The sequence below is a fragment of the Vitis riparia genome, chromosome 15 (assembly GCF_004353265.1).
Source record: "Vitis riparia cultivar Riparia Gloire de Montpellier isolate 1030 chromosome 15, EGFV_Vit.rip_1.0, whole genome shotgun sequence".
Classification (NCBI taxonomy): Eukaryota; Viridiplantae; Streptophyta; class Magnoliopsida; order Vitales; family Vitaceae; genus Vitis; species Vitis riparia.
In genome coordinates this window covers 11,282,529-11,354,617 of record NC_048445.1, presented here as the reverse complement: position 1 = coordinate 11,354,617, position 72,089 = coordinate 11,282,529, and the positions used below count along the sequence as shown (strand labels likewise).

Below are 72,089 nucleotides of genomic sequence, written 5' to 3'. Positions count from 1 at the left end.
ACACATGTCTTTGATAAAGGATAAGTGATATGACTTCTAAATGTATTGGAACATAGATTTTAACTATATCCATTCATGACTTGTTTTATGAATCACAATTTTTTTTTGGAATGATTTGAGGAGGTAAATATTATTATTTGCTTAGATCACAACTCTACCACAAGTAAATATATATCTTGTTTATGAATAAGTTCATTTTAATTGTTTCACAAAAATATCGTAGTATATGTTTGACCTTGTTTCAATGTGTTCGAGTTAGAGAAAAACTCACTTACTTAAAAATCGATAGAGAATGCTATTTTTGGTCATATACAATTTACAAGATACACACATTAGTGCACCAATTAGATTAAGGTATTATATTTTTGGATTAAGTAATTCTTTATTTTCTTATTTAAGAAGAAATAAATCCTTATTTACTTCAAATGAACAAACATCTATAAGGGGAATTAAGTGGACGTGATTTATCTTAATGAGCGTATTTCAACACTTTCTCTATATGTGTTGATTGATCATAGAGTAATATCTCATTTGAAAAATGTTTGATCCGTTGGCCAAATCTTTATTTCAAAATTCTTCTTTAGTTAATTAGTTGTCCTTTTGAGTTTTTTTGAATTCCAACAAGATCACAACAATCACAATTTCCATGTTATTCCATACAAGAATATAATTTGATTAAGTATATTGTTATCATGTTTTGATCTAGAATATGATACAAGATTTTCAATCATTGTTTCAAATATTTTACTCCTTCATATAATTATTTGCTTTAATTAGGCATTTCAATCAAGGATTATAATATAACTATGGATCCATATAAATGTATTATAGCTGTATTGTAAAGTATATATCAAGTCTTTTAGGACTATCAATCGTATATATGATTGAGTTATTATAATTTTTGCTTTCATGGGAGAACTCATTTGCATCCAATAATTTTTATCTTTTCAGGTATTAGACTTCAAGTGCATTTATATTTAGTAGACTTCATATCTTTAGGTATTGGACCTCAACGTCAATTTTATCTAATCAATCTTTACATTTTTAATCATTAGACTTTCACCTAATACTTCTATCATATTTAGTTTTATCTTAATTGTTTTTTCCTAAATTGACTAATTATTTTTATGTTGACATTTTTGCACAATTCATGATTTGAAATGTTCAACATTTCTTATGATATCGAGAGTCATATAAAAATAAGATATATTGTCCATGACAAAAGTATTTTGATTACATCTTCCTCTTGATATTTATATAACTAATAGGTATCTTCTTACTTTAAGGCACTTATACTTTTCTAGGATTGTTGTTTAAGTTATTCTTTTTTAGCGCTATTTGTGCATTTTCAAAGGCAACTTATACATTTTCATGGGCTAAACATTTAGAGTGCGTTTTATATGATTCTATAAAGTGTTTTTCACATTTTTAATACTTGAAAATTTTTATCTTTTAAGTATTAGAAATACTAAAAACACTTCTTACAATTATTGTCAAATATATCATTAGAGTGTATTTGACAATGCTTTAGAAAATGTTTATAATTTTTTTAACACTCAGAAATTTTTTATCTTTCAAACATAAAAAAAACAAAAAACAAAAAACAAACTAGAAACACTTCCTAAAATCACTATTAAATGCACTCTTAATTAATTTTAAACTACTAGTCATCACAGTTTTACATGGGTATGACCTCTTAGAGATGTCAATTTTTGCATGCATGTATGTTTTCTTGTACCCTTTCTACTTCCAAGTAATGTGTTTTTTAAGCCAATGAGTTTATAATATTCCAAGTACGCCTTAAATTCATTTTTGGCTTTGTCAAGTTATCGGGCCTATTGAGACATCAATTTATTATACTTTAGGTGTGGTTTAAGGTTTTTTTTTTAGGTTAATTATCCTTCAACGAGATCAATTCTTATTTAATAAAAATATTCCAAGAAATTTGTAACATCGTTCTTCAGAAATTGACTTTGATTTCTCTTACAATAGGAAAAAATTCTCATGAAATAATAGTTTACAAAGCGTGTTTAAAATCCCTCTCACATTAAAGGTTCAAAATATCTTATTATAAATATAGAAAGGTTCTGTTTTTTTTTCTTAATTCTAAATTGACTTTACAACTAAAAAGCAAAAAAAAAATTAACATTAAAATGTTTTTATTTTATTTTAAAAAAGTTAAAATATTTGGTTTTTCCTGTTCAATAAAAAAAAATTGTAATAAATTATTTAAAAATATAATTTAAAATTTAAAAGAATATTATTTTCATCAAAAAGATAAAAAAATAAAAAAAAAAATAAAAAATAAAAAACAAACACCCTCAAAAAGTGCGTATAAACATCAAATCATTGTTGAGAACCCATCTTTGTACACTGAAGTGGTGCAATGGGAATATAAAGAGGACAAAAAAATTCTAAGTGGGAAGCATCGGGTTGTTCACCAACAAGAAGTTGGAAAGGGGAGAAATCATGATCTTGGGTCATCTCAAAGTAGGTGGATAGCATCTCTGTAGGGGAATTATTCACACTCCACCATCACGACTTTATCCAATTTTGAACTAAAATTCCATAGCTAGTAAGCCAATGCTACCCATCAAAGCCTTTTTATGTTGGAGAGAAGGCATTAACATGTCTTACTTTAAGTTGACAATTGAAAAGTATGAAGTTGTATATATCTTAAACCCTTCACTTATCAAGTTTATTGGTATAAAGTCTCACCATAATTTATGGATGAAAAATACTTCTAATTAATTGTAATGATATATTCATAATTTTTAAGGTTATTTGATTAAAAAATACATTGAAAACTCAATTTTAGAAATCTAATCCTTTATTATTTTTTGGTTTTATTTTGATAAAAATATCCTTATCTTTTTCTTGTACATATAACCATTTCTTTTAAAACATATATGCAAATATTTGAAATAATTAAGGATATTTATATCAAAAATGGATTATTATTCAAATAAAAATATAGGAGGGTTAAATTCACAAATATGAGATTATTCCATCTCTTTTAACCAATTATTTCTAATTTTTATTTAAAAGTTATTGTATTGATTCATTTATCAAAATTTTAAGGAAAATTTTTGTCATCTAAAATATTTTTCAATTTGTCTATAAATTAGTTACTTCTAATTTAAAATACCATGAATTCATCTAAGAATAATATATTCAATATATATATATATATATATATATATATATATATATATATATATATATAATTAAAAAATGTTTGAAAATAAGGCAATCTCATAATTATTCTTATATAAGAAAATATTGCATTGATGATAAAACAATATGTAACATAATTTTCTAGACATAAAATGAAAAACAAGCCTTAAAGAAGATTGACATATAAAAATCAAATATGTTAATTATATTATTAAGTCATATGTTTAGTGGGTCTTTGGTAAATCAACTTAATAACTTAAAATGATTTAATAACTTAATTTAAGTTATTAAGTAAATTAAGTATGTTTGATAAAATAACTTAATTATATCACTTAAAATCAAAAATAAAAATAATTAACTTATTTTTTAAGTCCACATCTTCATTTTATCCTCATTTGCCCTAATTATCCCCACCACCCCTTTTGCTACTCCACGACCTCCATTATTACTTGAACTCATTTACCCTAATTATAATCTATGAGGATAAATATGTCAATTTGATGATTTATAGTAAATTTAAAGTTAATTTTATTAAACAATTTTAATACTTAAAGTAAGAATTTAATAATAATTTTTAAGTTAACAACTTAATTATAATTTAACTTAAAGTCATATTAACTCATTTAGTAATAAATATTAAACTTTATTAAACACACTCCCTTAATACGCATTCAAAGTATAAAAATTTATATATCAAGGATTTCTAAAGAATAGAGGACATAAATGAAAATAACAAATAAAAAGGTTAGGGAACAATGAAATTTCAAATTAATGAGGATTACGTATATTTAACCAAAACTTTAGGAAAAATAAATAGAATTAATTCTTTTAATAAATAATATAATAATTTATTATACTCATGTTAGATTTTTGAAATAACAAAAAGTAAAATCACAAATAAAAATTTCTACTTTTGTGTTTGAATGATAAACATATTTTAATATAATATATTATTTTTAAATACTAAAAAAATATTTAAACCAAATTTCACATTTATACAATCTAGAAAAAATTGTGTCCATAAAATATGCCAAAATCAACCCTAATTCAATAATTCTAAGCATAAAGATTATACCTTTATACAATTTGAAAATTTACTATGTAAATATTTCCATCAATGACTCTATACGGCGGTAAAAATTTTTTAAAAAAAAAATTAAAAATCATTTGTTTATAGTTTATATCTTAATATGCAAAATATTTTTTTTTAAAAAATTATTATAAAAATATATAAATATTATCTTCCTACTCATCTACGTAGCTTTTGTCCATGAGTTCTATCTTTACATAATTTTATTATAACAAAAGTACTAAAATAATATTCATATAGTTTGAGACGATGAAATATTTTTGGCATAGCTTCTTGCTACATGAATTTGTATGTTACGGAAATGAATATCAAACAATGTCCCACAAATCCCTCCCTCCATTCTATCTTATCTTTGGTGATAAAATTTTGTCTCGTACCTTTTCTTTCAATCATTACTCCATGCATTTTTTTTACCATTAAAATATTATTTAGCAAAATGTGTGAAAAACCAAACCATATATTAAAAGAATGTGATAGTTTTCTCATATAAAATATTGTTGCAGCTTGCAAATCCTTTTCTGACTAATGGCTCTGAATTTATTTCATATAAATTGGTGGAAAAGTAGACACCTCATTAATAATATTTAAAAGACAAAATATAGGAAAAAAAAATCTTATTTTTATAAATTAATTTTATTTTCATTCATTTAAAAATATTTTAAAATAAATGTAATTTTTCATAAGTTAAATAATTATTTTCTAAGATAATCTTAAATAAAGTTATAAAAAAATTAATTTATCATTTTTATTTAAGAAAAGTATCTTATAAATAAATATATTATAATTATTTTATCATGTAATATGAGATAGAATTATTTTGGATAAAATTTTCAAAACCCTTCAATGATAAATAATTTTTTTTCTAATTCTCTAATTAATAATAATGTTATATCTTATATTATATAAATTCACCAATCTTTTTTTTTTCTTTCAAATAAAATTGAATAAAAAGTTTGTTAGTTGACATCAACAATAAAATAAGAAATAAAAAAAAATACAATTAAAAATAAAAAACTTAAAAATTAAATACAATTAAAATAAAATAAAAACTTAAAATTAAATACAATTAAAGTCAAAATAGTTAAAAAAAATTAAAATAAAATATTGACTCACTATGTATTTTTAACTCTTTCTTGATATTTATATTTTTTTTAGTGTAGTTTAGAAAAGTGAAAGTTAATATTTTATTTTTATAATTTTAGTTTTAAAGTTTTTTTAGTTTAATTTTTAAAATTTCTTATTTTATTGATCTAAAAACAATTTTTACAGTAAAAAAAATTGTCAATAAGTGTTTTTAACTTGACAAGTAGAAGATTATTTTAAGAAATAATTATCTGAATTATGAAAAAGTGTATATATGTATTTTAAAATATTTTTAAATGGATGAAAATAAAACTGGTTTATAAAAATTGAAATTTCTTTTTCTATATTTTTTGAAATTAGTGACTCAAAACTCACTTTTCTCAATTTAAAATCTCTTGTTGTTTTTTTTTATTTATAAAAATAATATTTGCAAAGAAATTTAAATTAAAAATAAATGATATTAAAACATTGAAATATCTTAATACTTAATACTTATGACCCAAGAATATATATATATATATATTTTAAACGAGGATGATCCTACATGTATTATTACTTCTAAGTATGATAAAAAAAAATAGTTTATATTATTAAATAATCTTTTATATTAAATTATTATATATTATTTAAAAAGTGACAAAAATATTATTATGCATTTAAAAAATAATAATTTTACCCCAATACAAATTACAATATATTTATTTATTTTTTATTATAAAAATCTATTATTAAATGAAACATGCAATGTCATGTCACATAATTAATTTACATTATTTGTGTAATTTAAAATAATTAAACTAATTTATGTAGTTTTAATATAAAATGATTAGACACATGAAAATGATACATATTTTTCCATCTTTTTATTAATTTAAAATTAAATATACAATGAGATCATCTTTAGTACTATAAAAGGCATGAATATTTTTTTGAAGGCTTCCCTTTTTCATAAATTCTAAAGTTACAATTTAAAATTTTAAATAAAAACAAGTTACCATATAAGGCATCTCCGTCTCCATTGGCATGGAATGTCAAAAGGGTTAATCTTTCAATTATTGGACCCTTTTCTTTTCATTTGACAAGACATAAAGAGTCGGTCCAAGTCATAATTCAATAACCAAAATATATATGGAATTGATCCCATCATCACATAATTTTGGAATCATGGAAAAATAATTCCACCAAGAAAAATGAGTCAGACTTAACATCTTTATATTGGACATATTTCCTTTTCAAACAATAATTATTTTAATTATTTTTGTCCCAATAAAAGTGCATAATTGAAATGGAAAGTAGGGAAGTAAAAAATATTAAATATAAACTTCATTTTCCAACAATAATTATTTAAAATATTTTTCCCAATGAAAGCATAATTGAGGTAGAGAGTAGGGAAGTAAAAAACTATTAAATAGTGTGAAGGAGATTGATTAAGAGAAATTTACCTTAAAATGAGGAAGTATTCAATGAAATATCCAAGAATGATAGATATCCAAAAAAAAAAGTAAAAAACAATAAACATAGGTTAATGTGTCCAAAATATCCAAATTAAATAAGATTTAGAGGTAGATCAATATGCACACCATAGTATGTAAAATAAATATCCAAATGCTTTCAAAGCATCCCCTTTTATCCAACCTAATCTAACATTTGCCTAACCTAATCTAACAATCCATGTTAGGATATGGGAAGTGTTGGATGTCATAAATAGTAGTCTCAAAACATACATAAGCCTTGAGTCATTTTCTATGGTTAATGTATGGTTCGATTCATTAATATTTACTTCAATCATTAAGTTGTTCATCTCGATTCTATCCATTAGTATGCTTGGTCGTGCAGGCAATTAAATTGAGCAAATCTAGAAGAGAGTGAGAGGAGGGAAGGGAAGGGAAGGGAAGGGAATGAGCCCTATGTGGGCAACTAAGAATTTTTTAGAACTCAATATGCTAATTTTTGCTACAATCACTAAAAATCTTTTATCTTAATGTGATCCACCAATATGTTAGGTTGTGTAGGCATCTAACTTAAAATAATCTGGAAGAGAGTAGTAGAAGGGAAATGAATAAGGGTAGAAACTATTAGGATTGAACCCTAGAAAGCATGGCATGATATAACAGATTAAGATATATTTATAAATTTATTTATTTATATTTCTTGGTTTCCCTTTATCCCTTTTACATTAATTGGATATTTGAGTATGCATGCTCATATCTCTTACATTATATGTAACTTTGGTGCATTAGGAGTTGTATAGAGGATACAAGTCATAGGTTCCTTGTAAGTAGAGAAATTGTCTATAGTTAGTTCATAGATTTAGGCAATCTAGTAAAGATTATAGTGCATTACCTCTCAATTAGAAGGATGATTTGTCTTGATTGTCAATATAGGTTTTTTTTATAGTGAGTGCAATATTGTATGTGATGCACACTGGATAGGATCTATGGTGAATCATGACAATTGATAACCTTATGTCATAATTCACCAAACTATTATATTGCATAAACTCTTAACCTTGAGAAGATATTAACATGTGCCAAAGTCAATAGGAGACTTTGACCTATGAGTGAAACCCTAAGGTGGTCACATATCCCTATATTATTGATAAAAGTTGGTGGTAACATGTATTCTTAATAGAGGCACCATGATATCTCATGGATTGAGATAGTGTATTTCCTTGGGTGATCCAAATGACATATGATTTAGAATATTATGATCATAACATTTCCTTTAGTGAAAATTTGACATATGCTCCTTGAAGTTGGAGTATTTGAATTGATCATATAATAAGTGTGATTTGTAACTCAAGGATTAGAGAGGTAATCTTGATTGGTGATAGCACTACCTTGTTTGATTACAGACACTAATTCATGGGAAGCTTGCATACAGTAGATATTAGGTCATAGACTAAGAAGAGAAGGGGAAGAAGATGGAGGAGTGATGGTGAATTGAATGAGGGCCATTTTTTCAGAAGAAGTGCCAATATTAATAGGAGTGAGGGATGATGAGCCATTTTGGAGGCAATGACCAAATGTTATGATTAAGCTCCCACCAAAGTTTCGCACCAAAATAATTAATGTTTTTAAAACTAGATCGGATCGATTGATCAGATTGGTTGAACTGTTAACCAATGGCCTTTCCTGTTTGGCTTGCTAGATCCAACCATCTAGTAGTTAAACTAGTATTGAACCTTTTGAGCTATCGGTTGAGCGGATGAATTGTTCGATTCCTAAGGAATCGGTCACAATTGACCCAAAATTTAATTGGGCTCTTCACATTCAAAGTCCATATTTACTCAAAGCCATATCCAAGCCCATTGCCCATACTCATGTGTTGTACCTAATTGTTTCAAGATATTTAAATAGCCTATATTTAAAGATGAGGAAAAATGTTTTTTTGCGCCCAAGGGGATTTGAGCCATAGACTTATAGTTACAAAATGCAGGGCATGGACCATTGTACCACTATGGTTTTAATATATGTTGTTATGCAATAAATTAAATAATAATGTCGACACATTGATTTTTTTTTTCCATAAAACCATTAAATAAATATAAATATTTACATTCATCTTTATTTTTATAATAATTATATAATGAAAAGTATGAAAATAATATAAATGAATTAATATAATAATTTTTCTTTAATCTTAAATATATATATATTCATACCTAAATATTATATATGTATTTAAAAATATTTTTAATTATATATGTTCATTATTTTTTATAATTATTTTTATTTTTATATAATACATAAATTATTAATATATTTATAACATCATTGGTTTGATTGTGGTTCAACCACCAGTTCGACCATTAAACCGTGAATCGATACATTTTTCGGTTTAATAACCAGTCCAATTTTGAAAATATTGAAAATAATCATATTTTTACTTTTATTTTTATTATTTTCCTTTTTTTTCCTTACAAACACACTCATCTGATTAAATAAACCAATTTCATGTTAAATGTTATCATTTTTTTTATTAAACGTAACCATCTTCTTTTTAAAATTTTTATCTTCTATAAATATAAAAAAATTATCAAATTGCTAGTAATTATATTTTTTATTTAAAAATAATAATAACGTATAAAAAACTTTTACAGTGAACCATGATATTTTAAAAAATCACACAAATATTTATCTACTTTAAAATAAATATTAAATAATAAAAAATAAATAATAATAATTTCAATAAATAATGTAATGAAAATTTATTTATTAAAATACAATAATAATTTACTAAAAACTATAAAATATAGGTATTAAAATATTAATAAGTCCATAAATTATATTTTTATTAAAGATAAATAATAATGTTTTAAAAATTACAAGTTTTAATAATATATTATTTAAAATTAATTATAGTTTTATTAATGATAGAGATTAGAGAAATTCACAAACATGGGATTCACCTGAAAACATGCCATTAATGTTTGTGAATATTATAGGCATATCATGCTAGGTCTTAATGTTATGTCAAAGAGACTTCTCACACAACGTTCTCAAGGAAAATTCACCAATAGGCATCAAAATTTTTTTCCTTAGGTAGTCCAAGTTGTAGACATCAAAATTTTTAGTGAAATAAATTATCACCAAATTGGTCTTAAAAAAATATGACTCCCCGATTCGACAAAATTTGGGATCAACACGTGATTGGCCCTACATATATTTGACATGTGGCATATGTTAAAAAAGGTAACACATGCATGGCTAAATTTAAAAGACTAATAATTTAGCCTTCCAAATAAAATTAAATCTTTCAATTGAAATCTAAGGAAAATTATATATATATAGATGCTTTTATTGAAAAATTATTAAAGGAAACAAATATTCCAATTGAAGTCAAAAAAGAATAAAGAATAAATAAATATTCTATTGTTGGAAAATTTCCTTAATGAAGAAAACAAGTTGCTAAAATTAAGCAACTAAATTTTAGGGAATTTCAAATTTTAATTTCCTAATTTCATTTATAAATAGGGGTGACTTCCTTTGATGAGGGGACTTTGGGGTTGAAAAAAATGACTCCACATGAGAAACAAAGCTTTACAAAGAAGAAAATGCTTCATAAATCTCCTTATAAGTCCAAGAAAATGTAGAAGAATTACACTCATGTTCTTTGCTTTTCAACAAAATCATTTAAGAATAAGCCACTCTAGGCCCTCGATTGACTTTGAAAACAAAGAAAACATCTTCATCATGTACACACGCGATCTTCATTGTTCAATGCATTCATTCGAAAATAAGTCACTTACGACCTTCAATTGATCTTCAAAATTAAGAAATTGTCATCGTCATTTTCGAAATTATAATCAAGGAGAAATAATCAGAGGATATATTCTTTTGTAAAAGAATATTACCACAAAGATTGTACCCCAAAATTTATCAATTTTAATAAAAATATTTTGTTCGCATATTTTCCCCATCGTTTTGCTTACATTGTAGGATCTCTACGAAATTTGTGTGTACAAATTTTTAAAACGCTTGATAGTATCTCTTTGCCTCTTATCTTATCCACCAAGAAAATGATCACTGCTAAGACGATCACATCTAAGAAAGCTCAAGTTGCTGATGTCGACAAAGGTAATGACAAGATTATCATTACCCAATTGACACACAGTACCTCTACATGCCCTATGACTTGTAGCAAAGTGAAATCGACTACTATACCGTCAACAAAGTTAGCAAGCGAGCACACTCATTTGCTAAAAACAATAGGGATGCATAATAGTTACCAACCAGTCATCACTTTAGCCTCTTTGGGGTCAAAAGGACGAAGTTCTCATGGTAAGGAAAAAAACCATTAAGCAATGAAGGACTTTGAGGATAAGTTTCTATACCCTATTGATGATGCCAACTCAACCCTTGGCTCACCAATTGGTCTGTCAAAGCAGGTCATTCTAGCTCTTTCACTTCTTACTTCTCAGTGACTATGCAAGTAATAGGCTACGACACTACATCCATGGAAGAACAACTAGCAAAAAGGGCTCATGCCATTGACAAACTCACCAAGACTGTCAAGGAGAAATATCTACAAATAGCCTCTCTCATGAACAAGGTTGAAACACAAATGCAAAACATAATTAAGTCAAGTCAAGGACTCACTCACTCTTTAAGGACCGTTTCTCCTAGTGATGCAGCACATGCGTCTAAGTCGATGCAAATCGGGAGACAAATCATTAAATTTGCCTCGGTGGCATTGTTATTTATCCAATAACTTCAGGACCTGATAACTAATATCATTAGAGCGCATTATGGTAGTGGACCCTCATAAAGTACACTCATGTACTCTAAGCCTTACACCAAGAGGATTGATAACCTACATATGCTTGTGAGTTATCAACCTCCAAAGTTTTAGTCATTCAATGGAAAAAGAAATCCAATGTAACATGTTGCCCACTTTATTGAAACTTGTAATAATGCATGTACAAAAGGTGACCTATTGGTCAAACAATATGTTTGATTTCTCTAAGGGAATGCCTTTGATTGGTACACTGACTTTGCATTCAAGGGCATTGAAAACTGGGATCAAATGGAGCATGAATTCCTCAACCATTTTTATAGCACCCGATAAGTGGTAAGCATGATGGAGCTCACCAATACCAAACAATGAAAAGACGAGCCGATTGTTGACTACATCAATTGATGTCATTACAAAGATAGATTATTTGAGGTGTTGGCTGTGAAAATGTGCATATAAGGAATGCATTGGGGTATTTTGTATATCCTTCAAGAGATATAACCTTGCACATTCAAAGAGTTGGCTATTGGCAATTGGTGTCTTGAGATTCTTGAGTGCAAGTGCTTGGAAGAAATGAGATGTGTCAATGATCCAAACTACTATCATTACCACCAAATCGTCATCCACTTAGTGGAGAAATGTTTCATATTAAAAGAACTCATAATGAAACTTGCAAAACAAGGAAGAATTCATTTAAATTTTGATGAAGTGGTAGAGTCAAATCATGTTGCAATCACATTTAGGTCATTCGATCCTGTTCCATTACACATTCCACTTAAAACACTAGGGGCATGCACTGGTACTATTTGATGTAAGTTACCTAAGCTGGAGCAAACACAAGTGCCATGCCAAGACACCCTTCTTTCACCTTTACTCTAATAATGAGTCAATGCCATATGATGAAGAAGGTTGGACATTGGTAACACGAAGGAAACCTTTCAAGAAGTAAGAACCACATCCATACTCCAATCTTCCTAGGAGAGAACAACGTAAACAAAATATTCGTCGACATCTAAATAAGAAAAAAAATAAAAGAAGCCCAATAGAAAACAAGTGGTTGAACAGGTTGATGACCTCTTAGTACAAAAGCTCATCACGCTTATCACTTTAGGAGAATACTTCCCTTTAGAGTTCTTCAATGGAGGGATGATGATATCAACTCATGTTGTCATGCCTCAAAACCCACTCCAAGGGCATGATAGTTATTTCACACCTTAAGCCCGAATGCTCAAAGTGGAAATGATACAAACATTCATCTTGTAACTAGATGGTTTCCAATTACCAAATTCTTGTTTAAAGTAGTAAAATAAATAAATTCTATAATCCTCAATTATCAACTTTAAAACTAACACATCAACCAAAGTGTTATTGTCCAAATAACTTCAAACTCATATAATTTAAGAAGAAATTAAATTTTAATATCTATACAATGTCTAAAATAATGTTTGAACCAAATCCTAATAAATACAATTCCTCAACCTAGCCATCACTCCTAGCCCGAATTGAAAGTACCTGAAAAATTGTCAACGAAAGGGAATGAGTTCAAAGCCCAATAATGAACATTAATATAGTTTCATGGATAAAATATTTTCAATTATCCTTGCAAATAAGAGATATAGTGCATAATTTTTTTTCATATAAACTTTTGAGTTCAAACATGCTAATATATTCAAAACTTTTCAATAAAACTTTCTCATATCCATTTCAAAACAATTTCACATCAAAACTAAATAAAATACATTCAAAATATCTTTAGTCTGGTTATCGAATAACAAATGGTGCCCAATTAGGTGGGACTTCACAAATAAGTGGCTATCCCCAAATTTGTTCCTTTCAAGATGGACAAACCAAAGGTCAACTATTATAACTCGTTGACTAGGGCTATATAATATAAACTATTATATCCCGTTGACTAGGATAAAAAATGTTAACAATTATAACCCGTTGATTTGGGTAATGTAAACCAAAGTCAAACACTTTATTTCATTAATTCAAGCTTATAAAACAAAACATCATATTTCCATAATTTTTCATGGAAAACATATATTTGATCCATGCATAGAAATAAAAATAAAATTTTTCATAATTCAAAATAACATATAAAAAGAAATAATTTCTTTTACAAAATTTGTATTAATTTCCCTTGCCTTGAAGAAACACTCAAAATCTTGAAGAATTTAGCTTGATAAAATTTACTCCTCACATAACATAATATCATAAACAACATTTATTATTGATTATTTATCTAAAGGTATAAATTTGACAATCTTAAAAATGTTTTATTTAGTATTAGAGATCCTAAATAATTTCTCATATTAATATTATTACAACCCAATATTATTTTCAACTTCCTAAACAATAATAATATAAATTAATGAATTTCCAAATTTTTATAAAAATATTTCTTCCAAATCTTATTATAACCATCTATTTCTTTTATATACTTAAATTATATTAAAACTTTTACTTATAACAATTATTATTATTATTATTAATCCAGATATTGCTTCTTACTTAACAAATACCCCATGTACTTTTAACAACTTCAATAACTCCACCAACTCCACTCATTGTTATTATTATTATTATTATTATTATTTATTTCATCCTCTAACTTACAAACTATTACCCTTTGCCTCTCATGGTTACTAGATTGATATTTTTTTTTTCTCACTCAACAATCTCATAGCCACACATATTCGTTACCTTTTTTTTTCTTCTTCCACACCCCCCTCCCTCAAATTACCACCCAACATAGTGCCTCAAATTCCAAAATCCATAAACCATGCCATTCTTATTATTATTATTAATTTTTTTATTCTTGTCAAATTAGAATTCTCTAAAAAAACGTATTAAAGCTAGCATTAGCTCAAATATGAGTATCTAATAATAATTTTTTTTTCAAAAAAATATTTTAGTGAAAAATGAAATAAAACTTGTAAGTTCTAAAATATTCGAGTTTAAAAATATATTGTCGTACCATGATAACTCTATGTACATATTTATTTTATAATAAAAATCTACATATCAAATAAAAAGTAATTAATTATAACTAATATAATTATGTCTAATTATTTTTTATTATTTAATAAACAAGTATGTCCTATTATTTTTTGAAGTGTGTGTTGATGATTTATTTGATTTTTTCTCAAATTCCAAAAATTAATAAAATATTAATCACACAATATTTTCTAAACTTTAAAAAAAGTAAAATAATAATCCGTCAGATTTTCAACTCTTGTCAAATTAGAATCAAAAGAAATTATACTTTAATCATAATTTTCTCTAAAAAAAATATATATTAAAGCTAGGTATGAAAGTAATACTATTTATAATAAAAATAAGGTAAGCCCAATTTTATGACACTTACCATAATTGAAAAATAACTTATTTTTAAATTTTAAAAAAATGTAAATTTAAATAATAAGTATTGAATATGAAGATCAACCATCAAATATCATGAAAGAACAAGCTCTTTTACATAGGTTAATAGTTGGTTTTTGAATCATATATATATATATATATATATATATATATATATATATATATATATATATATATATATATATATATATATATGCTCTTAATGATATAGGTAATATCTTTTATACAAAAAAAAAAAAATCTTTTTTATAGATTTATCTTATTCATTTAAAAAAATAATAATAATAATACTCCCCATTTTCTATACAATTTACTAAATTTATATTTTATTATTTATTATAACAAAATTTAATAAATTAAAATTCTCATTTTAGCATTATGGAGATTTTTTTGGTATTATTGAAAAAAGATAAGGAAGACAATAAAAAATTAATTTATCAAAATATTTAAATTAATTTTTCTAATTTATAAAATTATATATTTTTTAATTATTAAATCTTATATCTAAAAAAAGGAATAATATTAAAGAAAAAAAAGGATTATTTTAAATATTTTTTATTTTATTTTCCTCCACTTTTTTTTTATTCAATTTTATTTCAATCACATTTTTCCTTCAAATTTCAAAACCAGAAAAATTCTTATTATGGGTAAAAAAAAGTAAGAAAAATGATGAGATTTTTTTTTTAAAATGGGATGTAATAAAAAGAAAACTAATTTTTAGTTTCCTTATTACCCGAATATTTTCCTTTTTTTAAAAAAAAATATTCCTAAAAACATTAAATAGCCATTACAAAATCAACTATCTTCAACAAATATCAACTAAATGAGTTTCAAAAGGCATTATATAAAATAAAAATAATTAACAAATAAAAAATCAAATTATTAAAGGAAAAGTTTGTTATAATGTTCTCATTTGAAAATATATGTAAAATGAGATATTATCTATATATATTTTAAACCATATTATTAGATTTCTAAATATTTGCTTTTTTATATGCTCTTAATGATATAGGTAATATTTTTTATACAAGAATACAAAATTTTTAATTCTTTTTATAGATTTATATATCTCATTTTAAAAAAATAATATTCCCAATTTTCTTTTCAATTTACTAAATTCATCTTTTAATATTTACTATCATTTTTTAATAAATTAAAATTCTCATTTTAGCATTTTTGTATTTATATATGAGAAAATAAAGGCTAATAAGAAAAACACCCAAGAGGAGGGTGAATTAGGTTTTTTAAAAAACTTTTTCAACACAACTAATTTAAGCACAATATAAGCAAATATAATGAGATAGAGTTAGAGAATTCAAACTCAGATTTTATAGTGGTTCGACACTTTCTTGCCTACGTCCACTCTCCTCAAGCTCCTAACCGAGTGAGGGTTCCACTAACTTGAAGCTGCAACCAAGCTTCTAATCTTCTTTACACTTGGATTTCGACTCCAATGGGCTCTTATAGAATCTCTTCAAGATTCAACACACTTGAAGGCTCTAACACTCAATTTACAAGAATGATCTTCTCTCAACCTAACTCAATAATGGCTCAAATACAAATCAAAGCTAGGATGACTCACAAGGGTGCACTAAAAGATATGTAAGTGAAGATTTAATGTACCAAGAAAGAAATGAGAGCTTTTAAGGCAAGAACAAGTGGTTAGGCAATTGATTGCAAGTGTTCTCTATGTAATAAATGAAGTGGGGCTCTCAATTTATAGGTTTCTAAGCTCAGGAGCCAAGAAAAACAAAAAGTAGCCTTAACCGGTTGAGCTGGGGGTCGAATGGTTCATTAGCCGTTGGAGTATTTAATGCTTTGGCAGGTTACCGTTGCCTTGATCGGACCTCAACCGAAGGTCGACTGGGAAGGAGGATACCTCAATCGAGAAGGAAAGACTATTGGATGAGAGTGTGTTCTAACACTCCTTGATCGGACCTCGACCAGACAAAGGCAACTGGTCGACCGGTTCCCTGGCCAGTTGGGCCGGTTGGCCTGTGCCTCGATTGGTTCAGCCTTTTGGCCCCGAAAACCTATATTTTTCTGTTATTTTCTTTTCTAACACTTAGGCAAGGTCTTTAGGTAAATTAATATGCCAATTTTGAAACTTTTTGCCTAAGGTACATTTGATAAAACTCGGGTTTTAATGAAATTGTAACTTTAAAAAGTAAACCAAGTTTTTCAAAAATGCATAAAAAGATATGTAAAACCTAAGTGCACCCATGCATTCATCTTAAATTTGTTTCCTATGATTACACGTCTTCCAAATGTCTCAATCTTGTATCCATTTGGTCCTTTGATGAATTTCTAAATTTATACTTGAGATTCTTTACAATTCAAACCAATTAGTCACTTAACCATGGTTTGTTATTATCAAAACCTGATTAGGAGAACCCTTGGGCTAACAATCTCCCATTTTTTTATGATGACAAACCTTAGTTATCTAGGAAAAGCAAAAATCTCTCCCTCAAACTAATCATGGATTAATCAATCAAAATTTATGAAGCTAAAACCAAGATAATCAAGACATGCAAATTTTCAATAGGAAACAATGTAAGTCATGAAACATATAACATATAATATGTATATAAGTCAAAAGTACACGAAAACATATAAGCCTATCATATATATGATCCAAAGATATGATAATGATATGCATGTAAGTCTCCTAGATCCTAAATATCTCTCTCCCTTTTGGCAACATAAAAAAGAAACGAATGGGGTCTCTACGAAATCAAAGCTGAGGAGGTGGAGATGGAAACACGGAGCATAGGTAAGCCATCATCTCCTCATGCTAACTCTCTTGGCAACTCTTAATGCTCTCAATCCTTTGCTGGAGATGCTCAAAAGCAATCTGCTATTGATCCATGTGATCCTCCATACGCTCAAATCTCTGCTATAAATACTCAAACTGAGAAATGAAACTTGTCTGATATTGATCCATGCGATCCTCCATGGAGTAAAATCGAGTATCGTTGACTACTGCAAGCTTCTCCATGTGAGTGCGAAGAGAGTTGATCTGAACAAATAAATCCATCCAAGGCGCATGATCAGGAGCGTGAGGTGCTTGATGAGGTGATGTCTCTATGTGAGGAGGCTTAGTGAATGATGGCTGAGAAGATGGTCCCGCTGTGTATGTTGGCTCAAACATCATCGGCTCAGAAAATGTGGCCTCAAACTAAACACCCTCTGACTAGAGTGGAGGAATTTCAAGCTTGGGCTCTCTCTGCTCAAAGTCTCTCTAAGGGTCTAGCCCACTCTCCATCTCTCGTATCTCAGTCTCCTCCTCTACTCCGGGATGCACCTGTCCCTAGGCCTGTGTTGGTGGTCTCTTTACTCTCCAGATCTAGGAACCATCAAGGCCTTTTCAAATTTCATCCGCCCCAAGGGCTGCTCATTATATGTGTCATAAATGTTGAAGCCTTGAAAATATGTCTCTCTGCTCAAATTGACCTCGACATCCTTGAACACTCTAGTGAGGAAGCATCCATAGGGGAGTACGCGGGTCGTGCTCTAACAGCATGATATCATGTGCATCATCATCGGATACCCCACTTGAATCCATCTCCCCATCAGAATTGAGTCCATGATGAATGCCTCAAGGTAGGAGACCTCATCTCGGTGTTCGCCTCGTGGTAGCAGGATGGAGCAGATCATGTGGTGAAGTACTCTACTGATCATGGTCAAGCCATGGGTCGATGGTTTGCCCATCCCTTAGGTGTCTGCAAGTTCACACATCCTCTAAATAGCCTCTCTACGCTGAAAACCCGGCATAGTGGGCCAAGCCTTGGACTCATACACCCTGAGTCCAATTGAAGCAATATCGAAAATACGGCAGATGCTCTCCGAGTCCAGTCGAATCTCAACTTCTCTAACGGTGGAAATAATTAGGTCTCCAAGTCCATATGTAGCCCTTAAATAAAACACTCTCACCGATGACGGAAAAATCAACTTCGAAATAGTCACTACTGGCAGCCACCCTATTCGACTGAAAAGTCCCTCAAACCCGAAATGTTATAGTTGCAAGAAATTGATACTTCTTCCTGAAACTACTTTCCTCTGAGTGAAAATTTTCTTGTACCTCTGATAATCCTCCATGGTGCTAAAAATAGCAGTGTCAAACCTCGCCTTTTGGCGAGCCTTCGTCTGAGTAGGCTAAGATGACTCAGTTGGGTGTTTGCCCTGTGCCCTAGAGACAACCGACTCTCTCTTAGGAGCCATGGGAAAAAGCAAAACATTGAAACAGGAGCTGGTAGAGAGAGAAATGAGCACAACCAAGAAAGAAACAAGCATAATCAAAAGCCCTAGGCACACGGAAATGGAGAAGAAATTGACTGTGACATGCGGAAGCACTCCAAAGCCAAAACCATAGCCTCCAATCTTCCCAAAAATCCACTCCAAGGCCTGTAATCAATCCAAAATCTTGCTCAAACTGGTCTCTAGAAGCATAAATGTGAAAAACCCAGAAGAAATGGAGGAGAACAATGGAGAAAACGAAGCGTGGGAGGCTCTTTAAATTCCCAGTCCCAACGAAACACCTGGTCAACAATCAACGCGATCAACTTTTCAACTTTTGTGCAATTTCTCGTCTTGTGATCCTCTCCCTGTCTTTTTTAGTTGAAATCCCCAATGTCAAGGCAATTTTGATTTTTGGTCAAAAATTGACCATTTATCTAAGTATATGTCTATATGAATTCATTAAGCAATCATTAGATCATAATGAAATCACCCCTAGTTGTCTTCTAATATCAACAAATTGTTTTTCACTTAGAGGTTTTGTAAAAATATCGACAAGTTGATCCTTTATGCTTACAAATTCAAGTGTAATGTCTCACTTTTATGCATGGTCTCTAAGAAAATGATGTCTAATCTCTATATGCTTAGTCCTAGAGTGTTGCATGAGATGTTTTGAAATATTTTATGGCACTAGTATTATCACATTTAATAGGAACATGCTCAAAAAATAAATCAAAATCATTAAGTGTTTTTTTCATCCAAAGAATTTGTGCACAACATAAACCGGCTAATATGTATTCGACTTCCGCAGTTGACAAGGCTACCAAATTTTGCTTCTTACTATGCCATGAAGCAAGTGAGTGTCCTTGGAAATGACAAGTGTCACTAGTGTTTTTTCTTTCAACCCTACAACTGGTAAAATCGGCATCCGAGAATCCAATTAATTCAAAGTTATCACTCTTAGGATACCATAAATCTATGACCATTGTCCCTTTCAAATATCTAAGAAATCATTTTACAACACTTAAGTGAGATTCTTTAGGACAAGATTGAAATCTAGCGCACAAGCATATACTATACATGATGTCGGGTCTACTAGCGGTCAAGTATAGCAAAAAACCTATCATGCCTCTATACATAGTTGAGTTAATGGATTTACCTTTCTCATCCTTATCAAGCTTGATGGATGAGCTCATTGGAGTCTTCATTGCTTTGGCTTCTTCCATGTTGAATCTTTTGAGAAGATCTTTTATATACTTTGCTTGATTGATGAAGGTTCTTTCCTTTAGTTGCTTCATTTGAAGTCTAATGAAGAAGTTGAATTCTTCCATCATACTCATTTCAAACTCACTATGCATGCACTTAGAAAATTCTTCACAAGGAAAGACATTAGTGGCTCCAAAAATAATATCATCAACATATATTTAAACTAAGAGCATATCATTTTCTTTGGTCTTTATATAAACAGTTGCGTCAATTTTTCCCATTTTAAAACCCTTTTTCAAAAGAAATTTACTCAATCTTTCATACCATGCTCTAGGTGCTTGTTTCAAACCATAAAGTGCATTTTTAAGTTTAAAAACATGGTTAGGAAAGTTAAAACTTTGAAAACCAGGTGGTTGTTCAACATATACTTCTTCATTTATAAAGCCATTCAAAAAGGCACTTTTCACATCCATTTGATATAAAACAAAGTCTTTAAAGTATGCAAAAGAAAGTAGCATCCTAGTGGCTTCCAACCTAGCTACGAGGGCAAAGGTTTCTTCATAATATATCCTTTCTTCTTGATTAAAACCTTGGGCTACTGATCTTACTTTATTTCTAACAATTATGTCATTTTCATCCATTTTATTTCTAAAGACCCATCTAGTTCCACTAACACTTTGATTTGAAGGTCTTGTCACTAATTCTCATACTTCACTTCTTTCAAATTCATTTAACTCTTCTTGCATAGAAATCATCCAATTTTCATCAACTAAAGCATCATTTATATTTTTAAGCTCAATTTGAGAGATAAAAGCAAGATTATTGCAAATATTTCTAAGAGATGATCTAGTTTTTACCCCACTAGATGGATTACCTATAATTTGATCTTGCGGGTGGTTGATGACAAACTTCCAATCTTTAGGAAGATCTTGGCTTGATTCACCTTGCACTTGTTGAGGAGAGGGTAGTGCCAAAAGTGATTCTTCTTTCTTGGTTTCCAATTTCTTCTTGTTGTCTTCTATCTTCAATTTGCAATTTTCCCATGGATGTCTCTAAACCTAAATCATCATCAAAACTCTCTCTTTCTTGGAGAGAATTGTTAGATTCATAAAAATTAACATTGATGAACTCCTCTATAACCATGGTTCTTTTGTTAAAAACTCTAAAGGCTTTACTTGAAGTTGAGTAACCAAGAAAAATTCCAACATCCGATTTTGCATCAAATTTTCCAAGATTGTCTTTGATGTTTAATATAAAACATTTGCACCCAAGAGACTTTGAAATAATTAATGTTGGGTTTCTTATTTTGCCAAAGCTCATAGAGAGTTTTCTTAAGAATGAACCTCAATCATATTCTATTTAAAACATAACAAGAAGTGTTAACCACTTTAGCCCAAAAATATTTTGGTAAATTGTTTTCATTTAGCATATTCATATTCATAAGGTTTTACTCCAAGACTTGGTGTCCTAGAGGGACCAAATAAATCCATATCCAACAACTCAAGAGGCCTAGATATTGAAATGAAATTTTTGTTTTTGAAAGAGTTTTTGATTTTCTTTCCCACTTGACAAACTTCACAAACCTTGTCTTTTTGAAAATTAATTTTGGGAATGCCTCTAACAAGTTCATCTTTGTTGAGTTGGGAAATGAGCTCCATGTTAGCATGTCCCAACCTCCTATGCCACAACCAACTTTGATCATGCATGCTTGAAAAACATCTATCATGGTCATCATATTTTGAAATATTTATAGCGTAAACATTATCACATCTATGGCCCATGAAGATGGTTTTATCATTTTGAATATTCTTGATGATGCAATGAGATGCTTCAAAAATTACTTTAAAACCTTTGTCACAAAGTTGACTAATGCTTAAAAGGTTATGTTTTAAACCATCCACTAATAAAACACTTTCAATAAGAGAGGATGTGTCATTACCAATGTTGCCTTGACCAATGATTCTTCCTTTTTCATTGTCTCCAAAGGTAACATATCTTTTCTTTCTCTTTGTAAGGAAAGCAAACTTGGATTCATCTCCGGTCATGTGTCTTGAGCATCCACTATCCAAGAATCACTTATCCTTCTTTGAATCCTACAAAAGAAAAATCAAGTTAATTTAGGCACCCATATCTTTTTGGGTCCTTGAGGGTTATTGACCTTAGATTTTTCAATCCAAACCTTTTTAACTTTTGTATTTGAATTCTTTTGAGAACAATTTCTTAAAGGACATGTATTACTAATGTGTCCTCTTCCACAAAAGTTTCAAGTAGTGGAAGGACTTGCACTTGCACTTGTGGATTCTTTTACAAAATAATTTTTAAAATAATCTTGATTTTTTGAAGATTTGAATCATAATCTTTGTTTGTCAAAAACACATTTTTGGCTAGCTAGAGTCATTTCAAAATATTTTTGTCCACAAGAAAAAATTGAAAAAAAAAAAATCAACCATTCATTTTTCTTTTTCAAAATCTCATTTTCTTTTCTCAAAATTTCATTTTCTTTTTTAAGATGAGTTTTATAAATTTCAACAATTGAAAATTTTGCTTTTACTTCTTCAAGTTGTTCACTTTTTTTTTAATAGAAATATTTTTCAAACTAAGTTTTTCAAAATCCTTATACTTTTTCAAGTTTACCTCATCAAGTTCATTTATTGCCATGAAGCACATGTTTACCACTTCTTTCTCATTTTCTTCTTCGGAGGATTCTTCACTTTCACTCCAAGTGCCCATCATTGCCTTCTTAATTATTTTCTTGCCTTCACTTTTGTAGAGAGGACAATCATATTTAATGTGTCCTGGTTTTTTGCATTTCAAGCACACCAAATCTCATTTCTCTTTGTTACTATGAGATGAAGATTCCTTTTTAGAAAGGTCTCTTCTAGAGGTGAACCTTCTTCCTCTAAACCTTTCACCCCTCATGTATTTGTTGAGCTTTCTTGTGATGAGGGCTACATCATCATCCTTTTCACTTTGTTTTTCTTCTTCAACTCCTTCTTCCTTAGTTGTAGCTTTGAGAGTTATGCTCTTCTTCTTTTTGTCTTCACCTTCTTGTAGCTTCTTTGTCAAATTGATCTCATATGTCATTAATGACCCTATGAGTTCCTCTATAGGAAGCTTGGTCAAATCTTTTGCTTCTTGAATTGTGGTGACCTAGGTATGCCATTTTGATGGGAGTGACCTCAATATCTTCATCACATTTTCGGATTCCTTGTAGGTCTTTCCCAAAGCTTCAAGACCATTGACAATGTCAGTGAACCTAGTGATCATCTTAACAATAGTCTCATTTTCTTTCATTGAAAACAATTCATAGCTACGAACAAGTAAATTTATTTTTGACTCTTTTACTTGATTTGTTTCTTCATGAGTTATTTCAAGCAGTCTCCAAATTTCTTTAACCGATTTGCATTGACATATTCCATTATATTCATTTCTATCCATAACACATTGCAAAGTAAAAATGGTCTTACCATTTAATATGAAAATTTCTTCTATCAAGCTCATTTCATTCTTGCTTGGGTTTTGGAACCAAGACTCCATCAACTAGTTTTGTAGGAAAAGTTGGGCCATCTTTAATGACGTCTTGTACGTTTAAATCGGTTGATTGTAAATACCAAATCATTCTAGTTTTCCAATAGGGATAGTTGGTTCCCGTAAAAAAAGGAGCTCTATGTTTTGTAAAATTTTCAGTTTGAGATGAGCTTGATGGAATAGTCATTTCCTCTTAGACAATTAAGTCTTAAACAAGAGGCCTTGCTCTGATACCAATTGAGAAAATAAAGGCTAATAAGAAAAACACCCAAGAGGGGGGTGAATTGGGTTTTTCAAAAAACTTTTTCAATACAACTAATTTAAGCACAATATAAACAAATATAATGAGATAAAGTTAGAGAATTCAAACTTAGATTTTATAGTGGTTCGGCACTTCCTTGCCTACTTCCACTCTCCTCAAGCTCCTAATCGAGTGAGGGTTCCACTAACTTGAAGCTTCAACTAAGCTTCTAATCTTTTTTACACTTGGATTCCGGCTCCAATGTGCTCTTACACAATCTCTTCAAGATTCAACACACTTGAAGGATCTAACACTCAATTTACAAGAATGATCTTCTCTCGACCTAGCTCAATAATGGCTTAAATACAAATCAAAGCTAGGATGACTCACAAGGGTGCACTAAAAGATATACAAGTAAAGATTTAATGCACCAAGAAATAAATGAGAGCTTTTAAGGTAAGAACATGTGGGCAGACAATTGATTGCAAGTGTTCTCTATATAATAAATGAAGTGGAGCTATCAATAGGTTTCTAAGCTCAAGAGCCAAGAAAAACAAAAAGCAACCTCAATCGGTCGAGCTGGGGGTCGACTGGTTCACTAGCCGTTAGAGCATTTAATGTTTTCTAATCTTTAAGAATCCTCTTACCTAAAAGATGGTAAGATCTCTGAGATCACATGAATCCTAGTGTTCATAATAGTCGTAAGGCCAACTAGTCTAGTTGGCTTACCCTTGTCACCAAATAACCCTTGCAACTTTAAAGAGAATATCATAGACCATGACAATAGACATGTGTTGCTTTTGCAACACATTATCCAAAGACCCAAGTATGAGACACTTGGTTTTATGGTTTTTCTTATGTCATCTTTGATATACCTCACTTTGCTTTTTCTAGGTTTGTTCCTATGCAACTAATATTATATCCAAATCATTTTTCAATCTATAACTAGGTCCAACTCAAACATGAGATAATTGGTAATCAGGTTAAAAACATGATATCCATAACAAATAAAATAATTTCATGCATTTATAAAGAGAATTGAGAGTTCAAGGTAAGTTGGTAATTAATTAAGTTAGCAAAAATGTAGTGCTCTTAAACTATATATCCTTTTGCAAGGTATCCTGGCATCATAAGTATCAAGTCTACTTTAGTTAAGACATGAGTCTTATTACTAGGGTAAAGACCCTCTCTAATTAATCAACCTGCCTTGAACTTTCAAAGTTATCCTAAAGCATTTATCAACATACCCTTTTTGTTTAGCCCATAGCCCATGCAAGTGAGACCACTTTAGGTGATTCTACCACTTCATATCTAAGTTAAGTGTATAACCAAGATCCTTAATATCAATGTTACTAAGTGAAAAGTTTCCTCTTTAGGATTTGTCACTCCTACTACAAACATATATAGTCTCATCTATAAAGGATAGTCCATATCCCTTGATTCCTTAGGTCTCCCTATCTTAAGGATGGTGTTGCACCCAAAATCAAGATGAGTTTGATCTTGGAGGCTATGAGCTTGCCTAAGACCCTTTCCCACTTAATCTTTTAAATTAAATAAGAGTCTTTTTAAAACTTTAGTAATTACCTTGATGAATAAATTATCTTCTTTGAGAATTTTCAAAAATATTTATTCCTTAATTGAAAATCTTGTGTAATGGGAGAATGTCCATATGAAAATTTAAAATTTTCTATGAGAGCATTTTATCCAAAAATGACTTTTGAAAAAATATCCACTCTCAAATTTTAAAATCCATTTTTACAATAATTCTCCTTCTTTACACAATTCCAATAAATAAATGTTTTATGTAGGAAATATTTTCAAAGAAATTTATTTCCATCAAATTACTAAGTATCTTTTGGTAATAACCTTTAATGATAAATTATTTTTAATGAAAATTTTGATAAAATATTTATTTTCCAAATTGGAAGCTTTAGTATCATAAGAAAACTTTCAATTTATAAAATTTGAAAACTTAAGAGCAGTTTATCCAATTAGGGCATATTTTATTCTATAAGGATTTTAAAAAATAAGTTTAAGAAAAACATTTTAAATTAAGAATAAATTTAGAAAGGAACTTTAGCTCTCATATTCAAAATTCCTCATAATATTATTTTCTTTATTCCTACTCCTTTCCAATTTAATAAATATTCTAAATATGGAATCTAATTTTTCCACTAATCAATTCTATTAAAATTACCAAAAATAAAACTTTTAAGAATTCTTTTAACGATAAATTGTCCATTTTCAAAACAAATTATTTACTCTCGAAATTAAGGATTAGTGTAATATGAAAATTTTCAAAACTTGAAAAATAAAAACTAGAGAGCACTTTATCCAAAAGGGAAACTTTTATTCTATGAGGATTCTCATCAAAATAATTTTAAAGAAAATAGTTTAGAATCATTTAGAATAATTTAGAAAAGGAAACTTTGCAGTTTAATTTTTTTCACAAGTTTTATTTTCATAATCTAAACTATTCCAAAATTAAATAAATAATATTTTTTGGAATCTAATTTTCAAGAAAATTTATACACATAAAATTACTAAAAGTTTCAAATTATTTACATAAGATGATCTCAATAATTTTCAATGTTTTAAAAACCGGACCGGATCGGCCGGTCCGACCGGTCGAACCGTCGACCGGTGACCTTTCCGGTTCGGTCCAGTCCAACGAACCGTTTTATGATCAGACCGGTATTGAACCGGTCAAACCGCCGGTTGAACCGCCAAACCGGTCAAACCGTCCAGTTTTTTACGAACCGGCCAAGCTTTTTTTTTCCTATTCTACAAATATTTGTTACTATTAAGAGGCCCATTAACGAGCCCAATTCCTTGCCCAATACTTTCAAAACTTAACTAATTATAACCCATATTTGATTCAAGCCACCAGGCCCAATCCAATAAAATTATAACTTAAAATCTCTCTTGGGCCATGCCCCCAAGCCCAATTCGCTGGCTTGCTTGGCTTGAATAGCATGCTGCAAGGTCTCTATTTATAGAGCACTTGAAGCACAAGGAATTGATTTGCTTCCGATGTGGGACTAGGAATAGTACTAAGGCCTTTTTGAGGGCTGGAAGCATGAGGGCTAGACTTTTGCAATGTTGTAATATATATATTCCTATTTCAAATTTTTATAATATAAAATCTTTAAAGAAATGTAAATATTTAAATTCCTATTTATTTTTATAATAATAATTATAAAAAAATAATATAAACTAATTAATAGAATAATTTTAAAACAATAAAATACAAAAAAGAAAGATAAAATTAAATATTATAAAATTTTTCATCTTAAATATATCTTCATTCTTAAATATTACATATTTCTATTTAATAAAATTTAAAATATTAAACTTTATCATTTAATTTAATATACCAAACATTATTAAAACTTATAATTTTATATATTTTTAATTTTTATAATTATTTTTAATTTTATATAATATATAAATTATATATTTATTACATCACCGGTTCAACCGGTTCGACCGCCGGTCCGACCAGTGAACCGTGAACCGGTAATTTTTCCGGTTCGATGACCGGTCCGGTTCTGAAAACATTGATAATTTTGGTAACTTTCTTAAAATAAATTTTCCATCATGAGAATTTCCAAAAACTTCTTTTGTTCACTATTAGAATATTTGTGCTTATAAGGAATATCTAATTTTATAAAGATTTAAAAATAAGAGAATTTTCACTTGATATAGAAACTCAAGTCCTTGAAAATCTTAAAATTAGAAAGGTTAAAAGGAAACTAGGAGCTTATTTGACCAAGTTTTTAAAAACAGTTTTCTATTTTTAAAAACAGAAAACAGTTTTTTTAAATTCATAACACTGTGTGGTTATTGTTCTCTATTACCAGTTTTTTAAAGCAAAGTAAAATAGAGAACAACTTCTAGAGAACAAGTAAAAGTCGTTTTCACTAATTTTTAAAAACAATAAAAAAAAAGCACATACACTCAATTATTTATCTTCTACATAGAACTATTATTTTTCAAAAAAAAAAAAATCGCTAGGCAAATTAACTCTAAATTAAATAAGACTTAATGTGTTGAATTTGTTAATAAGTCTATTAATTTTAAAAAATAATTAAAAACTTAAATAATAAACTATTAATACCATAAATTTATGAATATAATAAAATATCATTTTTTTAACATATAATAAAATAGTATATTTTCTACTAAAAATATAATTTATGATTTTATTATAATATTACTATTTATGTTTTACTAAAAACTAAATATTTTTCATATTATTTTTAATTACAAAATTATTTTCATTTTCAATAAGGCTTCAATTAAATTTAATTAATTAATATTATATAAAATGAATTTAAATGTTTTTACAAAATCAAAACAATTTATCCGAACAAGTCTTCTTGTTTTTTATTTTAAAAATCCTTTTATAAAAATAACTTACCAAATATCCTTAATTTTTTAAAACATTAAAAAACTTATTTTGATTCTTTAACTTAAAAAAAAAAATCTAAAAAAATTATAAGAAATCATGATCAAACAAAAAAATTTTAAAAAAATTAATTAAAGAACTTATTTGACTTGTATTAAAAATGAATATTAAAATCATTTTTATCTCATAAAATTTTTTGTTTCACTACAATAACAAAATTGTTTCATAATTAGAAGAAAAAAATTATCTTTAACTCATATATAATTGTAAATTTAATTTTTATTTTTTAATAATATTTAACTTCAATTTGATTTCATATTATTATAATTTAATTTTATAAAATAAAAGTAATACATTGTCAGACTATGCAAGGATTTTTTTTTTTTTGTCAAAATAGTTTTGCTATTTTTTTTTTTTTATAAAATGGTTTTCCAAATGATTCAATGACGTGACACATGAATATATATGTAAAACCAGAAATAATTGTTTAAAAGCATTATAGTAAAGTTAATTTGTATGATAGAGCATTGATTGATTGCAAGTTGTGATTTATGATCATTAATTTTTCTTATATTTGACGACAATTTTATAGATTGGATCAATTTGTCACATCTTATCTTGAGTTACAAAGTTTTCCCAAAGAGTTTGTTTTTTCTTAAAAAGAAAAAGTTTAAAATTACTTTCACCCCTAGCGTGTGTTTGGTATATAAATATATGACCAAATATATAATAGAAATGAAAGGTGAATTGGTGCTATGTTAAAGATAGCAATCAAAGTTCTAACAAGAGTAAGATTTTGGTTTCTATTCTAAATTTAGAAAATAATTTAAGTACAATATTGAATTAAAAATAGAATGAATTTTCCATTCCATTATTCATTTCAAAATTTCAAACATGGTCTCGTGCATAACTGAACCTTTAGGCTATGTTTGACTCTCAGAAAGTTTAAGGGAAAATATAAAAAAAAAAAAAAAGAAAATAGAGAGGAAAAACAATTTTAAATTATTTTTTTATACTACTTAAAATATTTTTTACTTATTTAACTCTTCTATATGAAGATTAAATAATTTAAAAATATACAAATATCTTAATAATTTTAAGTATATTTTATTTTCTTTCATATTTTTCATACTAAAATCAAATATGAGAAAATTATTTTCCTTAACATTTTTTTCTTTTTCTAATAGTTTTAGGGAACTAAATATAGCCTTAATAACAAAAGAAAGGGCATTGACTACTGCTGACTCATCCATACTGCTCTTCAAAAACAGTGGGTTGATTACCACCTTTCGAATTTCAAAAACACATGTGCATGAAGACAAACAACTTTCGGTGGATTCGAATGACTTTAAATCCCCAAACTTCAAAGGAATTCAAATCTGTCTCCAAGAGCTTATATAAGGCTCCATTTTCTCATTGTAAGACATCAGAAGTTTTAGAGAGAAAACTTAGAAAGAGAAAATAATTGAGATTTCCCTCTATGATGGCCTTGTACTTGATAAAGCTCTCAAATTCTATTGTAAAGCTCTCTACAAAGATTGTAAGTTTCAAATTTTCAAAGTTCTTGTATATTTGGTATTTTGAATGAAATTTTAGATTTCAAATTCAACTGTGCATTTAGTTTTCTATATGCATTCAAAGAATCTCTTTGAAAGTATATGAATTTTCAGGAAGCTATGTCTTAGTTATTTGCATTTTAAGTGAGACCATTGTGACTACTCCAGATTTAACTGGAAGATTTCTTCAAAGTTCTTACTGATTTTCAGATTGAAGTGTTATCTCTTCTACATTCTATTTTCATCTGTCGATCCTGTTGTTATTAATGTCAGAGCCATTTTAGTTCATTTTCAAATCTAATATTCCATTTTATTTTATGATTATTTGTTTGAATCTAAACTGCTTAGCATTGGTCAGCCCATAGTATCCATTGGTAAGTCGTTTTAGCCATGGTAGCGTTTAGGTGTTCTCGGTGGTGGTTCCACTAAGTTGCATAGGATTTAAATAGAAAACTCAAAGTGAAAATGTCAAATTTGTTTGGAAATATTTCTAGAAGTAGTTGTCATAGTGATATGAGTAGGATGGAACATGATCTCAAAATGTTAGAAGAAAACACTTCAAAATTTGAGAATCAATTGATACTCAGGAACAATACGTCAAAAATTGGGAAATGCCTAAACAAAATATCAAAGATATCTATCAAATAGGAACTTTCAAATTTAGATCAACATATAAAATCAAAGTGTCGGAAAACACACATTCTATAGGATCAGAAACTGAAACTATAAAACTCCTTAACCCTAAAGACATCAAACAGTTAAGAGATTAAGCTTACAAAATCCTTCATATAAGAGTTATACAAGTAGCAGTCAAACCCTTAACCTAGATTGGGTTAAACAAACCAATTTGTGCCTGCCTCCGAGATGCAAGACACAATAATTTTGACGATTCCTTGTTAGGAGTCATGGAATCAAACATGGCACATGGCCCTGTTTACTTCAACTATTTCCCTGACCTAGAGTTAAGTTGTATAGATGATATGACTACACACAAGGCTTTAATTCTAAATGTTCAAACCAAGGGTTATGACATGGACCCTAGAGCAAATAACATTCTTATAGTATATAGAATATACTATAAGGCCATCACTACTTCAGTAAATGCTAAATGTTTACTAAAATCTCCAAAAAGGAAAACCCTTTTATTCCAAGCCAATGAGGAACATTCCTCAATCATGACCCCTGAAGAGATCCCTTGGGAATCTCTAACTCATTCAAACACTTGGAATTTCACCTAGTTAGCCCTTCCAAAACTTATTTAAAATAGGAAACCTCTTTTTATCATGCAATATGATAAAAGAAATGTCACTATTCAATTCCTAAAAAGAGAAGAAGGACAGAGTAGTAAAATCTATGTTCAAGGAAGTAGAACTTCCTCTCCTCCTAGACAATCCTTCGAGGTAAATTCTCGAAAATCGTCTATCAAACTTGATAATGTCGATTTTACTCCAAATATCCCACATCCTAGATATATTACTCAAGATTTATCTCCAGCTTCACCAACACCCTCTCAAATGTTACCTGATAAACCTAACCAATTAATGGTTATAGATAGTACTGAACCATTTCAAATAGATAAAGAATACCTTAGCAAAGAGATGCACCTTCCAAAACATGGCCAAAAGAGAAAATGATTTTTCTCTACCAAACTCACCACTCAAACTAGGCATAAGTTTAAAAATGAATGGTACAAATGCTTGGAAACACATAGGATAAATATCCCTATGTTCACATACTTAAAAATGTATGCCTCAAACAATAATATTGACTACCCTTTCCTAGAAGTCAATATGTTTCGAAAGGGTTAAGTTTGGAAAACTACTTCAAACAAAACCATAGTTTCAAATCATCCTCCCTTAGAAAAAATAACCATAATTGTTCAAAATACTGAAATTATAGCGTCTCCTTTCAAAACATTAAATCCCAAAGATACTAAAGGCAGAACAGTAACAGTAAAAGACTATAAAAATCTTCAGCAACAAAATAATTTTACAAATCAAATTCTATGTACTCTTTCCTCTCAACTTGATAGGATACAAGACAAACTAGAAACTCCACACCTTTCTCGTCAAATAGTCACACCCCATTTTCTAGATAAAAATCTAGACCAAAATCGTCCAATTTTCAAACATGCAGAAGTAGGAAATAAGACACTTAAACTTTCAAATAATGATGACTTAATTCAAACTTTAACAAAGAAAATTGAACAATTAGATCTTACAAACAAACCCTCAACTTCAAATATAAAATCTATAAACATGATAACAGAAATCACACCTACAAATGTAGATGAAATCAAAGCCATATGTGAGGAAATAGAATAAATAAAATTAGACATCAATTCAAACAATAAACCAAGACTAGGAATTACTATCCTAGACCAACTCCTCCTGACCTTCAATATGAAGAAAGGAATCAAATCACCTAGTCAAAATATGATGAAGATGGCATCTATGAATGGAACATAGATGGAGTAAGTGAACATTAAGTGTTGAATATTCTTCAAGAAATGATTATAGCCTCTACAGCCTACAAATCCATAGGAAACTCTAATAATCTAACCTATGTACACCTGATAGTAGGTTTTACAAGCCAGCTCAAAGGTTGGTGGGACAATGCTCTCATTGAATAAGAGAAAATTTGTATTCAAACTAGTATAGATGAAAGAGGAAATCAAAATTCGGTTCATAACCTATTTTTTTCCATAACCAAACACTTCCTTGGAGACCCAATTGCCTTCCAAGCTCATACCTCAAAAATTCTTCAAAATATTAGATGTAGAAAACTCAATGACTATAGATGGTATAAAGAAGTATACTTTGCTAAAGTTCATACCCGTCCAGACGTAAACCAACCCTATTGGAAAGAAAGATTCCTTAATGGGTTACCCAAATCCTTTAGTCAAAGAGTCCAACTTAGAATCAAAGAAATGTACAATGGTGTCATACTTTATGACTCTCTTACCTATGGCCAATTAAGTAATTTCATCAACCAAGAGGCATTAAATCTTTGTTCATTAATCAAAGTTAATGCTACCCTAAAAAAAATGTCTTAAAACCTCAAAGAAAGAGTTAGGATCATTTTGTACCCAATATGGGTATGAAAACCCCCTTCCTCCTTAAGCCAAACAGGAAAAATTCTATGGATTAAAGAAAAAGAGGTTAAATAAAAAATATTCAAAATTCAAAGAAGAATCATTTTACAAAAAACCAAAACATAAGAAATATTCAAATAAAAAATATCAAAATACTTCAAAGAAAGATAAAGAAGACATTAAATGTTTCAAATGCGACAAAAATAGACATATAGCTCCAACTTGCAAAATCAAAGAAATAATTGCTGATTTAGAAGTAGGAAAACGTCTCAAACAACAAATGATTAATCTCATCAAACAGAGTCACAGTCAGATTCATCTAGTCAGTCCTCAATAGAATCATCTAGTGACGACCAACTTCTTCTAATCGAAGATAACTCTTCCAATGAGTCTAATGGGACTTCCTCACAGTCATCTTATGACTATGTAGAAAATTGTCTTTGTCACATCAAATAGGTAAATGTCATAACTAGTGAACAAAATTTCTTATTAGACTTGATTGACAAACTACCTAATCAAAATCTTCAAAAGGAGTACTTTAAAAAATATCTAGAAATTCAAAGACAAAATAATGAAATAAGCCTAGAAAATACAAACCAATATAGTTTTAAAACGGTTTTAGACCATCTTTCTACGCTTAAAACCATAGGAATTTAAAATGAAATAAGTCAAATAAAACTTCAAATTAATAAAAATACAAAACCAAAATCAAGAGATAAAAACAAGACTCAATATTAGAGCATGAAAACTCTCAAACATTAGAAATGATAGAAGAAAAACAATTAGAAGAAGGAGAATCTTCTCAATTGTTTGTAAATACAATAACTAGAATGATTACTCAAAAATGGCCCATTAAAGTAAAACTTTTTATTAAACCTGATTTCTCAAAAGAATTTATAGCATTAGTTGATTTTGGTGTTGATATAAATTGTGTATAGGAAGGATTAATTCCTACTATATACTTTGAGAAAACTTATCAAGGTGCTATAAGTGCAAATACTAAACCTTTACAAATAGATTATAAAATTTCAAAGGTTCATATTTGCAATAAAAATGTTTGTTTCAAGACTTCTCTTTTATTCATCAAAGAGATGAATAAAGAGATAATCTTGGGAACTCCCTTTCTTGTCTCAAAAGTGTTTACAAAGATCAAGAAATTTGAAAGGTGGCAATCAACCCACCGTTTTGATCCACCATTTTTGAAGAATGGTATTGATGAGTTAGCAGTAGTCACCATCAGCCCACCCAGATTTGAAAATTTTAGAGTCTGCAATCACCAATTAACACATGCCTTGAGGTCTTTGAGGAAATAAAGGTCCTTTGAGAGGCTGCCACGATAATCAAAATCTTTGCGGAAAATATCATCTCAAACGTTGTTACGGAGGGTATTTTTGACATGTATTCCCAATTGTCTTTTTTGAAGAGCCTCGAAGACTGAATTTGAATGAGGCTTGGATGCGTTAATCTAAGGGTGTGTATGGAAGGCCAGAACACATGTCTTCATTAACATCCCCTAAGAAGGCAAAGGATGCAGTATCATCATCAGAGCCAGAATCAGAAAATTGAGACAAATTATTTGAAGTTTTTTTCTTAAGTAACTTGAGATGGCATTTGAACTCTTTGTCAAAAGAAAATGAGGTTCGTGAAAGAAGGATGGCATCAGGAGGAATTGGAATAGAAACCTTTGAAGAATAAGGTTTTGAAGGGGTTTTTTTTTAAGATATCCATTGACAAATATGAGAAATTTGCAGAGTAGCCGAATGGGAGAAATTCGACCACCATTTAACTTTAAATTCCCTTGTCAAATGCGTAGGAAATGGAGCAGGAATCATTTGTGGGAGAACAATGTCCTAACGGAGAATCCAAGGAATTTGAAATCTTGAGAGGAAAAATAATACTTGTGAACAGGAAGTCGGAACCAAATGACTACCATGTTCAGAAAAGTATTTATATCCTTCAAGAATTTGAGGATAAAAAATGTCTTTAATGGCGCCAAAAAATAGCCACCATTCTTGAAACCAGTTTGGAAAATCAGTTTGATTTTTTATTTCATCACCCCAATGGAAAAACCAAAAGTGATCAAAGGGGAGAAAGAGAAAAGTATAGTACCAAGTGTTGATATAATCATGATAATCATACGACTTTGGCCTAAAGTTTTGAGAAAACATTTTGTGAGTATCAGGAGACCGACCCCACTATTTTTGAGATAAAACTTTGCAAATCTTGCATTTTGAATAACAAATGTCTATAGAATTTTGATTTTGAATATGAGAAATTTCTATAGAATTTGTGTCAACTAAGATAAACTCATAAAATTTATAAGTTTTCTCTAAGTTGTTTTGAAGAAAATATTTTCCATGAGGAAATTTTTTTGAAATTTTTGGTTTTTCAGAGTTTGAAAGATGAAAATGTTCAAGAACCTGTACCTTCATCACATGGGCCTTAGCCATATATTGCTAGTTTTGACTTGAAGATGTTGTTTGAGCAAATGTTGGTTTGGACTGGTTTGAAGGAATGTTTCCAAGAACTTGGAATCTATTTTGGGTTTGAGTATTGGGTTTTTCTTGTTTGACTGTAGGCATTGCATAAGAGGCTTTTGTGGTTTTTGAATTGGATTTGGGCTTTTGAGAGCTCATTTTCCCTATAGAAACTCACGTGATAAAAAATTAGGAAGAGAGTTTGAATCACCTTTGGTAAATTCAATTTCAAAATCAAAAACTGAAAAGATTGCTTGCCATTTAGAAAAGATTTGCTTTGAAACAATATTTTGAACATCTTTTTGAAGAATTTCTTTTGCACTTTTGCAATCAACACAAAGAAGAAATTTTTTGTTAAAAACATATTCTTGAAATTTTTGAATGCATAAAACAATTGCTAAAATTTCCTTTTTAATAGTTGAATAATTTTCTTGAGGGCCACTCCACATTCTGGAATGAAAACGGACAATGGCGATTTGATTTTGAAAATCTTGTTTGAGTATACCACCATATCCTATATTAGAGGCGTCTGTCTCTATAATAGGAAAGGCATCAGAATTAAGAATTCCTAAATAAGGAAAACTTTTAACCTGTTCTTTGACAAGTTTGACTATGTTTGTATGTTCCTGTATTCAAGGCTTTGGATTTTGTCTAAGCCTAGAAAACAAAGCTTCAAGGGTTCTTAAGAAGTCTAAACTATGTGCAGACTTCTACCCAAACCTTAGAATTAATTTGTATGATAGAGCATTGATTGATTGCAAGCTGTGATTTATGATCAGTAATTTTTCTTATATTTGACGAAAATTTTATAGATGGGATCAATTTGTCATATCTTATCTTGAATTACAATATATATATATATATATATATATATATATATATATATATATATATATATATATATATATATATATATAAATACTTTGTAATAGAAATGAAAGTTTTCCCAAAGAGTTTGTTTTTTCTTAAAAAGAAAAAAGTTTAAAATTACTTTCACCAATAGTGTGTGTTTGGTATATAAATATATGACCAAATATATAATAGAAATGAAAGTGAATTGGTGCTATGTTAAAGAGAGCAATCAAAGTTCTAACAAGAGTAAGATTTTAGTTTATATTCTAAATTTAGAAAATAATTTAAGTACAATATTGAATGAAAAATAGAATGAATTTCCCATTCCATTTTTCATTTCAAAATTTCAAACTTGGCTTGTGTGTAACTGAACCTTTAGCCTATGTTTGACTCTCAGAAAGTTTAAAGGAAAATGTGAAGAAAAAAAAATAAAGAGGAAAAGTAATTTTAAATTATTTTTATATACTACTTAAAACATTTTTTACTTATTTAACTCTTCTATATGAAGATTAAATAATTTAAAAATATACGAATATTTTAATAATTGTAAGTATATTTTATTTTCTTTCGTATTTTCCATACTAAAATCAAATATGAGAAAATTGTTTTCCTTAACATTTTTTTTCTTTTTCTAATAGTTTTAGGGAACTAAATATAGCCTTAATAACAAAAGAAAGGGCAGGACTTCGATGCCCTATAGCATTAGTCGTAGATAAGAGAAGTATTTACATGCATCACAAGTGAGTGAGAAATGTTTGGATGTTTGCAAAAAGTTAGGATATAATTAGATTTGAGGGTGCATTTGATACATTAGACTAGCAATTTAAATAGAATGGAAATGGAGGTAAATCATAAAATCATGTAGAAGAGAGGAATCAAAATCCTAATCACAATGAAATTTAGTTTTTATAACAATGAATTTTTTATTAAGAAAATTAGGTTTTGACTCACTAATTTTAAAAAACTTAGCTAAAAGAACCCTAATTGTTATAAATTTGATTTATCTTCATCCCTTTAAAATTATTTTAAAATACATACTCTTTTTCATAAGTTAAATAATTATTTCTAGAAATGACCTTTTTATGTACCAGGTTAATAATAGCAATTAACAGTTTTTTTATCATGAGAATTGATTAGAGATTAATAAAATAAGAAATTTTAAAAATTTTAAATATAATTAAAACTAAAGAAAATTTTAAGCAAAAAAATACAAAAATAAAATATTAATTTTTATTTATCTAGTAGAAAATATAAATATGGATAATGAGTTGGAAATACAATGAGAGTCAATGTTTTATTTTTAAAATTTTTAAGTTTCTTGGTTTTAATTATATTTAATTTTAATTATTTTTATTTTAATTATATTTTAATTTTAAATTTTTCTTATTTTATTGTAGATGTCAATTAAAAAAATTATTCAATTTTATTAAAAAAATGTAACAAGATGATTGAATTTATATAATATAGGATATAAAATCACTATCAATTAGGAAATCATAAAGATTATATTTATCATTTGAAGATCCTAGAGAAATTTTCCACAATAATTTGTATATCATATTATATAAAAAAAAATTATAATATATTTATTTGTAAGATACTTTTATCAAATTAAAAATGATAAAATAATTTTTTGATAATTTTGTTTAATATGATCAAGTAAAAAGGTTTTTCAAAAAATAATATCTAATTTATGAAAAAAGGTATATATTTTAAAATATTTTTAAATTGATGAAAATAACACTTAGAGTCAAAACCAATTTTTCCCTTTTTTTTTTATTTCTATTCTTATTTTTTAAAATAGTAATAAGTATTTGAACATATTTATAAATGAGAATGGAATTAACTTTTCATTTCCATTGCCTAATCCAACTTTCCAAATATCACTTAGTGTTAACTAAGTCATTGAAACTATCAGAAGATGTCCCCTTTTTAAACCTTGTCCATCCAAATTTTGTATGCTTTAGTAATTGGTTAAGATTTCTATTAGATTTTATGTGACTTGGGTTTTTTAATTTAAGTATGCCCATATGATGAGTTTTGATTCCAAAAATTGATAAGGATTAGATGGATAGACCAAAGCTGAGGAAAAGAAGTACTAAGTAGTAACTTTTGGATTGTGATCATGAAAATTCTATGTAACTCAGTGATCTGAATGTGAACACACTTTTCTATCAGTGACAACAAATGAAGCCAAATATCCACAAGCGTCCAACAACATATGAGATGGTGAAGGGTTCAAAAGATTTATTAAGAGGCAAGCAGCTTGTATCTTATTATAAACCAGAAGCTGAGGTGGTGCATGAGCACAAAGCAAAGAAGCAGAATTTGTAAGAGAAGCCTGACAACATATTTCATTCAGCTCGCTAGGCTACTTTCCTCACTCTTGCCAAGCAATTGTCCACAGGCCTTGGATGCGGTAGGTACATCAATTCGCACCCTGGATTAACCCTCTCAAGCCTGCAGATCAAGGAAAATCACTTGTATTAGTCACTAGAATGATCCAGCATATGCCCCTATTTTTCTACCAATTCTAGCAATTGGGAGTGAGAGATAACAATGTATGCTCACCGATAGTTGAGAAGAAAGTAGTGAAGGAAAATAGAAATTTCGAGCTTGGCAAGATCGTTTCCGGGGCAGAGCCTGCTGCCTGCTCCAAAGGGGAGGAAAGTTCCAGCCTTGGGTGTGAAATTCTGCACATGCAATTTGTAGACAACATTAGGATTCTAATCATTCATCCAAATGAGTTGCAGTGGAAAGAGCACATGGAAGGTTATTAAACTTACATCCCATCTTGAAGGATTGAACACCTCTGGATTGGGATATATTTCGGGATCATAGTGAACGGCCCTGAACCAAACCAGAACCTTCCATCCTTTGGGAAAAAGATAACCTGAAACCGATCAAGGATTTATTCTCAATTAGTGTACATAAGATTATGATTGTGATAGTGGTACTGCTCGTTAATATCCTTCAAAATCTATGACATAGCTGACCTCCTATGTTGACATCTGCTTTGGCCTCTCGAAATACCATCAGTGAAAACGTTAGCCAACGAAGCGTTTCATCGATCACCTTCAAAATTTGAGAAGGAAATAACTACATCCTCAACATTGAGTTAAAGTAGTGGAAGCCAATTTGAATTTGAGATGTTCAAAGATCAGATACCTGGGAGAGATACTCCATTTTTCGAACTTCCCTAAGGGTCAAACCCTTCTGTGTAGGTGGCCTGTTCTTAACAATCTCCTCTTGCTCAGCCTGCAGTTTGGTCAAGTGCAATATTTTAGGAAGCCCATGGTGGAAAAATAGAAGGAACTAAAATCGGAAACTCAGGCTTAATTAATATATAAGAACTATGTGATGATCTGAAATCAGGAACCTTGGCTCTTTGGAAGATTTCGGGGTGGCCTTGTAGCAAAAGAGTAGCCCACATGGTGACATGACCAGATGATTCATGGCCGGCGTTCAAATACATTATGAGAAGATCAATGATCTCCTCATCAGTCAATTTTCTACCGTTCTCATCTTCAACATGCAGCAGAGCATCCAACATGTCTTTCTCCCGTGCTGAAGAATTTTCTATCTCCCTTTGCCTTCTCTCATCCACTGTTGCTTGGAGAGTAGCCACCAGATTTTTCCGAGCCTGAGAGCACCATACAAACCAACTAGTAATCATGCTAATAACCTGATTAATGATATGAAAAGAAGAGAGAAGGAATGAGTATTATGACTGACCTTGAATGCTTTATGAAAAGCGAATCCGGGGATGTTGATAGCCAAAGCTCTAACTCCATAGTTCAGTATAGTATATTCCTTCTCCAAAGCTTCCATTACGTCCCCACTCTCGGCGCTAAGAAATATGTACATAATTATCTTAAAAGTAAGCTTTCGGACTCCGGTCAAGAACTCGATGTTTCCCATTTTGGACCATTTCTCCAAGTCAGATATTACGTTCTTTTCTATGTATGGGATATACAAGGACAATGCCTCATGACCATTCACAGGAGCTGATGTTAAGCGCCTGAGACGCTTGTGTTCTTCGTAGGAAATGCTAACGAACGACTTCTTCCCAATCAACTCCTCAGTGGATGTAGGCCAGCCGGGTTTGAAGTTGTCGTCGTCTGTTAAGACTTTCCTGCATCCTTCGGGGCTTGTGACTAAGATACTGGGGTTTCCAAACATGAAGGTCTTGTAGATTCCGCCTTTTCCATATCTGGATCAGTGGTATTATGATCAATATCATAACTTCATGATAAGAGGATTGGAAAATTTCTCATCTTTTTGTCCATATATAATTTTCAAAAGAAAGAAAAGAGGGGGGACATGTCTAAATTAAATGATTATGCCCAATTATGAAGTCATTCTACGTGTGTATGTCAGCGAGAGGGAGAGATTTTCTGATTTTTGTTTTCCATAACTTTCAAAAGAACAAAGAACAGTGAGAGTATCAGCAAGGAAAGAAATCAACCCTGGATAAGAGAGAGAGAGAGAGAGAGAACCTTTCAACAATGTTGGAGATAAAAGAATCAGGATTTTTTGTCTTAAAAGCTCTGAGAAAAGTCCACATATTCCCAATGAGAGGCCAACCAAGATCACCAGGAGGAAGATGATAACTCTTCCCCTTCAATCTCCCTTCATACACCCACTTATTTACTCTCAGCAAAACCCATCTCAAAGCCAAAGCACCAGCAAATATTGCTGTATACAGCACCCAACTGCTCGCCAACCCCATTGGAAACCTCCCCCCTTTTTTTCCACACTCCTCACAAAAACCTTCACGCCCTTTATATAGGCTAATCCCAACACTCTGGGACAAAGAATTCAGCAGGGTATTTATTAAGTTTTATGTCTCTGATATATTTCCTTGTATACAAACATACCAATAGAAGAAGCCAGAAAGTGTTTCTTTAATAATTTTGAATTATTTAATGAGATGAAAATAGAAAAATAGAAAAGATAAAAAGGATAATATCATTTAATTGAAATTCACTTCAAATTTGGAATCTAAAACCCTCTATAAGGGAGGTGTAGTATTAATGGTAGGCTATTTGTTCATTCCAATTAAACTCCCATTTTTTCTAATTTTCATTAACTTTTCTGCCTATTTTTTCCATATGTATGTACACTTATAAAAAGAACTTTTATGATCCACCATATAAAAGGAATACAAATTTATGAAAAAAAATATTAATATGGACCAAATATACCTCATATATTTAAAATAAAATATTATTAGTAGATTGTACAATTATTTTATTTATTTAATAAAACATGAATTATTATAAATGGAAATATCTTATATTAAAAGTTAATTCATTTTAGTAAATTAATTAATTAGATGATTATTAGAATCTTTTGGTAACCATTTTAAATACATATATATAGTAAAAAAATCAAAGCATAATGAACAAATGTAATATAATAATGACACACATACATATATCTATTTCATGGGTGTTAGATACATTGATGAAAATGTCGTTTAAATTCAATCAAACATCCACGATATACCGTTGATGTTAAGGGGGTGTTTTGGTAAAACTTAATAATTATTATTTAATAATTTAAATTGACCTTAAGTTAAATTATACTTAACTTATTGACTTAAACTCATCACTTAATTTTTATTTTTAAGTAAAGGTTATTTGATAAAATTAATTTAAAATTTATTTTAAATCATCAAAACATATTTATCTCATAAATTATAATTAAAATAAAAGAGGTTGAGTAATAATGAAAGTTGTGAAATAGTAAAAGAAATCGTTGAGATAATTGGGGGGTAAATATGATAAAAATGTAAAATGAATATATGAACTTAAAAATAAATTAATTACTTTTATTTATTACTTAAAAGTTGATTTTGATTTTTAAGTTATATCATTAAATTATTTTACCAAATATACTTAATTTATTTAATGACGTAAATTAAGTTATTAAGTCACTTTTAGTTATTAAGTTGATTTATCAAACACCCGTTAAAGCTTGAACTTGCTTCTTCTAGTCTTCGAAGGCAAAACTGGGCCTTTGTAAAGTGGGGCAACTATGATCTTAGTCTATATATGTGACTACATATTATATATAGTATATTTACTCTTAAATCTTTAATATACTTATAAAAAGTAAAATATTAAAGTAAAATTTTAATAATCTAGTTAATTTTCATTATATTATTTTCAAATTCCATTTAATTTGTTATTGAAAATACAAAAATCATGAGTCTTGCATCATAATTAAATACAAAAATGTAAAAATTTGTAAATGAAATTATGAATATTTTTTAAAAGAATAATTATACACATGTTGTCCTTCAATACACAACAAAGTAAGTAGATGATGATTTTAATATTAAGTATATTTTCACATTCTACATATTATTATCAAATATCATAAATTATATCATACATATATCATTTTCTTCACCAAAACAATTTCAATGTATGTGTAAAGAAAAAAAAAATAGTGGATTAAATTACCACCAAAGTCTTTAAAATTGTGACTCCTTGACTAAGAAAAATGGGCTTAATCAGTGATGTGTCATACACAACGAATATATGACAAGTAATTCAAAAGGTGACATGTAATGAAATTTGAAAGGTTACAAAATTAAATCATATAAAATAAAATAAAATCAAGTAATTAAATTCAAAAGATAATTAGAAATAAACATTTTTTTGTTCACAATCTACTAAACAAAGGAAACAAAATTTTCAATTGAAGTCAAAAGAGAATTTATAAATAAATAGTCTTTTATTTGCAAATTTTATTGATGACAAGTTGTTAAAATTAAGAAAGTAAATTTGAATTAAGATTCCCTAATTTTATCTATAAATAATGGTAACTTGATAAGGATTAAAAAAAATAACTTTATATGGGAAAAGAGGCTTCACAAAATATGCCTATTAAGTCTGAGAAATCTCGTAAGTACTATACATAGATCCTTTATCATTCAAGAACAAGTCATTCTAAGCCCTTAATTAATCTTCAAATCCAAATTTAAGAAAACACTTTCATTGTTATTCTTTATATTGTGATTAAAGTCACTTAATAAAAGAAAAAAATATTCTTTTGTAAAGAATATCATTACAAAAATTATACCCACAATTATTTTAGTATAAAATTTTTGTTTGCATATCTTTCCTATAACTATGCTTATTTTGTAGGAATTTTTTAGTTTTAATCCATTTTCATCTCAATGATATTTCTTATCAAAACTTTTATCGATATGTTCTCAATGTATGCGTAAAATCCACCAATTAATGTTTTCGTGAAAACTCTTATTTCTATCCTTGGTTAGAATCGCATGTCACTAATTTGGTGGTGTGAGTGAGGTGAATTGCATGTCACTCATTCGGTGGTGTGAGTGGTGGCGTGAGGTTCTATGGTGACTAGGGATAAAGAAATCACTTTTTGAGATATGGGGAGTACTTAGAAAAGGTGGGATGCAAATTTTCGTGGGTCGAGCCTTACTCAAGTTGAAGCAGGAAAAGTAAATTTTGAGTCATAGGATTTTGAATCATTCAATGCATGGTGTTAATCTGAGCAGCTAAATTCTCTTATTGGAGATATAGCAATGAAGGCGGATGATCCGAGAGAAAGGGAGGATAAGAAATGTGATTTCTTTCCATGGTATTAAGTTTCTAATCTTTAAATTTTATATGCAAGTTTAATTCTTTGTTAATTCTTCCTTGTTAGAGATATATAGGGTGTATGATAGAGGCCCTCAAATGCATAAGGGATTATGATCAATTGGCTGACTTGGTGTGATCCCATGTGATTGATGATTGAGAATAATCTATCAAATGAATTCTAGGTTTTAAATGTCTTAAAAGGTTAAAACTTTTTATCAAATTATTTGTTGTATGATTATTAAAAAATGAATTTCAAGTTTTAAAATATGGTTCTCGACTTTGATTGCCTATATTATTGGTTCAATCTTGGAAGACCAAAAAATTTTTAATCAATATTTATTATCCCTCAATCCTAGGTTCTGAAACCGAATATGTGAAAATCTTCATATTATTTTATCGTTGTTTTCTTAATTTATCAATCAAATCACAATTTCAATCTAATCACTTTTTCATTTGATTTGACTTAGGCCAATTAGTTAAAATTTGTTAATTCCTCGAGGACGATAGCCTGAAATACTACAAGTTGTGGCAACTCTATCTTTGGTTTTTCTTATCACCCTTACCACATATTAAGGGTTTAGTATTTACTTCCAATATAGAGATTTTTGGTTAATGTCACATATACAACTTTAAATTTTATTATTTGTACCTTAATCTCATTTATCGATACCCGATGAATTAAATCTTTACCAAATACAATCCAAATTTGGAGTTTAACATGTATATATCACCATGATACTTTAGCATTTAACAATCCAATTCAAAAAAATTTCTTTAAAGTACAGAAGTAAAAAATTTCAAACTGAATTTTTATTATAGGTTGTTTTTCCAAATATAATTATTTTGTCCCTTGGCACAAATGTTTCTTTAAAAATATTGGACCCATCAAGGATGGTTTCCTATTACCTGTTTCAATCAGATCTCATGAAGCTTAATCCAAAACTACGATCTTCTACTGTATAAACCTTAAACCAGAGATTCCAATACTCCGATATATAGAAGAAATACAAACACCATGAAAGATTGGATAATCCTTGATGATCATGCATACTGGTATTATGTCAAAATTGCTAAGTACTTTGCAGTTTCAACAAAGACATAAAAAAGCAGAAAGAAGAGGGTATGCAAGGAAAGAAACTCACTTCCTCTGTGAAGTTTTTCCTTGTGTAACAAGCATGGTCACCCACATGTCTGAGGTTTATTTTTATTCTAACCAGTAATTGCAAGAAGTGTATATGGCATTGCACAAACTAGACAGTAGGTATGTACTAGTCTAGCTCTACACTGCAATTGACCATGTGATTTGTGCTTATCTCATAAGCAGATTGGCATGAAACAGCTGTCTAAGCTAACCCTTGGGTTCCCCCAGTGCAGCTGGTAAGGTCCTCGGCTCTGTTGATTGCACGTTGGAAATCGAGATCAGTTGAGACCTATACTTTTCTGATCCATCATTGCAGTTTGCCCCTTTAACCAGATTCTCAGTATTCAGAGTTTTTGGTTCTGAAGGGAGAGCATGATCTGGTACTGAATTAGAGATGGCAATAAGTGACTCCCGAGTCACATCCTCTGAGGTCGGCTTTCCATGTGCGTTTTTATCCATAAAATGGCAAGCTGCTTGTCCTGCAGGTATCACAAACATATTTGAATGGGTCAGTTTGACATGAAAGTACCATGAAATTACTAACAGAAGAATTTCTGGTTGTGTACAAGTTGGTACAATGGCACTTGATAGTTAGTCCATATCTCAGAGTGCTTAAATTTCATTAATGTACAATTTTGTCAAATTGTTCACCAGTTTGTGTAGGATACTGAAGATAGAACACAATACTTCATCACATCAACTGCAGCTCTTCAACAGACTGCTCCATGGAAAAATCAATTTCTGAACACTTTTTTATCTGCTAGCAACAAGTTGGATAGATTGTCTCTTTCAGCATGCCAAACATCTTTCAGATCTTTCCAGCACTGATATCTATACTAACTTGGCTTTATAAAAGGCTCCCAAGGGAAGTTTTAAGCTACCAATTTGAGTCAAAAGCTTTTATGCTGTTAGCTAATTGACCAACAATGAATGTCAAACTAATTTAGACTCAAACCTTAACACCCTGTCTCATAAGATGCTTTTGTTTGAGCTTATAAATGGGCTCAATGGATGGGGAAAATAATTTAGTGAGATTCAAACTAGTGACCTTTCAATGATCAAGGCTTTGATATCATATTAAACTACCAATTTATTCCAAAAGCTTATATTAACATATATCAAGCTAATTTGCACTAAAGACCTAATAGGAAGAACCAAGTAAATAGTAGGAAGAGTCCCCAATTTGCAGCCCAACATTGTAGCCAAAATATAGATATACATTTGACCAAACCCACCTCAGTAATCTCACTTTTTTTTTTCCATCTTTTAACCATGAAACCACCTGAAGGACTTAGAAGACTGCACTTGAGATATCTTAAATGGTTGACATCATCGCTGCAGAATTCAACAGTAACATCTGCATACAGCAAATGTGATGTAGTCTGACCCTACCCTTTCCTTGACTTCACCTCAAAACACTCTAGAAAGCCTCTAGTTTATGCTCTAGTTACCAATCTAATGACTGCCTCCATCACAATAATGAAGAGGAACAAAAATAAAGAACCTCCTGTCATAGAAATTTAAAGCTCTCAATAAATCCAATAGGGCTCCTATTGAGAAGAGTAGAAAATGTATCCGATGATATGCATGCTGTAATCCTTCCCACCCATTCTTCTTTAAATCCCATGCAAGATGAGTATATTAGGAACTTCCAATGAAAATGGCTGTGCACCTCCTCTCTATCTAATTTGCAGACAACCCTATCCTTTAGTCTTCACTCTCAAATCACGAAACACCCCTTAACAAAAGCATTCTGATACTCTGGCACCACTTTTGCTAACTCTCCAATGATGTTAAGCCAACACATCACTAAAGAGTTATAGGTCCCCTTAATAAGCTTATGGACCTGATCATTTAGATAATTCCCCACCCCTTTCAGCACCAACACTATGAAAATGAAATTCCAGCTGTTCTGAAAATCCAGTGGCATGAGGTATATCCATTGTACCCATCATATCCAATTCAACAACCTCTTGATTCTACTGCCAAAAAATAATCTTGTCAACACATCTGAACCCAGTCACTGTCCCCCTAAGCTCTTCTATGGCCACCAACACCTCCCTCTGGGATCCTGTATCTATCCAATCTATATTGACTGTCTATATAATGTGAAACACAACCCATCTTTCAAGCTCTACATCTAAATATGATTTGCAATAAAAATAAGTCATCCCAATTTTCATATCTTTCTCCCTAGTCCTCCAATTCCCAGCAACTATAGATCTCCTAATATCATTATCTCCACTTTGCATTGTGAGCCCATGAAACCGATTTGTCTCGTTGATCTCCTTCCTTTAACCATGAGGCCCTTGACTTCTACCTTCAACTTATTTCTTCCACCTCCACCAATCTTCTATATTCCGCAACTGACAATTTCCTCTTCTCGAAGTCCAAACTTATGAATTTTGCCAGAACTCTTGCTTTTCTAACTGTTACATTTCCCTGTTTTTCATCTTTTACCTCTTTAAGTCTTTCTTCAACACTTTCATCTGTTTAACTAGCTTAAAACTTGGAGAGGTATTGAAATTATTGTTTTTCCATGAATCTTTCATCCTACCCCTAAGACCCTCTACCTTCAACCACATGCTTTCAACATGAAAAGAGCATTTCCATTTCTCACTCTCCCACCATCTAACAAGCTGGTGAGCACAGTCCAATACAGGTCAAGGATGAACACATTGGGACATCAGGAAAATGTTCTCCATATCTTGAGACAAGAAAGGGACCAATCCTGAACATTGCTTGAATTTCTTGACTCTGTGTCGGCATGTTTACCCCCCTCCAAAGAGTAAATCCATCATATTGGGGTTATATGTAAAATTTGAGCATCCTCTATTAGCAATGGATACCCTGATGCTGAAACTACTCATGTGGAAAGCAATCACATTGAAGTTTCCCAACAAGGCTACCATAGACCCCCTCTTGTTGCAACGAGCTCCTCTACTTTCAATTTCTTTGATACCTTCTCATCCCACATTGTCATTGAGCCATCCATTGCTGATGTATCTGTTCAAAACTTCCAAGCCATAAACCAATACCACCAACCAGTTATCATACCAACAAGATTTGTTGTAGGTTTGAACTGTCAATTGTCTGGTTTATATTTTGTTCCTGGGGTTTGATATAGACCCTAAGCTCTAGTAACTGCTACCCCTACTATAATGCCAACACCTAATCAAGACATAGCACTTCTATCACTATTTCAAGCACACAACCATTATTGCTACACTAAAACCATGGCCACCACAGTACCCACTCTGCTACCATCAAAACCCAAATCATAACCTAAAACTATTTTACAAAATGCAACAAAATCATTCAAACCAATGCTATCACAAAGTGCAAAGTACCTTAACGACTTGAGATCAGAGTTGGAAAAAACCCAAGGAGCCATACCTTTTAAAATTCAAAAGGTTAAAATATAGAGATATTGAACTCCATTAATTTATATCCTTTTTAATAGAAGGCAAAGCATCAGATATAGATAGCACTGAAACCTTCAAGAATTAGGGAACTTTTGGCAAGAGACAGAAAACTAAGCACAATAGAAAACGTTAGGCACTGTTCTCTAAAATTCATTTATTGTTATCTATGCAGTTCAACTGGAATATTCAAACTTCTGCAATTTAAAGATAACATTTGTTTTAACTGTTTGACGTATTGGAAGGAGAAACTATGTCATTCTTATCTGTGTCCCATCTGAGCTATCTCAATGAGCATAAACACAGACAATGAGTTTTAGAGATACCATATGTTACAACACATAAAACCTTTTTATCAGGATTCGAGTTTTCTTACTCATATTTATTTTTACTTTCATTACATCAGGAGCTACTGGAAGAAGAGGAAAACTTCACTCCTCACAGGTCTTTTAGTACATCAAATGTAACATGAATCGCATAACGATGCATATATATCCCATGATCACTGAGCTACATGGTAGACATGAATTTATAGGGGCACTAGATCAGGGCTCCACTAAGCCAGTGATGATTCCAAGGTGTAACTTCCCTCCTTTTTGCATTTGAATTACAAGTGCCTAGAATCAAGGGCTTGGGTCGAAACCCAGTACTTTGTAATGAAATTAAATTTGGCAGGTCACACATAATTTATGCCCTTTCAATCCATGTAAACCACAAGGTAAGATAATCATGAACTGAATCCCACTATGTAATTCTTGTCATACATCTGAAAAACAAAACAATACAAAAACAATCCATATTCGATTATGTATACAGCATTCTAGTCAGAGAAATTCAACATGCTGAGGCAAAGCATTTAATACCAATGGCAAATCAAACTTCGCCAAGCCTAAACTTAAACTACTCTTCTGAAATTCAAACTCCAAAAATCCCTCATTCTCACTCACTTTGACAATATAAAGATTAAAATCTTGAACTTTTAACTACAAAAATGAAAATATGATAACAGTTTGCATTAAAAAAAATGACTGTTTTCGAAACCAGAAAATCAAACTTGATTCAAGCTTAATTTACAAATCATTATTAAAATAACATTTCAGTTATGAAATTTAAACATTCAAAAACCCTTGAATTTCCATTAAAAAAAAAGGTAAAAGTAAAAATCTCTGTGATAAGAAAATGGAACCTGCACAACTTGCCCAAGCATCTAAAACATTCAATTCCTTCCACTCATTTCTAGAAAACTTCAAGACCCAGATCCTTCTTAACCACTAAAATTTAATCCAAACACCCAATACACTCAAATTAAAACACAACCCATCAAGACAAAACAATCGTCAAGAAACATCCAAACAAAAATACATACTTCTATATTAAACAAAACCCAGGAGAGAAAAGCCAAGATGTGTACCTTATGGCCTGAAACTCCAGAAACAAAAGAGAAAAGCTTCGAAGATCCAGAGAGAAAGAAGGTTGAGGGAAGTGTTTTGGTGGGTTGACCTCGATGTTTGGATATTGGTTGCTTGGATTTTTTTGCAAGTTGCAACCGCCAATCCGTTGCATCCTCCACTGCTGATTGGTGGAGATTGGGCCTTGTTTAAATTTTGAATATATTGGGCTCCACCCACTCCGAGAGAGATCCTTGTGTATGGTTTGCCCAGACCGAGGTTTTGGTGCATTGAGCCAAAATTTAGATACGTGGCAGCCTCTCATGGTCTCAGCTACTTTTCCTTGCGAGAATAGAGTTGGGGGAGACTCTGAAGCTTCTGGTCGCGGATGACTATCTTGAAGATCATGTATGTTTTCCTTCTTTAGGAAAAAGGACAAAAGGCTATTGATGAGTGCGAATATGAATCCACCTCGCATCTAGAAGGTAAAAGTAGGTCTTGGATAAGACAATATCCCAACTCTTAAACTCATCATAGATTTTAAAGGAAATTCTCAAATTCCTATCTAATCCGTTTATATTTTTCCTAAACCCATTTATATCCTTCCTAAACTCGACCGATCAAGATGAATGTCCAAAAAAATAAACCCATGTATTACTGTCATACCTAAATCCACCGAGTCAGATTATCCCAAAAACTTCAGCAAATAAAGAGGAATATATTTGGGAAGCTCATCATCAAGAGGCATTCAACTAGTTGAAATTATTTCTGTACAATTCTTCAGTTTTGATAGCTCCAGACCAGTAAAAGATATCTATTGCAGAACGTTCCCATGATGATATAGAAAAGGAAGAGCAAATGTTTACCATCAGAGTCAGCTTCTTACAACAGTAGAAAGGAAATAACCTCCCATGGAAAAACTTTGCTTGGCCCTTGACTTTTTAGTCATTAAACTCAAGCAGTATATGTTGCCCATTACTGTTTTCAGTAGTAGCTAAAAAAATAAAACACAAAAATATTAAATCCAATATTGTCCAAAGCTAAGTTAGGAAATAAGAATCGGTTTTATGAAAATATATAGTATAAAATTAAAAGTTTGTTTGATAATAATTTTTTATTTTTTAAAATAAGAAAAATGGAAAAACTTAATTAGCAACTAGAGAGTAGTGGCTATGCGTTATTTCTTTTTTTTCCTTAATTATAGAGATGGTAGGCAGCTAATCATTTAGGTCTTTAGCTTGGTCAGGTCCTTGATCACATGGAAAACCATGGTCATCCTTCATGTTTGAACGCTAGTTAGTTCTTTCTCACATGATTTGACCTACTTTTGAGCCTTAGTAATGGAGGATAGGAGTTCAAACCTCCTTGCTACTATAGAAGACTTTTGTCATTCAAAGTTTCTATATTCTCCTTTGAGAGTCTAAAGTCGTTAGCTTGCCTGATTCACCCATCTTGGAATTCCAATCCTTTCTTGACCATTTTTTGAGCTTCCAAGAATGGTTAGGTAAACGAAGGAAAGATGATACTAGTAATATGAATTCATAAAAAGTACCAATTGGATAGTCTCTAAGCCATGAAGCTCTTAGAAAGGGGTTTCTTAAGAGTTGGAGACAGGGAAGAAGTTTTGGTTGCCATCTAGGTAGGGAAGGGAAGCAAATATTTAATAATGGGGCTTGAGAAATTAGGTAATCCTAGAGGGGTGGGTATACCTGCCTGATCTGGATGGCACTCTCTAACCATTTTTTAATCTTCAACCAATAGGTTTTAGCTTCATCTCTTTGGCCAAAGGAAAGGTTCAAAGTTAGGGTAGACACAGCATCCTACAGTATACTGATGATGTGAATAGCATCTAAGCATACTGGTAATCTCTTAGGAAAAAGGCATGCCTTCCACTATAATTGATATTGTCTTCATTAATTTGACAAGGTGGATTGAGTGTGTCAACCACCAAAAAAAAAAGGTGGTAGGAAAGGAGGGATTCATTTTTGAAGTGGGTTTGGAATAGCTCTGGTATATATGGGGTTTTATCCATATAAATTGGCTATCCTCTGGAAATGGAAGAGTTAGACCTATGAAGGGGAAGGCAAAGGGTAAAGAGAGGTGAATGTGTGCAAAGAAATGTGGTCCTAAAGCAAACCCACCTTTGGAAATTATGTGATGCAAGAGGGGCTGGCTAGCATGGGGCCAAAAATTAGGAGACATGTTTCAAGGAGCATAAATTGGGAAATTACCCACATGGGGTTGTGGGAGAAATTAAATTTAAAATTTATTAGGGTGGGTTACTTGCCCTTATTCTTTGTAATTTCATATACTATATCTAAAACAACAAATGTCTTTTTCCCATGATAAATTCACTTTAATTATATTAAATTAGGCTAAATATAGTATATGAAATATAGTACATGATATGGGGTTGTGAGAGAAATTAAATTTAAAATTTATTAAGGTGGGTTATCTTGTAATTTCATTTGTTTTTTTATGATTGTTTTAAAAAATAATTATATAAAAATATAGAATGATTAAAAATAAAATGTTAGATATAAAAATTACTTTTAAAATTTTAAAAATATTTAAAGTTTCCAAACATACGTTTATTCTACAAAATTCAAAGAACAGTTTTCAAAAACCATTTCTCATAATTGTTTTTGAAAACCATTACCAAAAAAAATCCTCAGCTTGCTGGAAATTCAAAAAGAAAAATAGGAAAAGAAAAAGAAAAAGAGAAACTGCAGATTTGAGGTGAGCTTTGGGCTCACAAGTTTGGAGAAGTGGAAGTGGAATAGGAGAAAACTTATTTTGGGCTGGCCCAAGCTCAAGTCTCCATTGAAAGCCCAAATCAAGCCACTGACTATGATAGTATGAGGTTTAATTTTGAAAAATTAAATCATTAATTTTTATTTTTTTTTATTTTTTTGTCCTCTTGAAAATTATAACTTTAAGAAATCAATTATGAAAGTCTTTGGGGATAATATTTTTATTTTTATTTTTAAAACCTAAAATAGGAGGGAATAGTCACTCAAACATTGGACCCCATCACATGCCAATGAAAGTAAATGTCATGAAGAAAATAATTAATCAATTTTCAATATAAATTATTTAATTATTTAATTTTGAACATAAGGAAACAAATTCTTATCAGAATACTAAGATTTGAGGTATTGGACACATGCTGTTTATGAATATTTCATATTTATTTGTGTAATGGGTCCCCATATATCTTTTTTTTTTTTTTTTTTGGGCTTAATGTTGGGTTCATGCATATGCCCATTTTTTCCAATTATTTTTTATTGTCATTATATGTTTAAAATTCCTTCTCTTTTTCTCCCATTTCTACATGTGCTTAATTTATAAATCTATATTTAAATCCCAGCTGCAAGCCTGCAAGAAGGTGGGAAACAGCCCTACCTTCCCCATATGTCATTAGAAGTTGCATTCCAACCAAACAAAATAAATAAATAAATAATCACATCCAAAGAAAATAAAAGATTTTATTTTTAAAAAAATTATTTTTATTGAAGAAAAATTTTACTTCTAAAACTTGTTTGGGATAAATTTTTAGTATAAGCACTTTACTCATGGGATAATTTTGGGATGATTATGATAAAAGAGCTTTTTAGTTTATAATACTTTTATTAATTAAAAATATTTTTATGAATAATTAATTAATATTTAGATATAATTAAAAATGGGTCTTAAATAATGTTTTTTTTTTATAATTTATTACCTAATAAAGTGATCATTTTTCGACAGATTACCTACCGAGAGTTGGTCCCATAATCAACTTAAATAATCAACGATCTTCAATAATCAACAATCGATGTTTGGTTGTTAGGAAATACTAAAGAAAGAAAGAAAAAAACACTAATGTTATGTTTGATTTTCAAAATATTTAAAGAAAAATGCGGAAGAAAGAAAGAAAATAGAGAGAAAAAATAAATGAAAAGAAAAATAAATTTAAAATAAATAAATTTTTTTATATATTATTTCAAACTTATTTTACTTATTTAACTCTTTTATATAAATATTAAATAATTTAAATATATATAAATTTTTTATTAATTTTAATTATATTTGACTTTATTTCATATTCTTCGTAATAAAACCAAACATAGAAAAATCCTTTACTTAATTTTTTTTCTTCTCTTAAAACCAAACATAATATAAGGTAAATATTTTCTCATATTTCATTTTACCATGAAAAATAGGAAAGAAAATGAAATATAATTAAAATTTATACATTTTTTTTTTGAATTATTGAATTTTTATATAGAAGAGTTAAATAAGTGATAAATTAGGATATAAAAATAATTTATTAATTTTAAATATATTTTTAGTTTTTCTCACTTTTTCTTTTCATTTTCTTTCCTTAGTATATTTTATTAAAAAAATTTCTTGATATTTGACATTTTTAATTTGATTTTTTTTTTTTTGAATGATAATAAAAAAATGCTATAAAGTTTTTAAATTCAAGAAAAAACTTTAAAATATAAAAATATTATTAATAAAAAATTAAAATAAAAGTTTTAGTGGCCAAAGTTTGGCTGCTCAAGAAAAGCCTAAAGATTTGCATGAAAGTGCTTTAACTTATTTAATTATTTATTTTTGTTTTCAATCTCTGAAAGGGAAAAAGGTACTAAAAAAAGACCCAAAAAGAAAAGAGGGTAAAAAACAAATGGAGAAGAAAATGAGATACAGCTAAGCAGCAGAAGCGAGCATGAAAGCTGATGGGAATTGATAATGACATCTTAGAAGATATTTAAATGAATGGCTTGATATGTTGGAAATAATAAATAAATAAATAAATAAATAAAAGGGTTGCTTTCAGATGTACAACCTTTGCAAAAATACAATTTTGATACTACTTTGAAAGTTCAGAAACTAAAGTTTGGAAAACACAGCAAGACTGTCTTCAAGTCTTTCATCACCCACATTTCAATCTCAGATGCTCCACCTTTTTCCAACTTGCACTTTGACATTAAAGCTATCCTTTTCTTTTTCTTTTTTTTTCCTTAAAAAAAAAATTATCCTACTTTTTTTCTAAGAAAATTAAAACTTATGTTTGGTTCCAAAAAAAAAATACTAAGAAAATTATTTTTTTTATATTTAGTTTTAGTGTAATTAAAAAATTACATATTTTAAATGATTTAACCTATATATAGAACAATTAAATTCGTAAAAAAAAGTTTAAAATAATATGTAAAAATAATTTATTAAATTTAAAATAATTATTTGTTTTCCTTCGCTTTTTATTTCCTTCTACGTTTCTTTTTTATTTTCTTTCTCTTATATTTTTTTTTTAACTTTTCGAGAACCAAACAGAACTTATAGAAAATTAATTTTAGATTTTTTTTAGGCTATGTTTGGTTATAGAAAATTTAAGAGAAAATATAAAGTGAAGAAAAAAAAAATTTAAGTCAATAAATTATTTTTATATATTAGTTTAAAATCATTTGACTTATTTTAACTCTTTAAAATAATAATTAAACCATTTAAAGTTTTATAAGTTTTTGATTAATTTTAATTATATTTTATTTTCGTTAATATTTTTTTATAGTATGATCAAATTGAAGAAAATTGTTTTCCTTAATATTATTTTTCTTTTTTTAGTAGTTTGAGAAAAATATGTTTTGAAATGAAAATTAACTTGTAAAGACAATAAGAGATTGATAGATATATAAGAAAGAATAAAAAACATTCAATAAAATAAAAAAGTTCATAATTCAGAATGTGAACATAAGGAGTAGGATGTTTCGAAAACTAAGAATTGTATCTAATTTCCGTAAATATATTGATAAAACCTTAGTACGTGTCTAATCATCCTTTTTATTTCTCGATTTAGACCAATGGAACAAACAAATTTAAATAAAATAATAACTTAAAACACATCAAATTTGATAACCACAAATTCAATCAAATTGAATTTCAATCTCTTCAAAGCTTCGTAACTCAAATCACTTAATATAATCAGACAATAGAGGAAGGTGACCAATCACTTAATGCCACTAATACAAGCATAATTTGAAACTCCATGTCCCCAAATTCAATCAAAGCTTATCAATAAAAATCTAAAAATAGTGGCGGCTGACAAATTTGAAAATGAGATAATCAACAGTACTTATTTCCATAAAACATTAAAAAAATAAAAAATAAAAAATAAATAAATGGGGAGTAAAATAAAGAGAGTGATAAGTGATACACATGTGAAGCGTGAATTAAATGAATAAGAGCAATGGCTTTTCAAGTTGGACTGAAAGTCTAACCTACCAAGTTGAAAAAAGAAGTGGTTTGGTGGTTAAAAGACAAAAGCAACCACATCAACTTTCACACGATGTCCATTGCAGTCCACCACTTTTGAATGCGACTTCTACTTTTAGCTTTATATGGTGTTAAAAAAGAAAAAATCCAATGAGATTCTCAGTTTTTCCTTCATGTAAAGTTAGTGGCTCTTGTTCGAGACTCCCGATTAGCTAAGTGTTTTTCAATGACAATGACTCACAACCACCTCACACTCACGCTTGTTTTGTTATTCCATTAGCCTCTGAGTTGTTAATCACCAACTCCTTTCACTCGACAAACTTTGAGACTCATATCACACCGACTTTCTCCGGCCTACATTTCCTAAACTATACCTATTGTTTAACACCAAGTGCTTTTGGCACCCAAATTTAGAAAATACTTTTTAAAATTTTAAAAAAATCAGTTATAATAATAAAAAAAACTGGTTTATAGTATTTTTTTGGACAAACATATGATAGGTGATTCTCCTAAAAATATTTTTAGAGAAAACACTTTCAATAAAAACACTATCAAATGTATTTTTAATCGCTAGCATTTTTATTAAAATCATTTTATAAAACAATACCATAAACAAAAAAATAATAATAGAAGAAGAATTACCTTTAGGTAACTATTTTTAAAAATAGTTTTTCAATGACAATGACTCAACCACCTCACACTCACACTTGTTTTGTTATTCCATTAGCCTCTTAGTTGTTAATTACCAACTCCTTTCACTCTTACAAACTTCGGGATTCATACCATACCGACCCTCCCCTACCTACATTTCCTAACCTATACCAGTCCTAGAGTACCTTTAACAGGAAGTGCTTTTAGTTTAAAAACGTTTTTTTTCAAAAAAAAAAATTAAATATTTAAGGGAATTTAGAAAATATTTTTTAAAATCTAAAAAATCACTAATAAGATTAGAAAAATTCAAATATATAGGTGATTTTTCTAAAAATATTTTAAATAAAAATATTATCAAATGTACTCTTAATCGCTAGTATTTTTATTAAAAACATTTTATAAAACAATACGATAAAAAAAAAAATAGAAGAAGAATTGCCTTTAGGCTTTGAGTTGTTAATTACCAACTCCTTTCACTCTTAGAAACTTCGAGACTCATATCACACCGACTCTCCCCTACCTACATTTCCTAACCTATACCAGTCTTAGAGTACGTTTAACAAGTGCTTTTAGTTTAAAAAACATTTTTTAAAAAATAAATAAATATTTAAGGGAATTTAGAAAATATTTTTAAAAATCTAAAAAATGGCTAATAAAATTAAAAAAATTCACTTATTATGTAGAGATGATTTTCCTAAAAACACTTCTAAAAAAATATTTCTATTAAAAATACTTTAAATAAAAATACTGTAAAATGTACTATTAATCGCTAGTATTTTTATTAAAAACGTTTTATAAAACAATACTAAAAAAAATAGAAGAAGAATTACCTTTAGGTAACTTTTTTTTAAAATATCTTTTAATTATTTTTATTTGTTTTCTAAAAACTATTTTAAAAAACAATTATACTAATATGGAGTAATTATACATAGATTGATGAGTTTGATAAGGCATGTAAAAATAATATATTAACTTTAATATTATGTTTGGTTCCTATAAAATTTAAGAGAAAATATGAGACAAAGAAAATGGAGATATAAAATTTTAAAAAATAAACAATAAAAATAGAAAGTGAAGAAAATATATTATAAGATTTAATATTAATAAATTGTTTTTATATGCTCTAATCTTATTGTATTTATTTTTTATTCTCTATAAAAATAAATAATATGAAAATGTATAAATTTTTAATTAATTTTATTTGATTTATTTTTTCACATTTTTCATGATAAACAAACATGAGAAATTTTTTTTTTCTATTTTTTCTTTTTAATTTTTTTCCCTCATATTTTGCATGAAGTAAACATAGGGCAAGTTATTTTTAAAAAATTTAAAACCTCTCAAAAGCCCTAAATTTAGTAAGAAAAATATTTCTAAATATTGAGAAGCATTCCTCATCTTTGCAAATCACTCCAAATATGCATTAAAGTACTAATTTAAGCATAGAAGATTGAAGCTGAAGGACTAATTTTTCAAGTCATTCAACATCATGATTTTGGTGAATTTATATTTTAAGGCTGGTGTTTCCATTTTTTTATTATTTTTTCTACCATGTGAAAGAGAGGTTATGATTAGATGACTATTATAGCTATAATTTTTTTTCATCTTTAGATAGTCACCAAACTTTATCTGAATTAATATTTCAAAAATGATAATAAATGAGGTGGAGATGAATATTTTTTAAAAAAATATATAAAAAATTTACATAAAATGATTAAAAAAAAAATAGAATACTTCCCACTTGATAAAATTTTAATAAAATAATGAATAAGATATGATAGTCATCATTTTAGATTTGGAAGCCACACAATATCTGCCACAAATTTTGAATAAGTTGTACAAGTTTGGGAACAAAATAATAATAATAATAATAATAATAATAATTGTCAAAGAATGATCAGAAATCTAGGGCTAAGCTAACACATGAAGAAGCAAGCTTATAAATTGTAATAAGTCAAAGCCAAAGGTTATCTAGATTCTTTTCTAGTCAAGACACCCAAATTTAAGGGTAAGAGAAATCATCATTGCTCCATTTGGATATCTTTCAAATCAAGTCATTTTCATTCCAACAAAAAAATTTTATCTAGGGATGGAGCCATCTAGGCTGTGCCTCTAGAAAATTTTAAGGAAAAAAAACAAGAAAAAAAAAAACCGAAAGAGGCCTCTCCATCGATCATGTCTAGTCTTGGACCTTGAAATAATTTTTTTTTTTTTTTCTCAAAATGGATTCTTACCTTACCAATGTTTTTATTTCTTTTTTATTTTATTTATAATCAATTAACCATTATTATAATTGAATTTGAATAAAATATGAGTATCAAATTAATACTTATCAAACTTCTTATCTTAATAATAATTGAATATATATTGATAAATAGGATTAAAACATAAAAAAATATAAATAAATAAAACTATGATATAAAGTCGTAAGATTCAAAGGTATATATAGAATACCACTTAATTTAATATACTTTTTTTTTTAAATAAAGAAAAAATTACCCTTTGGTTATTGCAATATGACACTAAGAATTTTAAAAAATAATTTTTTTTTTTAAAGAATGAAATATATCTAAACAACCAACTCAAATGAAATGTCTCTCCACCATGAGTGAGTAGGAAGCAATTGACACCAAGATTTTAAAATGACTAGGGTAGGCTTTTATTCCACTCTAAGGCTTATCAAGAATCATTTTTTGTAACTATTTGGTTAGACTTTTATGACATGTTTGGAAGTCCTTTTCCTTTCAAAATATTTTTCATCATTTCAACCATTATCCGATTCTTGCACCCTGTTACGCCATTTTGTTAATTGATGCTATTAATATTTGAAAAATAAAAAATAAATTTGATGCGACTCACCAATGACTACTTTAGACTATAATTGGTTTAAATGACTTTTTGTTATGAATGCTAAATTTCTTCTTAAAGTCCGAAGATAATAAAGAATTTGCGTATGTTGAAAATAGACTTGAGCTTGAAAAAGAAACGATGAGAAATTTTTACTTTAGAATTTCGTCTCATTATAAGGGAAATAATCAAATCATATGCAATCCTGTTCCAATCCCACCTTCTTCATCTACGTGGAGTGGTCTTATTATTCCTAAAGGCACTAATGTAACCTCGAAATTCAAATTCAAATTTCTAATAATGGAGATTGATACAATTTCCCCATGATTTCAATGTGATGGAATATAAAAGTAATTAAGAGTATATTTGAAAGTAATCTTGAAGAAAATTAAAAGCATTTTCTAATGTTTGGAAGTACTTCTTTACAAAAATTAGGTGTTAATTTATGAAGACATCCAATAAAATAAAGTTGGAATTATACAGAGAAGATTAACATGCCTCCTACACAAAAATGATAATCACAAATAAAAAAATAGCATTAAAGTATATCCACACCCCAAGTATGAGAGTTTATTTGACCTAATAAGAGATATTCGTTTATTTGGTTATAAAATTTTATAGGATACAACGAGAATATTGTGTCTACATGAGGGAGATTAATTGAGATATCTTAAATTCAGATGGAAAAAAAAGTTCGTGATACTATACATCTGTATGGACTATTTTCAATTTTGCAAAAATGTTTTAAAGTTAATGAAGTTTAGAGGTAAAATTGATAATATTTACACAGTTTGAAGTGATTCTTTCGAAAATTACCAAAAATATTATGAAAACATTTTTTTTAGTTTATATTCAAATAGATGGTTTTTTTTATTTAATATTTCTAGTAAAAATAAGATTTAAAAATAAAAATATTTTTAATCAGATTCACTTCCAAACTATTATAAATATTAAAAAATTAAAATAAATTAAATTGAAAAATATTTGTCATTAATCATCACCTATGATCTAGCAAATTAATTAAAAAAAAAGTGGGTGTTTCATAGGCTCTAAATTTAATAAGAATTAAATATCTTATTGAGGAAGAACTGAAGAAGACTGAAAAATCTGTACCTTCATCACCTTATCAAAAACCTAACCCTAACAACTACCACAATAGAAGCAATAATAATAATAATAATAATAAATAAATAAATTAGAAATTCAAGTTTTGTGTACTATAACTATGACTGTGAGTACTATTGAAAAATGGTAGCATGTATATATTCAGTGAACCCTTAGTATAATTAAATAATTCTGAATGGAGAGGTATATATTCAGTGAACACTTGGTATAAATAATTAAATAATTCTGACACCAGCGAGGAGCCATAGTGGACCATGTGGCTGTATGGGGGTTTGGGGTTGTGGCAAGGTCTATATTTGTACACATCACAATTGGAGTATTAGTGGGACCCTGTCATGAGTGGTGAAGAGAAGATGAAAATATCTCATCCAACCCCCAATTTTTCAATACCCTTTCTGATTTAGGCTACCATTTTTTTTTCAAGTTTTTGTTTTCAATTTTGTTCAATAAACTCCATTATTAAATTACTATAAATGTATACCTTAAATTTTTTTTTAAAAATTAAGGCATTAAAAAATTTGTTATTATCTCCATTTTTTAAAATTTTAAATATTATTTTTAAGGATATATATGAGGTAAGTTTATATGTGTTATATAAAATTTATTATATTTTATATACAAATTGCTATTATTTACTATTTTTATATATATTTATAATAAATAAAAGAAGATATGAATTTTAAGTGACAAGTATTAAAATAGAAGAGAATGGCTAAAAAAATGTGTAAATATGTTTGATTTCTGGAAAACTCTAAAGCAAGAAAAAAAAATGATTTTCTCATATTTGATTTTAACGTGAAAAATATGAAAGAAAAAAAAAGTCATCACATATAATTATAATTAGTTAAAAATTTATGTATTTTAAAATTATTTAATTTTTACATATAAGAGGAAAAATAAGTGAATGAGTTTGATATGACATACAAAATAATTTATTGATTTAAATTTTATTTTATTTTTACTTTTTCTTTATATTTTCTTTCCCTCGCATTTTCTATTCTCCGGAACCAAATGTAACCATGAAGAAATCATAAAGGAAATTATATGAATAAATAAAATTCAAAATAAAATGTTTGATTTTTAAAAGGTTATTTTTTTTATTTGTATTTAAAAATTATCATCAAAGTGAATCAAATTCTTTGAGAAAAATTGGGTGAAATTTATTTAATGGAAAAGTTGAATATTGAAGGTCTATGTTATTATAAAGTTAATTTCATTTCAAATTAAACAAACAAAAAGTTAATAAATCTTGTAAGTGAAATGTAATTAAAGTGGTAATAGTTTGTTTAAATAAAAAAAAATTACAAATACATAATGAGATTATTTGAAGGCTATATCAATAGTATTCAAGGGCCGAGGTAGGAATCCGGTTTGAGGGGACAATATAAGAGAGATTAGTTTCAAGGGGGCAAATGTGAGCCAAAAAACAATATTTAATTAACTTAATGGTTGATTTATTTCTCTTTATAATTGAGGTCATGGTATCAAAACTTTATATTACTTTGTCAATGGAGTTGCCTTACGTATAGAACACAATTCAAATTCAATACGATTATGATGTTTGAATTAAATTTTTGTTTTTATTCAACCATGCATGCATAATGGTTTAAAATAACCTATTTAATGATTTATAGATTAACTTGATCATATTCATAACATATTTAATTAATATTTAACTTATTAAAAACTTGAATTTTAATAACTTAATTGAATCGTAAACATGTCGTATTAAGAGGTTAATTATATTGAATTAAATAAGACTTAAATAGAACTTGATTTTTAAATGGGTGATCATATGTTGCTTGTTTGATAATTAAATCACATTTCATGATATGATAATTCTTTATGTTATATTTGAATTAACTTATTCAATCATAGTGTCTTAATTTTGATATAAAACATGCACAATTTATGAATAATAATGAGAGGTCTTTTCAGATAGTAATTTCGTCTCAATCTTAATGAGACATATTTGAAATTTAAATAAATGGATTAGGTGTAAACTTGAGATTTTTTTAAAAATTTAAGACGGGTTTAGGAATTATCTTGCCTCACTTTGCCTGCAATAATAAGAGAATGAATAATAAATTCTCCAAAATGCTTATCATGGCAATAAATCAAGACAAAAGACAAATTGTGACATGAAAAATAATAACACGGCTTAGAATAAGTCATTGCAATAATATCTCGAGTGAGACATGTGCCACAATTCCCCTCCAAGGAGAAGAGCCTCGTTTCTTGAATAAATAGAATATTTTCCAACAAATACGTACGAATTATGAAATTAATTTATAGATATACATAGTAATAGATCTAGAGAGAGAGAGAGAGAGAGAGAGAGAGAGATGTACAAAAAGAGGAGGAAGTGAAAGAGAAAGAGCCAAATATATTATTCAAAAAACAATGCGTGTAAAGGTGAGGAAGAGGGAAAAGAATACTAAGAGAGCAACGAAAGAAAAAGAGTCCCACAAAAGAAAAGTGAATAATTAAAAAAAAGAGAGTCCAATGTGAAGGAAGAGCATGCATGTCTCCAACATGTCAGTGTCAATACAGCCAAATCACAGCCATCATTGCTGTGTAATAGTTGAGTCATGACTCATTGATCTCTGTATCCAACAATTCCACGATTCTCTTTGCTTCCCCCTCTCCCCTCTCTCCTTTCATTTGTATTTTCCTCTCCATCCTTTTCCCGTGTGTGCCTGCGTCACCTTCCTTTTCTCTTTCTCTCTCTCTCTTGTCTCAGCCCTTCCTTCTTCCTTTGCCTCTTCTCTATATATACCCCTCCACTCCTCCCTCTCCTTGCATGCCTCCCTCTCTCTTTCTCTCTCCCTCTTCCTCCTCTCTTCACTCCTCTCCCTCTTCTTGCTCTTTGGTCACTAGCCAGCTATATAGTCTAATTCTTCAGAGAATATGGCATCAATGGCCTGCCTCAATATCTTTCAAAAGGTCAGTGAAATTCCTCCTTCCATAACTCTAGTCTGCTTCATGTTGCATATATATATATATATGTATATATATATCATATCAGGTCATTAAACCACGTAGAATTACTTAGAACAAGCAGCCCTCATGTAATTATATGATGAATTAATTTGTTATTAGTATTTTTACATGTGGTTTTTTTGTTATATGAATTTATGAAGCAATTATTTAGTAGTGGGAAGCTCTTGTTAGTGAATAACAATACTATTACAGTGATGGGATTGGTGATAACATGGGTCCTATCCATGTCTTGAGACCGATCCAACGTTTCTGCAGTGGGACTTCATGATGTTTCCTTTGCCTTTTTGGTGGGTGGCGCATGTCCCCATATCATGTTTTCACACATGATATCTCTGCATTTTGCTGAAAAATGGTCTTATATATGTATCTGAATCCACTTTCAGACTTTTATTTTATTTAATATGTTGAATCCTCTCCCTCTCCCTCCCTCCCTCTCTCTCTCTCTCTCTCTCTCTCTGTGAATAATTCCTGAAATATGTGACACTAGAAATATAATTTATTGTGATGATCTTTCGTCCGAACTTCATGATCTGTTAGAAGAAAAATGAAATGACAATTATGAAAAGACAGATATAAGATAAGACGTCCCCTCCACTTTGAGCAAAAGGGACGGCTTATCCGAAAAGCAAAATGTGAGGACAAGTTCCATCATCGTTTTCTATCTTTTACTTGTCCATATCATAGGTAAAACCTACCCAAAAATAGACAAACTATTTTTATTTTTTTTGAATGGCTCCTATTGAGTTTCATAATTCCAATCAACATGGACTTATGGAAAAGAACTTTATTTTTAAATATGCCATGGTTTTGGATACACAACTTCAATTCTTTTTGGACTATTTTTTGAACTATTTTTGCAGTTCTTTTTTTTTTTCTTTTTTTTAATGGTAATTTTTTTAAAATAGAAAGAAATATTTCAGTGCCGTACGATTTACCATCTTATGAATTTTTGGGATCAATATTTTACTTCCATGTAGTACTGAAGTGGTACAACAGTTCAGAGAGGAAGGAATCATTCCTCATTTCTTACCCACAAAAAATAAAAGAAAAAAAAAGGTAAAGATCCCTGAAATCTCAGTAATTTAAAGCAACTTGGGCTCCTTGATTCAGTGAGAATATGCCAAAAGTAACTCAGAGGCACCATGTGGTGTTTGCTTAGATTTGCAGCAGGTTCCATTCCTTTGTCCCACCTTTTTCTTTAAAGAATTCCCACAAATTCTGGATTTCATCTCCTTTTTTAATGGTCAGAAAATCAGAATTGCAGGCATGATCTTTGTCCCCTGTCCAGACCAAAAGGTTTGGGCTTGGATCCCACTTTGGATACCCAATTATTATTATTTTTTAAAAAATAAAAATAAAATCCACCCAATAATCCTAACTATATAATTATTTTTAATTTCATTAAATTTATACATAATCCTGTTTGACAGTGATCTTATAAAGTGCTTTTAACCTAAAATGTGTTTTTTTAAAAAAAATTAGATATTTGAAAAAATTTAAGAAACATTTTTAAAAATATAAAAAATAATTTATAATTTGAAAAAACACTTGATAGAAAATTCCCTAAAAATATTTTTGGAGAAAAGACTTTCACTTAAAAACATTTCAAGTAAAATCTCTACTAAATCCGTTCTAAAAAGTGATTTTTGAATTGAAACTAGATAAATATTTGATATGTTACTAAGAATCCGTTTGACAGTGATTTTAAAAAACGTTTTTAATTTTTTTAACATTTAAAATTTTCCATCATTTAAATAGTAGAAATGTTACTTAAAATATTTTCTAAAATCATCCCAAAATGCACTCTAAATTACTAGGAAGATTATTTTTTTTTATACATTCAAGTAATATAAATGTTTGCTTTTATTAAAGTTCCTTCCATGGGGCCCTTAATTATTAATAGCCATCACAAAAACATACTGCCTCTCCTTTTACAAGGGAGGCCTGTAAAAAATGTTTAAAAATTAGAAAGCATGGCATGCCATATTCTCTTGTCTTCTGAGTAGAAGGAAATATTGTGGATGTACAAATATTCCAAGGGTGGATTATAGTAAACCAAGTTGGATAAAAAATAGATATACCATTATTTTAAGTCAATGTTTGAGTCATTCCTGACAAATCTTAAAATTTTCAGGGTAGGGGAAAGACAAGAAATGAACAAGAGGAATGTACCTTTGATGGTTCAGTTGATCGCCATGGCCATCCTGCTGTTCGAGCAAGAACTGGAAATTGGGTTACGGCAATTCTCATACTTGGTATGCACCTTCAAAAACTGTTTGTTAATTCTGATATATAATTTTAATCTAACGCTCTTCTGTAATTCTATGGTTGGTGTTATGTGAACATGCATTCCTCTCATTGTGCCCAACTTTTCTAATTGATTTTGTTTGATTGGAACAAAAAAATAATAATAATAGTGAATCAAGGGCTGGCAACACTGGCATTCTTTGGAGTTGGGGTGAACTTGGTGTTGTTCTTGACAAGGGTATTAGGCCAAGATAACGCAACTGCCGCGAATAATGTCAGCAAATGGACTGGAACTGTCTACATTTTCTCTCTTCTGGGTGCCTTTCTTAGCGACTCTTACTGGGGGAGGTACAAGACCTGTGCCATCTTTCAGGTCATCTTTGTCATTGTAAGTTTCTAAGTATAAAGACCATCAAGGAAAATGTATCGAGGATTGATTTATATAGTCTGTCTTCCTAGTTCTAACAAAGTATGTTGGATTGCAGGGCCTGGTGTTATTATCATTATCATCATACATTTTCTTGCTAAAGCCTCATGGTTGCGGGGATAAAGAATTTCCATGTGGATCTCATTCCAGCTTTGAGATATCATTTTTCTATCTTTCCATCTACCTGATCGCGCTCGGGAATGGAGGATACCAACCTAACATTGCTACATTTGGGGCAGACCAGTTTGATGAAGATAACCCAAAGGAGAGTCACTCAAAGGTGGCCTTCTTCAGCTACTTCTACTTAGCCTTAAACTTGGGGTCTCTCTTTTCAAACACAATTTTGGGGTACTTTGAGGATGGAGGCAGGTGGGTGCTGGGCTTTTGGGCATCTTCTGCCTCGGCCATTCTTGCTTTGATCTTATTCCTTTTTGGGATCCCCCGGTATAGGCATTTCAAACCCAGTGGCAACCCCCTTTCAAGGTTTTGCCGTGTTGTAGTCGCAGCAACAAGGAAATGGAAAGTTGAAATGCCACCAGAAGGAGAGGATTTATACGAAGTGGATGGCGATGACTGTTCGGGAAATTGTCGCAGAAAGCTGCTCCACACCCAGGGATTCAAGTAAGCTCATGTTATATGTCCTTCTATATATAGATAAAATTAGAAGTCCAACTTTTATATATAGCATTTCTCTTTTAAGTAGAGCACATTTTTCTCTAGCTATGTGTTGTCTTAAGTTTAGAGCAACTCACTCTTTGTACTGGTGATGAAGTTCTAATCTAGACTATCTGAAGTTATATGATCACAACGGCATGTGAATGGTAATGTGATCAGTCTGAACTTGTCCTACGCTTCAGAACATAACCCGATTTTTGGACCAATCTTCCAAATATTTGATTGTGATTGTCTCTAGCGACTAATAGAATAGTACTTCATGTGTTATCCTTCAATCTGAAAGTAAATTGGCATGAGGCAGACTACTAATGGGAATTCGTATTGGTCATGCCAGATTCTTAGATAAAGCAGCAGTTCTAACGGCAAAGGAGCGTGAACAGGAAGACAAGGAGAGTCGCAGTCCATGGCGTATCTGCACAGTGACACAAGTTGAAGAAGTGAAATGCATACTGAGACTCCTTCCAATTTGGCTATGCACCATTCTGTACTCTGTAGTTTTCACTCAAATGGCCTCTCTCTTTGTGGAGCAAGGCGCTGCCATGAAAACTACCCTCTTGGGCTTCCATATCCCTCCTGCAAGCATGTCTAGTTTTGACATTGTCAGCGTAGCAGCTTTCATTTTCATCTACAGGCGAGTTCTTGACCCCCTTGTAGCAAGGCTGAAAGGAACAAAGGCAAGAGGACTCACTGAGCTTCAGAGGATGGGAATAGGCCTCATTATTGCAATCATAGCCATGGTTGCAGCAGGAATTGTGGAGTGGTTTAGGCTAAAGTATGCGAAAAAAGACTGTCGTCAGTGTGAAAGTGAGAGTTCTTTGAGTATCTTCTGGCAGATTCCTCAGTATGTACTAATTGGAGCCTCAGAAGTTTTCATGTACGTCGGACAATTAGAATTCTTCAATGATCAGGCCCCAGATGGACTAAAGAGCTTTGGCAGTGCGCTTTGCATGACGTCCATATCGCTAGGAAACTATGTGAGCAGCTTGTTGGTGACAATTGTAATGAAATTCTCAACTAGAGATCAAATGCCCGGATGGATCCCTTCAAACCTTAACAAAGGCCATCTCGATCGATTTTACTTCCTCTTAGCAGCATTGACAATGGCTGATTTTGGGGTCTACATTATATGTGCTAAGTGGTACAAGTCCATCAAGTTAGAGGGGAAGTATGAAGATTCCAATAGCAAAGGCAGTGATGATGTTATGGTCTAAGGAGATAAAAGGAATTGAAGCGGAGGTAGACCATGAAGCTATAAGAGATTAGTTAATAACTTGAGCGATGAAACTAGAGAATTGCTGTTTTCACTTCTCTGAGTTGAGCACAATGTACCTCTGAAGAATATCTAAGCTAGCTAGCTTTGGATGTGGTTTGTGTATAAGGCTAGCTATGAATTAGAGCTACTCTAGTGAAATTTGCAGTCATTTATTTCTTTCAATTCTTCTTTTGATATGTAGTATTTATGTATATAAGATGGAAAGTACACTAATCTATGTTTGAAGCATTACCGAATCATGAAGTAATTAAGGCCTATTAGCCACAAATGAGAATTGTTGTCTTGAGGTTTCAACTTTGGTGTGTTGCGGTATTTTGCTTAGTGTTAAGAGTAACTAAGTCAACTTTTAATGATTGGCTTCTACATTTTTAGAGTTTAAAGCATCAACAATATGAGATGCAACAATATTTAAATATTCACTTTGTACTTCCGGAGATATCTTCATAAAGTAGGCATGTCATGTTGTATCGAGGCGATCTACACCTACTATGTACTTCTCAATCAGAGACTTTAGTGGTGAAGGATCCACTCCAATCTTCACAACAGCATTGAAAAACTCATCAATTTTTACTTTTAATAATGGGCTCATTGGAAGTTTTGAGAATCATTTCTTTAATGTTTTCTCCTATCATATGTGTTGTTTGACGATGTATAATAAATGATGCTTGGTGCTATGCATTAAGGATGATTTGTTTCACATCAAATGTATGAGTGAGATCAGGATGAGCCACACAAAATGTAATAGGGTATGGAGATTATTGTTTGACAATTAAACCTACAATGGCTAAAAGTGTCAATTCATCATATGTTGTATTTCTAATTGTGGTTTCTTGATCGCGAGATTCAATCAAAACACCACTTGAGATGTTAGTAATACTTTCATCACCCAAATGGGAATGAGACAAAGGTAGTAGGATGACAGAGTGATCATTTTGTCATATAGTCTAGTTAAAGGGCATCGACTTCATAGTAGCAACAACATTTTCAAATCGATCCTTAGGAAAGGTCTCATCCCATTCATCAACAAGTTGGTTGTCACCCTCCACTTAAGGCAAAATATTTGTTTTTATTAGTATCAATGAAAAAAAAATGGTTACCTTTCCACTACTAAGTTCCATTGGTTAAGTAGAGGTTGGAACATTGGTAAATAAGACATTTGCATCAAGAGGATGAGAGTTAGCCTCATCATAGTACACAAGGTTGGGTTTAGTCTTTCGGTGTTTAAAGTAACATTCACTTGTATATTCAAAATTGTCATCTGATATGTTGAGAGCCTTTGCATTGTCATTTTGCTTAAAAGCTTGGTAGTGATGACAATTACCATCATAAAAAATAGTTCCCTCATGCTCCAAGTGTGTGGAGGAATTAGCTTGATGGCCACCCATTGAGCACTTAGAAGAAGCTCTTTAGTCATCAGGTATATCATCGAAGTTTTCCTCGACATTGTCCCAAACATCCTCTTAGTAGAAATATTTTAGTTGATCTTGCATGTTCTAGTCTCTAGAGACTATGAGGGTATTTGCCGAGAAAAATCAAGAAGATGCTCTATATAAGCAACAGTGAGAGTCTTCTTCTCAGAATTGCACACTCTAATCCACTAATTTACATAAGCCTCAGCGATTAAGAACTTTTTAAGGTTATGACAACCTGGTATAATGACTCTAGAATGGGTACTAAACCTAGTGCATTACTCCCAATATCAATACACCTCCTTCAAAGTTCCAAAGTGAAAAACCTTTGGAAAACCCTTGAGACATCTTGAGGATATCCAAACTGCCTGCAAAATTGGTGAAGACAATATAGTTGGATTGCCCAATAGTTGCCTTGTCGCGAAGATAAATAGCCAGCGCGAAGACTTTTGAGATAAGAAACTCTTATATCAATAATTAATACAATCATCATCATCATCAATCAAGTCCATGTGATCTTTTTGCCACGGTGCTTGATGGTCTAAGTTTACGCCCTTGCTAGACATTATCAAATCTCACACTTGTGAGTTTTAACACCTAGCAGAAAACTCGTTGGACTAATAAGTCATTTGTGAGGGATGGTCTTAAGAAGGATAAATGAAATGGGTATCAAAATATTCGCTTAACCATCCATATAAATAGTGAATGGGGAAGATAGATGCACTAATCATAACCTTTGAAGAACAAACGATTTCATTCAGGCCATTGTAAATGCTTGCTAATACCAGAATAATAAGGCTAAACATCTAACTTTGAGCCATTCTACTAGCTACTTTGAACACTCTAAGACAAATCAAAGTAACACCCTTCCTAGGGAGAATGAACTTGCATAACCAACATGCAAAGAAAGCAACCAAATAAGTTTTCCCTACATCTTCCTCAGCCACACCAAGGTCATCAAACACTTTCATTTCCAATTGAGTATGAGGTTATATGGGGTAAATATTACCAGAAGGATTATGAGTTTCCTTGGGCCTCTACATCTTATTCCTTGCACTATTCTTCGAGGGTTTCACATACTTTATGGAACCCTTGTACCAAAATTACACACAAGAGGCTATTTTGATTGAAGACTCTCTTTATCTAGGAGTAAATTTGATGATATGCAAGGAATAAGTGTTGACAACTCGATGGGAGTGATGACTTCATTATATCATAAGATAGCTCTTCTATAACTCAATACCATTTCATCATAAAAAGACCCGATAATGGGTAGCCCAACAATATGATATAGATCCCAAAGAGAAATGGAGACCTCTCCAATGGAAGTATGCAAGGTGTTAAGGGTAGGACACCAACGATCACAAAAGACTTTGATAACAAAAGCATGACGATCGTAACCTAATAGAGATGCAAAAATAGCTTCATAAAGCTTGTATCTCTTAAGAAACTTTCTATGTGGACCTAACACATCCTCCACCTATTCACAACAACCTTCGATAAAGAAAGATTCCCTAAGCACCTTGAAGGAAACTCCCCATTCAACCTCTCCATCATGTACACGAGAGCTTAACAATTTGAATTCATTTTGAGCTTCAATGGTAGTTGGGTGAGAAGAATTCAACAACAAGACATTGGAAACAAGTTTCACCTTGTTGAATTTTGTATTATTGATATTCGTAAGCTTGCAATATGCTACTAGAGACCAAGAAGAGATGTGTAATAGATCCTCTATCATTGGCATTGACAGGGTTTGAAGGTCGATAAGAGATTTTTGTACTAGTAGGGTAGTTCCCTCCTTAAAGTCTTCACTATCCTTCTCAAGAATAGTCAAGTTTTCTCCTTGAAGCACTTGAAGAACACCTTTGTAAAAAGAAAAAAAAAATGATGAATAGGAGAAGAAAAATGTGGGTCTAATTTTAATTAAAAAGTTGGACACCACTATACATCCAATTCATACCAATTTGCATGAGTGAGGACCTTACCACTTAAACCACATTAAGTGTCGAAAGTATAACACTGTAAA

General features: G+C 30.0%; 2 protein-coding genes and 1 long non-coding RNA gene across 3 annotated transcripts; 1 reads left to right on the top strand and 2 right to left on the bottom strand.

Annotated features, from left to right (window-relative positions):
- Window positions 1–38,938: 38,938 nt before the first annotated feature.
- On the bottom strand, window positions 38,939–41,304 carry LOC117931588 (ent-kaurenoic acid oxidase 1-like). Its single transcript, XM_034852572.1, has 8 exons — window positions 41,072–41,304; window positions 40,308–40,785; window positions 39,952–40,215; window positions 39,741–39,830; window positions 39,569–39,647; window positions 39,359–39,465; window positions 39,144–39,265; window positions 38,939–39,023 (listed from the first exon to the last, which is right to left on the bottom strand). Exons 1-8 carry the CDS (start codon window positions 41,302–41,304, stop codon window positions 38,939–38,941), a joined length of 1,458 nt encoding a protein of 485 aa, XP_034708463.1.
- Window positions 41,305–45,196: 3,892 nt separating this feature from the next.
- LOC117931592 lies at window positions 45,197–50,340 on the bottom strand. The gene is made up of 2 exons (XR_004654070.1): window positions 50,175–50,340; window positions 45,197–45,820 (listed from the first exon to the last, which is right to left on the bottom strand). It is a non-coding gene; the product is annotated as an uncharacterized LOC117931592 (long non-coding RNA).
- A 13,489-nt stretch (window positions 50,341–63,829) lies between these two features.
- On the top strand, window positions 63,830–68,948 carry LOC117931585 (protein NRT1/ PTR FAMILY 7.3-like). Its single transcript, XM_034852569.1, has 5 exons — window positions 63,830–63,975; window positions 66,167–66,287; window positions 66,450–66,667; window positions 66,765–67,327; window positions 67,716–68,948. The coding sequence occupies exons 1-5, from the start codon at window positions 63,940–63,942 to the stop codon at window positions 68,590–68,592; spliced, it is 1,815 nt and encodes a 604-aa protein (XP_034708460.1). The 5' UTR covers window positions 63,830–63,939; the 3' UTR covers window positions 68,593–68,948.
- Window positions 68,949–72,089: the final 3,141 nt, after the last annotated feature.

Bases quoted from the DNA above. Each gene is read 5' to 3' on its own strand.
- LOC117931585 (XM_034852569.1), top strand. From the start codon at position 63,940: ATGGCATCAATGGCCTGCCTCAATATCTTTCAAAAG. The intron at 63,976-66,166 runs GTCAGTGAAATT...TAAAATTTTCAG, and splicing joins GCCTCAATATCTTTCAAAAG to GGTAGGGGAAAGACAAGAAA. The intron at 67,328-67,715 runs GTAAGCTCATGT...TGGTCATGCCAG, and splicing joins CTCCACACCCAGGGATTCAA to ATTCTTAGATAAAGCAGCAG.
- LOC117931588 (XM_034852572.1), bottom strand. From the start codon at position 41,304: ATGGGGTTGGCGAGCAGTTGGGTGCTGTATACAGCAATATTTGCTGGT. The intron at 39,831-39,951 runs GTTCCTGATTTC...ACCAAACTGCAG, and splicing joins AAATCTTCCAAAGAGCCAAG to GCTGAGCAAGAGGAGATTGT. The intron at 39,266-39,358 runs GTAAGTTTAATA...TTGCATGTGCAG, and splicing joins TCAATCCTTCAAGATGGGAT to AATTTCACACCCAAGGCTGG.